The sequence below is a fragment of the Rhinopithecus roxellana genome, chromosome 10 (assembly GCF_007565055.1).
Source record: "Rhinopithecus roxellana isolate Shanxi Qingling chromosome 10, ASM756505v1, whole genome shotgun sequence".
Lineage (NCBI taxonomy): Eukaryota > Metazoa > Chordata > Mammalia > Primates > Cercopithecidae > Rhinopithecus > Rhinopithecus roxellana.
The window spans coordinates 38,907,199-38,976,589 of record NC_044558.1 but is presented as its reverse complement, the minus strand read 5'-3'; the positions used below and the strand labels follow the sequence as shown (position 1 = coordinate 38,976,589).

At 38.9% G+C, this 69,391-nt stretch overlaps 1 protein-coding gene across 1 annotated transcript; it reads left to right on the top strand.

The window, feature by feature from the left end:
- Nucleotides 1–35,984: 35,984 nt before the first annotated feature.
- On the top strand, nt 35,985–68,799 carry RAB21 (RAB21, member RAS oncogene family). Its single transcript, XM_030939122.1, has 7 exons — nt 35,985–36,408; nt 50,427–50,486; nt 51,253–51,360; nt 54,635–54,698; nt 62,303–62,357; nt 62,834–62,922; nt 65,758–68,799. The coding sequence occupies exons 1-7, from the start codon at nt 36,256–36,258 to the stop codon at nt 65,898–65,900; spliced, it is 672 nt and encodes a 223-aa protein (XP_030794982.1). The 5' UTR covers nt 35,985–36,255; the 3' UTR covers nt 65,901–68,799.
- The last annotated feature ends 592 nt before the right edge of the window (nt 68,800–69,391 follow it).

The following is a 69,391-nucleotide window of genomic DNA, read 5'->3' as shown; positions in this document are numbered from 1 at the left end:
TGGCTTTGAAACTGGGTTATGGATAGAAGCTAGAGAAACTTTGAGGTGCATGATAGAAAAGGCCTGGATTGCCACGAAGAGACGTTGGTAGATGCTCAATGAGTCCTAGATAGCCATGGCCAACCTAGTTTCTCCCCTCTTTTCTTCTTACCTGGAGTTCTCAGAATAATGATAGAATGTGATGGGAATGCGGTATCCTGAGATAGGGAGGACCTTCCCCAAACAGCCCAGGCCTTGTTTCTATCCCTCTTAGGAAATGTAACATCTTGAATTAGGGGGAGACTGACCAGGACAGCCTGAGCTTTGTTCCCTTCTCCTCTGGAATCAGGGTGTCCTTTAAAGCTTTTCCCAGTGATATATTTTTTCTCTGAAAGTATATGACCCAGTGTTAGCCACCTTTCTGTGTCCCTCACCTGTGGTGCAAGTGAGGCACATGTCGTTGAGACTCCATCCATCCCAGGCAGATTTTTTTAAGCCTTGGGGGAAAGCTCATGATGGATCCTAGGCTTCTTTTGCCCCTTGCTGCCTATCTGTAAGTAATAAATCTGTTTCATATAACCTGTTGCATGTTAGTGTGTTTTGTCTCATGGACTCGGTCCAGCATGCAGTGGGTGGAAGTATTCAGATTCCTTTACCTGTTGGTTGGTATAATGGAGGATCTTTGCTGTCCTCCACATAGCGGAGTCCTCCCTTGAAATTGGTTATTGCCATTAAATAAATGTATTATTAAATAAGAAAAAACAAAAAGGAACTAAGTAAGACTGTTTGACAAAATTGGTGCAGTGAGCAGGGTCCAGTCTGACAGAACCATGACTTTATTGGAGAAACAGGAGGAGTTATATGCCTTAATACTCAGCCCTGGATAGAGATGTCAGCCTAGGGAAATAGGGTCTAAACATGCAACTGGATGATTTATGGGGAAGAAAGAATAACAAGTGAAATGTACGTTACATAACCCCTGCCCCTTGCCTCACAGATGTGAGGGAGCTGGTTGCATGGACTGAAGCAACAGGAAGAAATGTGGAAACAGGGAAGCATGTGCTCAGTCCCCTGGCTGTTGGGCATTTATGTAATCACTCATTCCTGGAGCTGGAGAGCTCAGGAACTGGGTACTCAGATGGACTCTGAGACACAGGGAACAAGAATGAAGTCCTCAGATGGTCTCTGAGGCATCTAAGAGGGAACCAACGAGTGCGACATGTGCCTTCATAGGAAGGGAAACTTATGATCTAAGGGACAGATATGGGGAAAAAACAAAGGACATATTATCTTGGCTGTCTTAGATAGTTGCTCAAGGAGAACAGAACATTTTGCTCTCCTGAAAAAAGTGGCACAAGTAGGGATGGGAACCAGGTCTCCATGTTCCCGTTGGAGGCCAATGGCCAATACTTCTGTCAAGATAAAAGGAGAAAAAATAAACCCATTGTATCAAGAAGTTTTGGAAGAATGTGGTAATCCGTGGTGCTTATCTGCTGGTAGAGTTTATCTCCTTATAGGTGGGACACTTTGGGCCATTTCCAGTGCTAGTGACCATGGTTACAACCACTGAGTACATTATAGGCATTGACATTTTGGCTGCTTGTGACACACAGCATCACCACCACCTAACGGGTTATGCCTCCTGACAGCTAAGAATTCAAGCCTTAGCAGTGGGGCATATCCACTCCTGCCTGCCACTCAAGTGACTTAAGCTCCAATGGGTTATTCAACAAAAGCAGTGCTGCATACTAAGTAGAGAACAGGATATTATTGAGTTAATTTAAAATTTACTATGGACAAAAATGTTACAACCCATCCTGTTACAATGTAACAGCCCAATTTGGCTGGTCAAAAACACCTTCCAGGTATGAAGATTAACAATGGACTATCATATGCTGAATGTCAAGGCTACTTGGATAGGAAGACAAAAAAAAAAGAGTATCCCAGATATGGTCAGGGAAAAATGTTTAACCTTGGCAGTACCCACTTATAAAAAGGAGGCCCAATGGCTCGTAGGCCACTTTGACCACTAGACACCGCATGTACCCTACTTGGATGTTTTTTGGGTTACCTTAGTCAAAGTGACTAGCAAACTTAACTTTGAATGGGGCCCTTTGCAGCAGAAGACCTTGGAAGTCATTTAACAAGCCATGGCTCAGGCACTACCTTGAAAACCTTTAGAGCCTGCTAACCTGATGAAATTACAAATGTTTGCAACCTCCATGCATGCTGATTAGAGTCTGTGGCAACAGAAAACTGCCACTGAGGTATATCAACCTGTGAGATTTTGGATATGTAAGTTACCTGAGACAGCCACCAGATCATCTTTTGAAAAGCAATGTCTTGCTTGTTATTGGACACCAGTGGAGACTGAGCAACCTATGGAAGAGGTGCCACATGCAACAATGCAACCTGAACTTCCCATTCTTACTAGGGTGCTCACAACCCCCCAAAATAAAATTGGATCAGCTCAACAAAGCTCCATTATCAAATGGAAACGGTACAGTCAAGATTGGAACCAACTGGAACTCCAAGGGACCAGTAGGCTCTATGAACAAATGGCTAGCTTACCAGAAAGGACCAAGGAATGTTTAAGGTGTGCTTTGACTCTTCCTGTGGCCACTTGAAGCCCAAGACTCAGAGGGTGCCTACTGACTGTATGACACAGTTTACTGATGACTCTGCAAAACAATAAGCAGATTGGGTCCACTGGGCTGGGGCTACCATCTGCCAATGTGGGGCCATCTTTTGACTGAGACTAAACATGAACATTTTGCCAATGGTCTCACTAGGTGCAGTGGTGATGGCCATGCAAGCCACCCCTACAATCATATTCTGTTACATTTTCACTGATTCATGGGCTGTTGCTAACAGCCTAGACATCTGGTCAGGAGAATGGTAATTAAATGACTGGACTATTAAAGAACCCACTATTGGGGGACAAGAACTATGGCAACAGCCTTCTACCTGGAAGGGACAAATATACAGATGCTCCTCCACTTACAATGTGGTTATGGCCCAATTAACCCATTGTAAGTTGAAAAGATCATAAGTTGAAAATGCATTTAACACACCCTAACATATGGAATATCATAGCTTAGCCTGGCCTACCCTGAATGTACTCAGAGCACTTACATTAGCCTGCAGTTGGCCAAAATCATCTAATGTAAAGCTTATTTTATTTTACTTTTAATTTAATTTAATCTCTTTTTTTGAGATGGAGTCTCGCTCTGTTGCCCAGGCTAGAGTGCAGTGGCACAATCTCAGCTCACTGCAAGCTCTGCCTCCCAGGTTCACACCATTCTCCTGCCTCAGACTCCCTGAGTCACTGGGATTACAGACACCCGCCACCTCACCTGGCTAATTTTTTGTATTTTTAGTAGAGATGGGGTTTCATCATGTTACAACAAGATGTTGAATATTTTGTGAAGTTTATTCAATACTGTACTGAAAGTGAAAAACAAAATGGTTATATGAATACTTAAAGTATAGTTTCTACTGAATATGTATTCTTTTGCACCATTGTAAAGTTGAAAAATCATAATTCAAAACATCATTAGTTTGGTATGTCACTTGAGTAGATACTGGGACTACCACAGCTGCCCTTGAAAAGAACCTATGTCATGTTTTTGGATACCCTATGAGACTTCTTTCTGGTCAAAGAACATCCTTCACTCCCCCAGCAACATGACAATGAATACACTCTAGTGGGATATGAAGGACTTTACATGCACCCCATCATCTGCAGATGAATGGAGCTATTCAACAATGAAACAGTTGCCTCATAAAGCAACTGAAGAAAGAGCATTAAGGAACTCTTGTAGTGGGTTGGTACTTCCATTTGACTAGGGCAGTGTGGACACTAAACACTGCACTCCGTCACAAGAGAAACACAGCAATGCAGCATACGTTGGCAAACACTGAGTTTGTTTGGGGTGGAGGTGGACCAGGTAGCAGTCCAATTAGGCTGCACCTATGAAATTCCAATCTTAGTGCTCCTGGTCATTCATTTTCCTTTTTTCCTTTAAAGTGCAAATCTTGGGGGTGGTTTATGGTTCACACAATAGTGCTCCAGACAGTTTTCTAACTCTTATCGGGAAGTAATGCTTTCCCTGGGATCCTCCCTTCTATGGGATCCCACAGGGGTGGGTGACATCAGAATGTCAAGTTTATACAGAATGTGACTTCCTTTCCTGGCCAAAAGATTGACTGGCTCTGTCACGTGGGCAACAGAGCAAGACTCCATCTCAAAAAAAGAAATTAAGTTAAATTAAAAGTAAAATAAAATAAAATAAGCTTTATGTTAGATGATTTTGGCCAACTGCAGGGTAATGTAAGTGCTCTGAGCACATTTAAGGTAGGTCAGGCTAAGCTATGATATTCCATATGTCAGGGTGTGTTAAATGCATTTTCAACTTACGATCTTTTCAATTTACAATGGGTCAAACATCAAGGGCAATCACCAGATGCCTGCAGAGGTAGTGGGCTCGGGACAGGGACAGACAGACAAAGTCATTACACCAACTCAGAACAACCCCTGTCTGATAGGCAGAGAACATCTGAGGCTGAGGGAAGGAGAGAGGGGAACTAACCTGTCAATTCAGTCTTTCTATAGGATCATGGATGCAGAGACCTGCAAGCATGGGACCTTTGTGAGGTTTTCCCAAGCTGGGGACACTATGACATAGTGTTGGATTTGCCATCCTGGACCTTACTGTGTCACTGACCAGAGTGTCTTGTCCTGCCAGTGATCAACTATGCTGGCAATCCTAACACAATGGATTCTAGGCTTCTTTTGTCTTCCTCTGCGTATCCGTAAGTAATAAATCTGCTTCATGTAACTTGTTGCATGTTAGTGTGTTCTGTCTCACTGGCCTCAGGCAATTGGTAACACTGCAACCCAGGATGCAGTGGGTGTGGAAGTGTTTAGAATCCTATTCTTAGTGGCTGGCATAGTGATGATCTTTGTTGTCCTTTCTGCAGTGGGAGTCCCCCTTTGGGATTGGTTATTAGTGAACCTGCTTCACAATAGAAATATGAACATCAAAGGAGATTCTCTTCCAGAGAAGAAAAGAGAGAGCTGGAGAGAAGGCCTCCATCGTCTCAGATAATATATAAATAATCATGAGCAGAATATTGGCAGAGATACAGTGTTAAAGGCCATTCTGGTGAGATCTCAGATGAAAATCAGGAACATGTTATTGGAAACTGGGGAAAGGTGATTTTTGTTATGAAGTGGCAAAGTTGGCCAAACTTTGTTCTACTGTTTTGTGGAAGAAAAACTTGCCAGCAATGAAACTGGAATCTTTAGCTGAGGAGTTTTCTAAGTAAAGTGTTGAAGGTGTGGCTTGTTTCCTCCTGAGTACTATAGTAAAATGCAAAAGGAGAGAGATGAATTAAAAAGGGAATTTTTTAAACAAAAGAAACAAAAACTTAAAGATTTGAAAAATTCTCAACCATCCATACTGCAAAAAAAATCAAACTTTTTTCTAAAGGGAACATCAAAGATATGGCTGGATTATCACTTGATAAAGAGTTTTTGGGATTCTATTAGCAGAAACACTGCCAGTTTGAACTGAAGGGAATGGATATGGGATAAAATAAAGGCTGCCAAATTTTTGGAATTCTATAGCACAAGATCATAGAGCTACTTGGCTGCAAATGCTTGCTCTTCTTCAAGAAAAGGGGAGAATAACCCAAAGGTGATTTCAGTGATCACCAGGGCTGCCACTCCCACCACAGGTCCAGGAGGGAAGGATGTTTCCTATTGTGTTTCAGAAAGTGGGGCACTTACAGAGAGCCACATGGAAGGGACCCTGGCAGAAAGCCATAGGGGCAGGGCCCTGGGAGAGCCCAAGGAGTATGACCACCCCACAGAGCCATGGGGGTGATGCTGTCACCCCATGGGTCCAGAAGATGGGACCATCACTTCAGTGGATCTGGAAGATGGAGCATCAAACAAAAGAGGATTATTCTTTTTTTTCATTTCGACTTTTATTTTAGATTCAGGGGATATATGTGCAGGTTACATGGGTTTATTGTGTGATGCTCAGTTTTGGGATATGATTGATTCCAACACTGAGGTAGTAAGCATAGTAACCAATAGTTTGTTTTTCAACCCTTGTCCCCTCCTACCCTCCTTTGTGTAGTTTTCCATGTGTATTGTTGCCATCTTTATGCCCATGAGTACTCAATATTTAGTTTCCATTTATAAGTGATAACATGCAACATTTGTTTTTCTGTTTCTGCATTAATTAGCTCAGAAAAATGGCCTCTAGCTGTATCCATGTTGCTGCAAAGGACATAATTTCATTCTTTCTTATGGTTGCATGGTTCCACAGTTTTCCATGGTGTATATATACTACATTTTATTTAGAGGATAATTCTTTTTTTTTTTTTTTCTTTTTCTTTTGAGACGGAGTCTCACTCTGTCACCCAGGCTGGAGTGCAGTGGCTGGATCTCAGCTCACTGCAAGCTCTGCCTCCTGGGTTTACACCATTCTCCTGCCTCAGCCTCCCAAGTAGCTGGGACTATAGGCGCCCGCCACCTTGCCTGGCTAGTTTTTTGTATTTTTTTAGTAGAGATGGGATTTCACCATGTTAGCCAGGATGGTCTCGTTCTCCTGACCTCGTGATCCACCCGTCTCGGCCTCCCAAAATGCTGGGATTATAGGCCTGAACCACAGTGCCTGGCCTAGAGGATAATTCTTTAGCCTTAAGGTCTAATGAAATTTGCCTTGCTAGGTTTTGGACTTGTTTGAGACCTACCACCATTTTTACTTTCCACTTTCTCTCTTTTGGAAGGGGAATGTCTATCCTATGCCTGGAGTATCATTGTATTTTGGAAACTTGTCTGCTTTTGCAAGTTGACAGTGGGAGAGGAATTTTGCCTCAGAATGAATCATACCTCAAATCTCACCTATATCTGATTTAGATGATGTTTAGATGAGACTGAACTTTAGACTTCAGAAATTATGCTGGAGTGAGTTAAGACCTTTACAGCTGTTGGAACGGACTGAACATATTCTGCGTGTAATATGAGAATGAATGTTGGGGATTATGGATGGAATGCTATGAGCTGATTTGTTTCCCCAAAATCCATATGTTGAAGCCCTAACCCCTAACATGACTGTATTTGGAGACAGGGCCTAAAAGGAGGTAATTAGGGTTAAATGAGGTAGTAAGGACAGAGACCTAATCCAATAGGGCTGGGGACTTATAAAAAGAAGAGACACCAGAGCTGTCTCTCTCTCTACTATGTGAGGACACAGTGAAAAGGTGGCCATCTAGAGGCCAGGGCTCAGGTGATCCTGCCACCTCAGCCTCCCAGGTCATGCCACCATGCCTGGCTAAATTATTATTTTGGAGACAGAGTCTCACTGTCACCCAGGCTATAGTGCAGTGACGTGCTCATAGCTTACTGCAGCCTTGACCTCCCAGGCTCAAACCATCCTCCCACCTTGGCCTCCTGAGTAGCTGGGACTACAGGTGCACACCACCACCCCTAGCTAATTTTTAATTTTGTTGTAGAGACCTGGTCTCCCCATATTGCACATAATGGTCTTGAATTCCTGGGCTCAAGCAATCCTCCCACCTTGACCTCCCAAAGTACTGGGATTATAGGCATGAGCCACCATGCCCAGTGTGAAGACGATAAAAAAAGAAAAAATCTACCACTTGAAAAAGGCTCTGGTACCAGACCCTTTGACAACTTTTAAAGAACAGATAATTGGTTTTTTCTTTTTAAGATATTGCTCAGATTGTAACACTTCCCAATTTATTTTAGGATGTCAGAATAAATTGAAAATCCAGTTTTCTAAATAAAAGTAAAAAGTGAAGTCTGGTATACAAAAAAAAAAAAAAAAAAAAAAAACAAATTCAAGCAAGATTTGTTTCAGGAATGCAATAATGTTTGAACATCTGGAAATCTACCAACATAATCCATTACTATAACAATTAAAAGAGAGAAAAGTATACGGTGAGATCAACAAATGCCAAAAATCTTTATTTGACTAAATTACTAGCTATCTGTATTAAGCCATTCTTGCATTGCTATAAAGAAATACCTGAGACTAGGAAATTTACTTAAAAAAAAAAAAAAAACAGGTTTAATTGGCTCACAGTTCTGCAGACTGTACAGGACACATAGTGTAGGCATCTGCTTCTGGGGAGTCTTCAGGAAGCTTTGACTCATGGCAGAAGGCAAAGCAGGAGCTTGCACGTCACATGGTGAAAACAGGAGCAAGAGACGGAGTGGGCGGGAGGTGCTACAAGCTCAAACAACCAGATCGCTCAAGAACTCACAATGCCCGAGGATAGCACCAAGCCATGAGGGATCCGCCCCCATGATCCAAACATTTCCCCCCAGGCCCCACCTCCAACATGGGGGATTATAATTCAATGTGAGATTTGGTGGGGACATATATTCAAACTAGATCACCATTCTAACAAAAATTCTAAGTAAACAAAAATAGAAGGAAATTACCTAAATATAAAGAAGACCATTTAGCAAAATACAGTGGAAAATAGTATTTTAAATGGCAGGCCAAATAAACAATTTACATTCAAATCAGAAACTAGGCGTAGAATCATATTGGCACCATATTTATTTAACACTGTCTTAGAAGTTTTCATGAATACAATAAGATGAGAAAATGAAAGAACTGGCATAAAAATTTTAAAAGAACAGTTTAAATGATCTCTTTCTGCTAGTGATGTTATATACCTAGAAAAACTTAAGAAAGCTAGTAAAATACTTGTAGAGTTAAAAGATAAATTGGTAAGGTAGCTATATATCAAAGCAATATACTAAATTCAATAGGTTTTTTAATTTTCTGGCAATAAGCACCTAGAAATAAAAAGTGAGAAAAAATATTCCATTCATAATAATGGAAAAACTATATAAAGTGCTTCGGAATAAATTGAAAATAAAAATATGAAAAGAAAAAGAAAATTTTATTGACAGCACAATTTAAGAACATTAGACCTGAGAAATGGGAAGATAAATTATATGTTTGGATGAGAAAACGTAACAGAATAAAAATGGCAGTCTTTTCGAAAGTAATGTATTAATAGTTGTCATCTAGTTATGTTTATTTTAGAAAAGGATAAAAATAACTGTAACATTTATATGAAAGGCTAAATGCTACAGAACAGCCAAAAAATATAAGAAATAAGAATAGCGAGGGCCGGGCACAGTGGCTGATGCCTGTAATCCTAGCACTTTGGGAGGCTGAGGCGGGCGGATCATGAGGTCAGGAGACTGACACCATCCTGGCTAACACGGTGAAACCCCGTCTCTACTAAAAATACAAAAAATTAGCCAGGTGTGGTGGTGGGCGCCTATAGTCCCAACTACTCAGGAGGCTAAGGCAGGAAAATTGCTTGAACCTGGAAGGCGGAGGTTGCAGTGAGCTGAGATCACGCCACTGCACTCCAGCCTGGCTGACAAAGTGAGACTCCGTCTCAAAAAAAAAAAACAAAAAAAACAAAGAACTACTAAGTGGGATTTGCCTTATTAGATCTTAAACACTTGATACAAATACTGTACCAAATCAATATGATATTACAGTAGGAAAACACAAAAAACTCAATAACCTAGAAAGAGAATGTCCCCCTCTCTATATATGAATTTAATATATTAAAAAGGCTGGGCACAGTGGCTGATACCTGTAATCCCAGCACTTTGGGAGCCTGAGGTGGGCAGATCACTTGAGGTCAGGAGTTCGAGACGAACATGGCCAACATGGCAAAACCCTATCTCTACTAAAAATACAAAAATTAGCCAGGTGTGGTGGTGTACACCTGTAGTCCCAGCTACTTGGGAGGCTGAGGCAGAAGAATCACTTGAACCTGGGAGGCGGAGGTTGCAGTGAGCTGAGATGGCACCACTGAACTCCAGCCTGGGTGACAGAGTGAAACTCTGTCTCAAAAAAAAAAAAAACTATATACACACACACACACACACACACACACACACACACACATATATTTAAAAAGATGATAGTTTAACTGGAGAGAGGATGGGTTATTTTTTAAATGGTGTGGCACAACTCGTTGCCCATCTGGAAGAAAATAAATTTAAACCAGTTATTTATCATATTCAAATATAAATTGTAGATAGAATATGACTGAACTTTTTTTTCTAGATATTTCAAGAAAATAAAATACCATATTTACAATTTAGGAGGGGAGAGACTTTTTTAACTACAAATGAAAACTCTGAAAACATACAAGAAATGGTAAACATATTTGCATTTAAAGAAACAAAAATAGGACAGGTGTGGCGGCTCACACCTGTAATTCTAGCACTTTGGGAGGCCAGCCTGGGCAACAGACCCTGTCTCCAAAATAATATATAAGAAATTAGCTGGGCATGCTGGCACAGCCTTTAGTCCCAGCTACTAGGGAGACTGACATGGGAAGATTGCTTGTGCTCAGGAGGTCGAGACTGTGGTGAGCTGTGATCACATCAGTGCACTCCAGACTGGATGACAGTGACACTCTGTCTCAAATAAAGTAGATAGATAGATAGATAGATAGATAGATAGATAGATAGATAGATAGATAGATTATAGATAAATAGATGATAGATAACAAAAATAAAAATAAAAAACAAAAAAATCCCCTTAATGGTCAAAATTCCAAATCAGCCAGTCAGTTTCTACAATATGTTACATACAGTTGGCAAAATCAACTGGAATTTTGACTGAGATTGTGTTTATCTATGTAGCAATTTTCAAATAATTGACATCTTAACATTATTTAGCTTTTTAATCCATAAACATTGTACGTCTCACTGTTTAAGTTTTTGTTGTCTCTCAGAAATACCTAGTAGTTTTCAGTGAACAGGTTGTTCCAAGGTGAACAGGTCTGTGCAAACTTACCCCCAAAGTCCAGAGTGTTATAAATAAACTTTCAGTGCCACAGAAGAAATCACACTTGAATGTAAAATTTTCTTTTTAATTCTCAGCAAGGCAAGGTACTTCTATAGAAGGGTGCGCCCTTACAGATGGAGGAATGGTGAGCACACACTTGGACAAGGGAGAGGAAGGGGTTCTTATCCCTGAAGCAAGTGGCCCCCTGCTGCTGTGTCATTCCCCTATTGGCTAGGGTTAGACCGCACAGGCTAAACAAATTCCAATTGGCTAAAGAGAGTGATGGGGTGAGTGGTTTGGTGGGAAAAATGGTTATGACAGAATGAGCCAGGGTGGAGCAGGTAATCGGAATGAGTCAGGGTGGAGCAGGTAATCAAAAAAGGTTGCTTTATGAGGAAGTTAAGTTTAAAAGTAGAAGGCAAAGAATTGAACATACTGACATATTGATTCTTTGAAAAGAAATTTAGAACTTATATCAAGAGGAAGCTAAGAGGCCGAAGAAAGAGGCTGATGGATCCAGTTTCTCAGAAAGAAACATTTAATAGAGACTTATGAACAGAAGCCATGTCCATGTCTTGAGCAGTAGGGAGACAAGATAGTGTCTCGCACCATTACTCCCAAGACCCAGGACTTACATACTGTAGGAAAAGCGTGACTCAGAAGGATGTGTGCGACAATTGAAGTACGATAACATTGTTACTGAAGTGCTGGGAAGGGAAGAGTGTGGTCCTTTAAATGATGAAGCGGGGAAGAGAGGAAGGAAACTGTTGGGTAGAGTAGGGCACAGTCCCTGACTAGGGCTCCGCCCCCATGGACCTAGCTGAGGACAGGCATTCCTGCCTTGCAGCCCAAATGTTGCATTTCCCAAGACCATCTTGGCCCACCATGCCCCCAATCCTGTGCCTATAAAAACCCAAGACCCTAGCAAGCACACCCACAAGCTGCTGGACGTGGAGAGGAGCAGATCCGTGGAAGAAGACACAAGCGGCTGGATGAGGGCTGGCATGCCAGCCCACCATCGACCAAGAGACGAGGTGGAGTTTGGCCCAGGCAGTCGGAAAACAGCCAAACCGCTCAGCGGCCCAACTCCAGGAGAAAACCATCTCCCTTCTTGCTCCCCCATCAGTGGAGAGCCACTTCCACTCAACAAAACTTTGCACTCATTCTCCAAGCTCACGTGTGATCCTATTATTCCACTGCACCAAGGCAAGAACCCAGGATACAGAGAGCCCTCTGTCTTTACGACAAGGTAGAGGGTGTAACTGAGCTGGGTGTAACAAGCCGCCTATAGATGGCAAACTAAAAGAGCACCCTGTAAAGCACGCCCACAGGAGCTTCGGCTGTAAACATTCACCCCTAGACACTGCCGTGGCGTTGGAACCCCATAGCCTGCCTGTCTGTATGCTCCCCTAGAGGTCTGAGCCGTGGGGGCACTGAAGAAGCCAGACAAACACCCATCGCACACCCTGTGAGGGTGACAAAGGATCCTTTCTGTTTCAACATCAAAGTTGTTTTGACCCAAGGGCAAGATTTACTGTAAGTACATGCTGTTACACAAGGAACAATAAACTGGAAATCGTAGAGGTCTTCCCAGAATAGGAGTTAATCAGAAGTCAACATGGCAGATTAGCATCCAAGATGGAGTTGCTTTGGCCTCCACAAAGATCTTGCTCATGTTTTGTTAATTGTGTCTTATGTATTTTATTTTATTTTTTTGGATGCTATTATAAATGAGATTGTGGACAGACACACTAGCTCACACCTGTAATCCCAGCACTTTGGGAGGATGAGGCAGGAGGATCGCTTCAGGCCAGGAATTTGCGATCAGCCTGGACAACAAGACAGACCCCATCTCTCCAAAAAAAAAAAAAAAAAAAAAAAAAAAAAAAAAAAGAGGGAGAGAGAGAGAGAGGCCTGTGCTCACAAATTACAGGCTCACACCTGTAATTTCAGAACTTTGGGAGGCCAAAGTGGGAGAATCAGTTGAGCCCAGGACAACATAGACTGGCCTGGACAATGTAGGGAAACTCCATCGCTACAAAAAATGTAAATAAATTAGCCGGTCATGGTGGGATGCACTGGTGGTACCAGCTGCTTAGGAGGCTGAGGTGGGAGGGTCACTTGAGTTTGGGAGGTTGAGGCTGCAGTGAGCTATGATGGTGCCACTGCACTCTCGCCTGGACAACATAGTGAGATCCTATCTCAAAAAAAAAAAAAAAAAAAAGAAAGAAAAGAAAAGAAAAGGAAAAAGAAAAAGAAAGAAAAGAAAAAACAAAAAGAGCCTGGTTGCAGTGGTTCATGCCTGTAATCTCAGCACTTTGGGAGGCTGAAGTGGGAGCCCAGGAGTTTGAGAGCAGCCCAGACAACGTGGTGAAACCTTGTCTCTACTAAAAATACAAAAATTAGTCTGGCATGGTGGTGAGCACCTGTAGTCCTAGCTACTTGGAGGATGAGGCAGGAGGATCACTTGAACCTGGGAGGCAGAGATTACAGTGAGCCGAGATCGTGTCACTGCACTCCAGCCTGGGTGACAGAGCAAGACCGTGTTTAAAAAAAAAGAGAGAGAGAGAAAGAGACTGTTTTCTATTTTTGATTTCCAAATTTTGCTATTATAAAGAAATACAACTGATTTTTGTTTTGTTTTGTTTTGTTTTTTGGAGACTGAATCTCGCTCTGACTCCCAGGCTGGAGTGCAGTGGTGCCATCTCGGCTCACCGCAACCTCTGCCTCCCAGGTTCAAGCAATCCCCTGCCTCAGCCTCCCGAGTAACTGGGACAACAGGCGCACGCTGCCAGGCCTGGCTAATTTTTTTTTTTTTTTTTTTTTTTTTTTTCAGTAGAGTTGGGGTTTCACCGTATTGCCCAGGCTAGTTTCAAACTCCTGAGCTCAGGTCATCCGCCCGCCTCGGCCTCCCAAAGTGTTAGGATTACAGGCGTGAGCCACTGCGCCCGGCCTACAACTGATTTTTTAACATTAAAAATCTTATATTTTGTCCCAGCTACTCGGGAGGCTGAGGCAGGAGAATGGCGTGAACCCGGGAGGCGGAGCTTGCAGTGAGCCGAGATGGGGCCACTGCACTCCAGCCTGGGCGACAGAACGAGACTCTCGAGACTCTGTCTCAAACAAAACAAAACAAAACAAAACTTTTATTTTGTGACTTGCCAGTTTCAGTTTGTGGTTCTAGTAGGTTTTTTATAGATTTCTTAGGATTTCCTACATTAACTATCGTATCTTCTATGAGTAAAGAGAATTTTACTTCTTTCCAGTCTTTTTGCCTTTTATTTCTTCATCTTGGTGTATTACAATGTCTAGGACCTTAGTATAACGTTGAATAGAAGCGGTGAGAGCAGACAGCCTTGCTTTGTTTCTTATCTTAAAGGGAAATGTTCACTCTTTGACCATTATCATATTAGCTGTAGTTTTTCATAGATGTTCTTTAACAGATTGAAAAAGTCTTTTCTATTCATAGCTTACTGAGAGTTGTAATGAGTGTGTGTTGAATTTTGTCTTTTTTTCTGAATCTATTCAAATAATCTTATTGTTTTCCTCCTTTATTCTGTTAGTATAGTGAGTTGCATTCTTTGATTTTTGTTATTGTTGTTAAATCTATTCTGGATTACTGGAATAAACTCCACTTAATCACAGCATATCATCCTTTTATACATTACTGGATTTAATTTGCCAATTTAAAAAATCATTTTGTGTCTAGAGTTATCAGGGATATTGACCAGCAGGGTTTTTTGTTTGTTTGTTTTTTGTTTTCTTGTAATTTCTGCCTAATTTTGGTTTTAGGGTAATGCTGGCATCATAAAATGAGTTTTGGCAAGGCATGGTGGCTCACACCTATAACCCCAGCACTTTGGGAAGCCAGAGTGGGAGGAACCCTGGAGCCCAAGTGTTTGAGACCAGCCTGGGCAACATAGGGAGATCCCATCTCAATAAAAAATAGAGAAAATTTGCTGGGTGTGGTTGCGAATGCCTGTAGTCCCAACTACTTGGGAGGCTGAAGTGAGAGGAACGCTTGAGCCTAGGAGGTCAAGACTACAGTGAGATGTGATCATGCCACTGTACTGCAGCCTGGGTGACAAAGTGAGACTCTGACTCAAAAACATAAAAAAATAAAAATAAATAACATAAAATGAATTGAAAATGTTCCCTTGTCCTTAATCCTCTGAAAAACTTTGTGTAGGATTGGTATTATTTCTTCCATCAAATATTTGGTAAAATTCACCAGTGAAGTCATCTGGCTCTGAAACTTTCTTTGCTTAAAATTTATAAATCATAAATTCATTTAATAGCTATGGTGCTATTCAAATTTTCTATTTTTTGAGTCAGTTAAAGGAACTTTAAAATTCCTGTCTTTAAAGGAATTTTTCCATTTCATGTAGGCATTAATTCACGTAAGATTTTCTTTCATGGATTTTATATCCATGAGATCTGTCATCATATTCCCTCTTTTATTTCTCATAATAATTAGAGTTTTCTTCTTATTCTTGCCAGGTTTATCAGTTATTTTAATATTTTCAAAGAGGCAACTTTTAGCATTGTGAGTTTTCTCTACTTGTCTGTTTTGCTACAAATAATTATCTTTTAAAGAGATTAAACTATGAGAAAGAAATTTAATGTTTCTTTCTCAAAGATTTCTCATTCCAGGTACTCTTTATTCCTTTGCACAGATCCACATTTTCATAATTTTCCTTCTGCCTAGAGAACTTTGTTACAGCGCAGATTTACTTGCAATGAATTCTGTCAGCTTTCATTGATCTGAAAAGTTGTTACTTTAACTTCATTTTTAAATTTTTAAGTTTATTTTTTTAATAAACCTACATCACTCAACAGTCTCTCATCCAAGTACTAATTAGGTCGAACCATGCTTAGCTTCCAGGATTGGACGTGACTTCATTTTTGAAAGACATTTTCACTGGTAGATAATTACTGGTTGAATATTTTTTCTTTCAGCACTTTAAAGACACCATTTGATTGTTTTCTGGTCTGCATAACTTCTCATGAGAAAATTATTACTTTTTAAAAATCTTTATTCCTTTGGCTGCTTTTCTCTTCCACTGGTTTTCAACAATTTGAAACTGATTTCCTTTTATGGAGCTTTCTATATACTGCTTCTACTTTGGGTCTGTTGACTTTTTTGGATCTCTGGAATGACAGTTTTTATCAAATTTAGAAAGTACTTGACCATCTTTCAAATATTTTTGCTCAGCTGTCTTTTGCTAGGATTTCATTTACATATACATTAGACCACTTGATATTGCCCCTTGGCTCAATTCACTTATATTTGGTCTTTTTTCTGTATACTTCATTTTGTATAGTTTCTATTGTTCTTACCCAAGTTCACTGATTGTTTCTTCTGCAATGTTTAATGGGCTCTTAATCCCATCCAGTGTATTTTTCATTTAATAAATCATATTTTTATCTCTAAAAATTGTATTAACATTTTTATGTCTTCCATTTCTCTCCTCCTTATGTTCACATTTTCCTTTAATTCATTAGTGTATTTTTAAAATTTATAGTAGTTGTTTTAATGTTTTTGCTTGCCAATTCCATCACTTCTGTCATTTCTTGTCCCATTTCTATTGACTAATTTTTATCGTAATTATGGATCATATTTTCTGCTTCTTTGCAGGTTGAGCCATTTTTGGTTAGATGCTGGACACTGTGAACTTTACATTGTGAAGTATTGAATTTTTGTATCCTTTTAAAGAGTTTTGGTTTTTGTTCTGATGTTCAGCTTAATACACTTGAGGATCAGTTTGAACCATTTGAGGTTTCGTATTAAGTTTGTTATGGTGGGTCCAGAGAAGACTTCACTTGGCTGTTTGTCCACACTCCTAAGACCTGACTCTTCTGAGGGCTGTACCCAATGCCCTGTCTATGATGAGGCCTCTCCAATCCAACTGATGGGAACACAAATTATTCTCTGTATGAATGCCAGTAATTATTTTGCTCACTCCTTTCCAGTGTCTGTTTCCAAAATTCCTTTCAGTCATGTGCAAATCAGTACTTAGTCAAATATTTTTTGAAACCCCTCTACAGTTCTCCAGAAGTCTCTCTCTACTCAGTGCCCTACTCTTTAGTTCTGTCTCACAATTCTAGCAGCCTAATCTCCCTGAACCGTGATTTCTGTCTTCACGAGTTTTTTGTAATATTCCTTTAAAGTTATTGTAGTATTCCTATGGAGTATTGAACTTTATTCTGGCAGGCAATTAAGTGACTTTTGGATCAACTTCATCTTTTCAAGGTTTGATTTTATGTATTTTAAGGTAAGTAGAGGTCGCCTTTACTATAGAACTAGTTTAGCTCCACTATTAAGCTGGAACCCTCTGGGATCTCTACTCAATGGCCCATTTATTCAATGAGGTCCTTCTACTCTCTCTGATGGGCACTAAAATGATTCCCAGGCTTTTGGGAGTTCTAGAAATTTTCTACATTACAGCACCTCTGTAAATGTTCATTCCACAGCATTTGTTCTTTGCCCAGTCTCATGGAGTTTCACCCTTCAGGCACACAGATTTGAATTTAGTCTCAAAGACTCAAGGGAGGAAACCCTATGCAAATTTCTGGAGTTCTTTTTCTAGCTCCTTTCTCTCCTATTTACTGTCCCACAAATTTTAGCGGCTTCGGAACCCCTGAACTTCAATTACTATCATCTCATCTTAATGAGACCTTCCTACACTGTGGTTAGAAATTGTCCCCAGACAGAAAGCCAGTGCAGTCATGCTCATCTAGATTATTTCCCTTCACTCAAAGATCACAGTCCTGTGCTGCCTGTTGTCCATTAGTTTAATTCCACCCTCTCCACCCTGTTTCTTGTTGTCTACAGTAGGAGGGAGGGGAGTCCCAGAGTAGTTATTTCTTCAAGCATGAAAGCAAAAGTCTAGCTTTGACTTAATAATCAAACTGATTCTTTGTAGCAGTCCCTAAAATTCTTAAACTTACAGAATCAGTGATTGAAAATAGTTGATGAAAGTTCCTTTGCTTTTGAACATGAAAGAAAGCTCATGAGGATGGAGGCAGTAAGATGCTATATTAATGCTGTCAAGCCCATAGTTCATGGCAATGGTTTTTCTAATGAAAATCATGCTAGGGGATATTATTATAAGGCCATAATATCAATTTATTTATTTATTTGTTAATTAACAAATTAACATATTTAATTTCCCTTTTTCCACAGAGCATCATAAGGGGTCCTACTTGGGGAAGAGAAGAATCATTGAGTTTCAGCCGAGCTTTATCTCCTTATTGAATCATAAAAAATAATACAGCTGGCCGGGTGTGGTGGTGTGGTGGCTCACATCTATAATCCCAGCACTTTGGGAGGCCGAAGCAGGTGGATCACTTGAGGTCAGGCGTTTGAGACCAGCCTGGCCCACATGGTGAAACCCTGTCTCTACTAAAAATACAAAAATTACCCAGATGTGGTAGCAGGGGCCTGTAATCCCAGCTACTTGAGAGACTGAGGCAGGAGAATTGCTTGAACCCAGGAGGTGGACGTTGCAGTGAGCCGAGATCGTGCCACTGCACTCCAGCCTGGGCAACAGAGCGAGACTCCGTCTCAAATAATAATAATAATAATACAGTTCATAAAATCTATGCCTGGAGAGGTTTTTTTGTTTGCTGCTGTAAAAGTGACAACAAATAATATACCCATTATTAATAAATGGTTTTTGATTATTTATTGATTTAACAAACTATTTTTTAATGCCTACAAAGTGCCAGGCACTATAGTAGGCACTGGACATACAAATATAAATAAGAAACAGCATTTGATGTCAGGGAGCTTATGACACAGTGAACAGTCCAACTCCTTGTCTTAGTCCACTTGTGCTGCTATCACAATATAACATAGACTGGATAATTTATAAAGAGCTGAAATTATTTCCCACAGTTCTGGAGGCTGGGAAGACCAAGATCAAGGTTCTGTGTCTTGTGAGGGCATGCTCTTCATAGATGGCACCATCTATGTGTCGTCACATGTCAGAAGGGATGGAAGGGCAAAAGGGGGATGAACACTATGTCCTTTCACATGGTGGAAAAAGTGAAGAGAGTGAATCCGTTTTCTCAAGCCTTCTTCTAAAGTTCCTATCCCATCCATTAGGTTGTGCCTTCATGACTTAATCACCTCTTACAGGACTCCATCTTTTAGTATCACATTGGTGATTAAGTTTCAACATAAGAATTTTAAGGGGCCCATTTAGACCATAATACTTCTGAATATTTCATTATGGTACATTATATAACTGCAAAACTAAGAATATATATAGGGCATTATGGGAACACAGAGAAGAAATATCTAATGCAGTTTAGAGGAGAGAAATTTGTAAAGTCAAATATAGCAGAAAAGGCCAGAGGAATAACTAAGAAATGTGTATTGGATTTGACAACATGAAGATTATTGTTAATTATATCAGAATAGTACTATGGGAGCAGATGGCATGGTTAAGAAGTGAAAAAAGTAGAGATAATGCATGAAGACATCCTTCTTGAAATGTGGATTAGAAAGGGAAGAAGAGGCCAGGCGCAGTGGTTCACGCCTGTAATCCTAGCACTTTGGGAGGCCGAGGTGGGTGAATCACTTGAGGTCAGGAGTTCGAGACCAGCCTGGCCAACATGGTGAATCTTGTCTCTACTAAAAATATAAAAATTAGCCAGGCACGGTGGTGCGTACCTGTAATCCCAGCTACTCAGAGGCTGAGGCAGGAGAATCACTTGAACCCAGGAGGTGGAGGTTGCAGTGAGCCGAGATTGTGCCACTGCACTGCACTCCAGCCTGGGTGACAGAGTGAGACTCCATCTCAAAAAAAAAAAAGAAGAAGAAGAAGGAGAAGGAGAAGGAGAAGGAGAAGGAGAAGGAGAAGGAGAAGGAGAAGAGAAGAAGTCCCATTAAAGGTGGTGAAGAAATACAGTGTAGGATTAATATCTGAAGCCCTAGTGCTTGCATTTGGAAACTGCTCTAATGTTTCTTATTGTGATCTTGATCAAGTTACTTAAACCTCTCTGTCCCTTGGTTTTCTTTTCTTTCTTTTTTTTTTTTTAGATGGCGTCTCGCTCTGTTGACAGGCTGGAGGGCAGTGGCACAATCTCGGCCCACTGCAACCTCCACATCCCGGGTTCAAGCGATTCTCCTGCCTCAGCCTCCCAAGTAGCTGGGACTGCAGGCATGCGCCACCACGCCCAGCTAATTTTTGTACTTTTAGTAGAGATGGGGTTTCACTATGTTGGCCAGGATGGTCTTGATCTCTTGACCTTGCGATCTGCCTGCCTCGGCCTCCCAAAGTGCTGGGATTACAGGCGTGAGCCACCGTGCCTAGCTATCCTTCTACTTTTAATCTATGTCTATGGGTTTCTTACAGAAAGCATATAGTTGAGTCTTGCTTTTTAATCTGGTCTGACAGTCTCTGTCTTTTAATTGGTATTCCCAGCCCAAATTAAGCCAATTAACAGGTACTGTCAGTGGATGACTTTGCCTTCTTGATTACTAAAAACTAGATCGATAGATGTGTTCTCCCTCAACTTTCAATTATCCTATTTAATAATAATGGCAATGGTTGTAATTATTCAGAATTTTCTATGTACTAGACTTCTTTTTACATGTATTAACTAATTTAATCCTAATAACAATTTTATGAGCACTATTAGTATCATCCCAATTTATAGATTAAGAAAACGGAGTGACAGCCGGGTGCGGTGGCTCATACCTGTAATCCGAGCATTTTGGGAGGCAGAGGCAGGTGGATCATGAGGTCAAGAGATCAAGAGGTTGTAGTGAGCCAAGAGCATGCAATTGGATTCCAGCCTGGTGACAGAGCAAGATTCCATCTCAAACAAACAAACAGCAACAACAAAAAGTAGAATAGAAAAAAATACCCTGCAAACAACAATGAAAAGAATGCTATAATATCTATATTAATATCAAACACAATAGACTTCGAAGCAAGGAATAATATCAAGAATAAATAGTTACATTACATTATAATAGAGGGATTAATTTTCCAAGAAGCCAGAAATCCAAAAAGTGGATTCACCTAAAAATAGAGTTTCAAATACGTGAAACAAAAACTAATAGAACTGTTGGCCAGGCATGGTGGCTCACACCTGAAACACCAGCACTTTGGGAAGCCAAGGCAGGCGGATCACTTGAGCTCAGGAGTTCAAGATCAGTTTGGGCAACAAAGTGAGACCCCCATCTATATAAAAAATACAAAAATTAGCTGGACCTTGTGGTGCATACCTATGGTCCCAGCTACTTGGGAGGCTGAGGTGGGAGGATAGCTTGAGCCTAGGAGGCAGAGGTTGTTGCAGTGAGCCGAGATCCTACCACTGCACTCTAGTCTGGGTGACAGAGCCAGATCCTGTCTTCAAAGAAACAAACAAATAAACAAACAAAACAAACAAAAACAAACCTAATAGAACTGGAAGGAGAAACAGACAAATCCGCAGTTGAAGCTGGAGACTTGAGGAGACAGAAAATCAATAAAAATAGAAAAGTTCTGAACAACTTTATCAATCAACTTGACCTAGTTGACATTTATTAAAAAACTTCACTCAACAACAGCATAATGCACATTCCTTTCAAATACCATAAAACGTTAGCGAAGATAGATCAAAATCTTGGCAATGAGACATTTAAACTACAATCATCTGTCAATATCCAAAGGAGATTGGTTCCAGGAACCTGAGAGGAAACCAAAATCTGAGTAGCGTTTGTGTCTAACCTATGCCCATTCTCCCATATACTTTAAATGAGAGTTCATAATACCTACTACAATGTGAATGCTATGTGAATAGTTGTTGTAGTGTATTGGTTTTTATTTGTATTACTTTTTTTTTTTTTTTTTTTTTTTTTTTTTTTTTTTTTTTTTGGGAGACGGAGTCTCGCTCTGTCGCCCAGACTGGAGTGCAGTGGCTGGATCTCAGCTCACTGCAAGCTCCACCCCCCGGGTTTACGCCATTCTCCTGCCTCAGCCTCCCAAGTAGCTGGGACTACAGGCGCCCGCCACCTTGCCTGGCTAGTTTTTTTTTTTTTTTTTTTTTTTGTATTTTTTAGTAGAGGCGGGGTTTCACGGTGTTAGCCAGGATGGTCTCGATCTCCTGACCTCGTGATCCACCCGTCTCGGCCTCCCAAAGTGCTGGGATTACAGGCTTGAGCCACCGCGCCCGGCCTATTTTTAATTTTTTTGAGACAATGTATTGCTCTGTTGCCCAGGCTAGAGTACACAATCTCGATTCATTGCAGCCTCAACCTCCCAGGCTCAAGCAATCCTCCCACCCCAGCCTCCTGAGTAGCTGGGATTACAGGTGCATGCCACCATCCTTGGCTAGTTGTTTTTCTGGTTGTTTTGTTTTGTTTTGTTTTGTTTTTAAGAGATGAAGTCTCACTATATTGACCAGACTGGTCTTGAACTCCTGAACTCAGTAAACCTCCTGCCTTGGCCTGCTAAAGTCCTGGGATAACAGGCATGAGCCACCATACGTGACCTATTTTTATTTCTTAAAATATTTTTTGTCTGTGGTTGGTTGAATCCTCAGATGTGGAACCAGTGGATACAGAGGTCAGACTGCAAGTCAAAGAATAAAAATCATACGAAGTATGTTCCCTAAGCCAAAGCAATCAAATTATAAATCAATAACAGAAAGAGATATTATGGTAAATCTCCAAATATTTGGAAATTAAATGACACATTTTAACATCATTGTATCAGCTTGCTATTGCTGTTGTAATGGAATTATCATTCTTTTAGTGGTTTAAAAACCACAAATTTATTATCTTACAGTTCTGTATGTAAGAAGTCTAACATGGGTCTCACTAGGTTAAAATTAAGGTACAGGGGCTGGGCACGGTGGCTCGCCGCTGTAATCCTGGCACTTTGGGAGGCTGAGGCGCATAAATCACTTAAGATTAGGAGTTTGAGACCAGCCTGGCCAACATGGAAAAACCCTGTCTCTACTAAAAATACAAAAATTCGTGGGGCGTGTTGGCACACACCTGTAATCCCAGCTGCTCGGGAAGCTGAGGCATGAGAATCGCTTGAACCCCAGAGATGGAGATTGCAGTGAGCCGAGATCGTGCCACTGCACTCCAGCCTGGGTGACAGTGAGATACTGTATCAAAATAAAATAAATTAAATTAAATTAAAGTGTCAGAAAGGCTGCATTCCTGTCTGGAGGATATAGGGGAGAGTCATTTTCTTTGCCTTTTTCAGCTCCCAGAGGCCACCCACATAGCTTAGTTCATAAGTTCTTTTCCTACATCTTCAAAGCTCACTATGGTGGATCCCATCACTCTGATCTTGCCTTTGTAATCACATCTCTAACTCTTGTTTCCACTTTGAAGAACCGTGTAATTACTGGAAACACCTGGGTAATCCAAGATCCTCTCCCTATTTTAGGGTCAGATGATGAGCAACTTTAATTCTATCTGCAACCTTAATTCCTCGCTTTGCCACATAACCTAACACATTCACAGGTTCCAGGAATTGGGATGTAGACATCTTGTGGCCAGGGTAGGGGGAGGGCATTATTTTGCTTTCTACAGCAACCCAGCTATCAAAGTGAAAGTCTCAATGGAAATTAAATTATATAAAATATATTAAATTATATATTTGCTAATAAATACTATGTCAATAAATATATATATTAATAAATGTTATTAAGAACATCACTATGTTGCCCAGGCTGGTCTTAAACTCCTGGTCTCAAGTGATCCTCTTGCCTTGGCCTCCCAAAGTGCTGGGATTACAGTGCAAGCTACTGCACCTGGCCTAATAACAGCTGAATTTTAATTAAAACCTTTGCCAATAGGAATGAGTAACCGATAGGAGAAAACACTCAAATAAGTGGTACTGAATGCTCTAATTCTCAGAATATGCTAGCATTAATATTTACAAACTTCCCATCTGACTACAGCTGTTCCAAAGCTCTCCAGTCTCAACATCACAAATCTGTAAGAATCCTCAGCCAAATTATTTCACCAGGGCAAAGCAATTTCTTTATTAAAGAGGCTATTAAAATTCTCTACAATGACTGATTTCTCAAGAAGATGGGAAAGTATAGTCATTCAGGCCCATCTTAAATAGACAAATATCTCTAGAATTTCCAGTTTCATATGACTACTGGTATCTAGTTTTTAAAAATCGACATACTGCAGACTGACTCATTGAGACTGTTACTATTCTGAACAGAAAGATTTTAGTAATTAAAAAATTGCTGTTCACTTTGGGAGGCCGAGGTGGGCGGATCACCCGAGGTTAGGAGTTCGAGACCAGCCTGACCAACATGAAAAAACCCCGTCTCTATTAAAAATACAAAGTTAGCCAGGCTTGGTGGTACATGCCTGTAATCCCAGCTACTCGGGAGGCTGAGGCAGGAGAATCGCTTGAACCTGGGAGGCAGAGGTTGCGGTGAGCTGAGATCGCGCCATTGCACTCCAGCCCAGGCAACAAGAGCAAAAATCCATCTCAAAAAAAAGTTGTTGTTATACGTCCTATTACCAATCATCTCAAACATACACTTCCATCTGATATAATTAGGTAAGCTTCATGCTATGGTTATTTCAAAATACAATTTCTAAAGGCAAAATAAAATACAATTGACCCACCATTTGTGGGTTCTGCCCCTGTGGATTCAACCAACTGAGGATAGAAAATATTCAAGAAAGAAAATGTCTGCACTCCACACGTACAGACTTTTTTCCTTGCTGTTATTCCCTAAACAATGTAGTATAACAACTATTTACATAGCATTTACAATGTATTAGGTATTATAAGTAATCTACAGATGATTTAAAGTATACAGGAGATTGGGAGGCCTAGGTGGGTGGATCAGCTGAAGTCAGGAGTTTGAGACCAGCCTGGCCAACATGGTGAAACCCTGTCTCTACTAAAAATACAAAAATTAGCCAGGCATGGTGGTGGGCACCTGTAATCCCAGCTACTCAGGAGGCTGAGGCAGGAGAATGGCTCAAACCTGGGAGGCAGAGGTTGCAGCGAGGCGAGATTGCAACCTTGCACTCCAGCCTGTGCAACAAGAGTGAAACTCGGATGTGCATAGGCCATATGCAAATACTACACTATTTTATATAACAGACTTGAGCATTCATGGATTTTGGTATCCACGAGGAACCCTGGAACAAATCCCCCATGAATACGGAGGAATAACTTTACATATTTACGACTAAACAACATTTTTGGTTTCTTTACTTGCCCTCCCTTTTTAACTCTTGAGATTGTATATTTTTAATAGAAGCTGGTGGAAAGATCTGAGAATCTGAACATTGGACTTAAATTCCTTCTTTGACAAGCATATGTACAGTTTCTTGGGACACTTTTAGTTAATAACTTAGGGGAAAATGGCTTGTGAACTGTACCTTCTCCCCTCTTCCACCCAAGAGTCATAGGGTTTTGGAATATTCTTGTTTTCTACAACTCAGAAGAAAATCTCCCCATAGTTTCCTTCTTTTTAATGTTGAAAAGGACACCTAAATTTTGAATTACATTGGCAGCTTTAAATGTATGCTGGCCAACCTGGTAAATTTTATTGAGCGGCTAGTGCCTCTCTGTGGCCAGTGACTACAATTACAGCTCAGTTTGTTGCCAGTGAGAAGCATTTGAAAGGTTGCTTAAGGTGTAGAAATAGTGGCTTTGGAAGCTACAGAGGCCAGGCATGGTGGCATTCACCTGTAATCCCAGCTACTCAGGAGGCCGAGGCAGGAGGATCACTTAAGCCCAGGAGTTCTAGACCAGCCTGGACAACATAGTGAGACCTCTATCTCTGTTAAGAAGAAGAAGAAAAAAAATGCTGCTGCGAAGAACCTAGGGGAATGAGATTAGAACTGACCCAAAGCTGTGGGGACCTGGGCTACACCGGGGAGGGTAGATACCTAAGCAGGGACTGGATTCGGATTGAAAGGAGAAAGGGGTGTGCATGCTGGGGAGATATCAAACATGATCACTGCACATATTGTTGTGTATTCTTTCTGTGTTGCCTCCCACACTACAACATGATCACTACACATATTGTTGTGTATTGTTTCCGTGTTGCCTTCCATGCTAGAACATGATGACTACACATATTGTAATTGTGTCTGTGTTGCCTCCCACACTAGAATATGACCTCCATGATGGCAGAGACATCTTGCCAGGCACTCAAAAACAAAGGTTGTTGAATGATTGAGCAATAAAGGAATAAATGGGATTCATTCATACAAATTACACATTAGTTGATAGCTGCTATCCTATTACCCTTATTAGAGGCTTAAAATGGAAAATCCTTTGAGTAAATTTTTTTCTTTTTTTTTTTTTTTTTGAAATGGAGTCTTGCTCTGCCGTCCAAGCTGGAGCGCTGTAGTGTGACCTCGGCTCACTGCAACCTCTGCCTCCAGGTTCAAGCAATTCTCCTGCCTCAGCCTCCCAAGTAGCTGGGATTACAGACACGCGCAACCATGCCTGGCAATTTTTTGTATTTTTAGTAGAGATGGGGTTTCACCATGTTGGCCAGGCTGGTCTGAAATGCCTGACCTCATGAGATCCACCTGCCTCGGCCTCCCCAAAGTGCTGGGATTACAGGCATGCGCCACCGCACCCGCCTGCTTTGAGTAAATTTTATTTAACAAGGCTCCATATGCCCAGGAGTATTTCTCAAACCTCATTTTCGATACACAGTATTTTATAGGCTTAGCTCCATTCATTCCTTTGTTTCAGTTAACACATATTAATTGAGCACTGCATTCCAGGAACTGGAGATACAAAAATGTGACAGACACAGTTCTAGCCCACATCAGACAAAAATCCCTGCCTTGCTGGCAAACCCCCAATTTCAGCTCCCACCACTCTGGCGGCTGCAGGAATTGTGTTTTGTTTTGTTTTTCTTCAGGTTCCTTTATCTCTCTTGTTGTACTCCTGTTTTTCTACACTTTAGCTCCTAATACTCAATTTATTCTTTTTTCAAATGATGCATATTATAGTATATTAACCCCAGTTCCTTGAAATGTCTTGTACTTGTAGAAAAATGATACAGAAACAGTGCATCTGTAAGTACTAGAATTTCTCTAAGTAGTTATAAAAGTGTTTTTGAATTCTCCTTTTGTCTCTGAGGAAAAATCTAATTGGAACAAGAATGTATTCTCTGTAACAGTTGCTAAAAGGAACCAATGTTCAATGGAGGATTAAAAATGCCTTGGGGATACAGATAATTCTATGTGGAGAAATGAAGCTGAGAAAATACTTAAATGACGATGTGAAAGACATGCATAGATAATAGTGGCAAAGTTGGAAATAGTTTCTTCCAGCTTTTGAGTTTCTTATTCTTTTACTACTTGTTCAGCCCTACTCTCTGTTTGCCTACATAACTTAATATAACCAGTGGATTTATAACGATGATAGGCTGTAAAAATATACACATTTCATTAGGCTAAAGTAGGGTTTCTTGACCTTGGCAACATTGACATTTTGGGCTGGGGCACTTGTTGTAGGGCACTGTCCTGTGCATTGTCAAATGTTTAAATGCATCTCTAGCCTCTTCCCACTAAATGCCAGTAGGGAAAATATCACCAGACATTATCATATGTTCCCTGAGGAGCATAATTACCCCGGTGAAGAACTAGTAGACTAAATCGACCATGTTTAGTTAAGTTCCTGAGCAAGTTTATTTTAGCTCCTACCACTCAGTTGAAACTGTTCAAATCAAAATTTCCAATTGCTCTCTTGTAGCTAAACCAGTAGATACTTAAGACACATAAAGACCAGTCCATACTTAACTTCACTTCTCAAAAACATTTCATGATTCCCTTTTGCTTAAAATGTTCTCTGCTCCTTAACATTAACTTCCCCAGTTTTCCTCTAATTCTTTGTGTATCCCTTTGCAGCTCCTGTTCCTCTACCATCTCTTAAAAGTCATTGTTCTCAAGTGCTCTGTCCTAGGCCCTCTGACCCTCTCACTTTATACACTCTCCCTGGGTGATCTCCTCTACCCCTATGGAAGCTATTTCTCTCTGTGCATTGATGACGTCTTTGTCCTTTTCTCAAGCCCAGATCTATCTCCTAAGTTGTTGATTCATAAAACCAATTGCCTACTAGATATTTATACTTGAGAATCCCTCAGGCACTTCAAAATCAAAATGTACAAAGCCAAAAAAGTACAATCAAAAAGTGTTTTTTTTTCCCTCCTGTGTTTTCTATTCCAGTGAACGTCATCACCATTTACCAGTTGCCCAAACCAAACCTGCAGGATTCGTTTTTGATTCCTCCCTCTCTCTCACTTTCTCACTTTTCGTAACCATTGCTCCCCAAGTCTTGTTAACTCTACCTTCCAAGTCAGTGCTTTACAAACTTTACCATGAATAAGAATCACAAGGAGGGCTTGTGAAAGAAAAGGTTCTTCTTGGATTCAGTTCCAGAGATTCTGATTTATTGGGGGTAGGGGGATGGCAGAACTGTATTTCTAACAAGCTTCTAACTGCTGCTGTTGCCCTGAAGACTGCATTTTATGTCACACCGTCCTAAAAGACTTCTCATTGTTCCTACAGTAAGGCCCGAGCATGACTTTTCAAGGTTGTATAGAATCTTATTTACCTATTTACATTCATCTCTCACCATTCCTCTGACTTGCAATCTATATTCCAGCCTCACCTACTTTTAGTTCTCTCGTCTCACGCCTGGTACTTGTCTGCCCTGAAATTTGAAAACCTATCACTTTGCTTGTCTGATTCCTCCTTCTCCTTCAATGTTTAGGTCATTTTTAAATTCTAATATTCTAGAAATTCAGGTAGATGGGTTTTCTTTAGAAAAAAAAATTTACTTTTCTAAAATTAAACTTAATTGTTTGGTTACTATTCTACTGGGTAATATAAACCACATCTCAATGTGAGTAATCTTAATAAATTCTATCTCCTCCACATCTTGCCCAGGTTTTATCTGTGTTTGAGGAGACCTATGAAGTTTCAAGATGCTAGGCAGTGGGATCTCAGTTATCACCATCCATATATGCTGGTATCCACCATATATCCACAGTCTCATACTCACTTGGCCTTCAAGTGTTGCTCCATCCTTTTTGTTCCACCAGCAAAGTCCTTTAATGTAGGGTTACCAACCATCCTAGTTTGTCTAGGAATGAGGGGTTTTCCAGGATGCAGGAAATTCAATGTTTAAATCAGGAAAGTGTTGTTCAGCTTGTAAGAAACATTTGAAGACTCTGTGTAGTGCTGGCATTGAGGAAACTGTGTAAGCCTATTTCAGGCTTTCTGTCTAGACACTCCATGCAGCTCTCTCTACCCTTTGCCTTCTGGTCCATATTAGACACAAGTGAGCTTCACAAAGCTTGTTACCTTCTTGGATTTCATTGAAGAAGGGAGAAATATGCTTCCTTTGGTCTTGGATTCCTCAAAATTACTTGAGATGTTATCATTATGAATATATTGGGCTGCAAATACTAGACAACCCTGCTATAGTAAATTATTATATAAGTTAGGTGTTCTTCTCCAATACAAAATCTAGTGACAGGCAATGCAGGATTAAGAAGCCAACCCAAGACTATCTTTCTGCTCTGCTGTCCTTAGTGTGTGATTTTTATTTCATAATTGCAATACAACTGCTGTAATTCCGAGGTTATGAATGCAAGTATTTCTTTTTTTATTTCTATAGTAGAGAAAGGTAAGGCAGAAGAGTTTGGAATGTTTGAGCAACATACAGTACCTCCCACAAGAACATTAGCGATGTCTAACTCTACTGCTTTTCCTGTAATTCTCTTTCACTAATACTTATCAATCAAATGATGACTCTGATGGCTTATGTATTTATATTTTATGTTTTTTGTTAAAAAAAAAAAAAACAGGTGGTTTGGGCTTTGGAAAATCAAAATTCAAAAACTACCAGCTAATATCCTATCAGAATCTCCCCCTCTCCTTTTTATTTAGAGACAGGGTCTCACTCTGTTGCCCAGGCTGGAGTGTAGTTGGTACAATCATGGCTCACTGTAACCTCAAACTCCTGGGCTCAAGCAATCCTCCTACCCCAGCCTCCTGAATCATTGGGATTATAGATTTGAGCCACCATGCCTGGCCACAATCTCCCTTGATACATAGGATGCCTCATGGTACATAGAAATATTAGGGGCATATACCCAAAAGTTAAAATATAAAAATATTGTCCCACCACAATTCATGCAACAAAGTTTTTAAAAAATTTTTTGCAGGGACAAGTTTTCACTATGTTGCCCAGGCTGGTCTCAAACTCCTGGGCTCAAGCAATCTTCCTGCCTCAGCCTCCCAAAGTGCTGTGATTACACGTGTAAGCCACCATGCCTGGCCAATAACAAATGTTTATTGAGTGACCACTGTATGTTGGGCACAGTGCTAGGCCCTGAAGACACAATAGCATACCAGATATCAAAGCATCTAATAGAGTTCATAAACATGGAAACAAATAAATATTAGGAGTATGATAAAAAGTATGAAGAAATCTAGATCACTTTAGAAAGCATGCTGAGGGCAATCTCCTTGAGGAAGTGATATTCAAGGTAATATGTGAAGAATATTGAGATTAAGCTAGCCACATAAGAGGAGGCACATAAGAGGAATAGAATGGAGGCATGTAAGCCTGGAGCATAGTGATGAAAGGGAAGAGCAGCATGAGATGAAGGAGGAAAGTAGGCAACATGTTGATTATGTGGGGAATTCCTAGGTCATGGTAAGGAATTTGAGTTTTGTTTTTTCTAATCTCTGGCTACTGTTTGGAGAATAGATTGCAGTAGGTGGTGGGGACAATTGGAGGCAGGGAGATAAGTTGGAAGGCTATTGCAGTAGCCCAGGAAAACCTTGACAGTGGTTTGGACTACAGTGGTGGTGGAAATGGAGAGTTGATGGATTCAAGGTCTATTTTGAAAGTAGAATTGACTGGATGTGGGGACATGGTAATTGGATCAGATGTAAGGAATAAGAGAAAATAAAAAGATGTTGACTGGGTCTTAACTTCAGCAAATAGATGAATGATGTGACCATTTACTGAGATGGGAAAAACCAGGGGAGAAGCAGCTTTTGGAGGAAATTTGAGGGATCCATTTTAAGCATACTGTATTTGAGACATCTACTTGACACCTAAGTGAAAATGGTAAGTGAGCAATTGCTTATACACACGTGGTACTCAGGAGACAGATTAGAGGTGAAAGATATAAATTTAAAAGACATTAATATACAGAGGATATTTCAAGTCATGGGAGTGGATGAGATCATCCAGGGAGATAATTTTTCTGGAGAGACCTGAGTCTGGCATCCAACTAACATTTAAAAGTTAAGAATGGGTAAAGGACTCAGAAAAGAGATGGAAAAGAAGTACCCAATGAAGGAGGAGAAAAGGAGAAGATTGCAATGAGCTGGAAGACAATAGAGGAGCACGTACCATGAAAGAGAGAGTGGTCAGCTGAGTCGAATCTGCTGAAATGTTAGGAAAGTGAAAGATAAGTATGTCTTGATCTGACTTATCTTCTCCTGGAATAGCTGGGTTAGTTGCTGCTCCTATGTGGTTCCATAGTTCCATGTACATGTTCTATGGTATCACCCGCCATACTTAATTGTAACTGTTTTAATTACTTGTGGCTCTCATTAGATTGTAAGTTCCATGAAGACAGAAGCCATGTCTAACTGAATCACATTTGTAGTACAGTGTCTGGCATATAGTAGAACCTGAATATATATTTTTTCAATGATAAATGAATGAGTGAAGGATGAATGAACCAGAGTTATGCAAAGACCATTGACAATCCTCCATCCCAAATGAAAAATAAGAATTATCTGACTCCTCGACTCTAGCTATTTCATCAAAATTCAACAATTGAGGTCTCTACATGGTTATATGATCATACTGGGATCATATTGGTCTTTTTTTCCCCCTTGCAGATGGAGTCTTGCTGTATCATCCAGGCTGGAGTACAATGGTATGAACATAGCTCACTGTAGTTTTGAACTTCTAGGCTCAATTGATCCTCCAATATAGCTGGGACTATAGGTGCATGCCACCATGCCTACTTAATTTATTTTCTAAAATTTATTGCAGGGCCAGGCACAGTGGCTCACTCCTGTAATTCCAGCACTTTGGGAGGCTGAGGCAGGTGGATCACTTGAGACCAGGAGTTCAAGACCAGTCTGGGCAACATAGTGAAACCCCATCTCTACAAATACAAATAAATTAGCCAGGCATGTTGGTGTGCAGCTGTAGTACCAGCTATTCAGGAGGCTGAGGTGGGAGGATCACTTAAGCACAGGAGGTCGAGGCTGCAGTGAGCCAAGATTGTGCCACTGCACTCCAGCCTGGGCAACAGAGTGAGACTCTGTCTCAAAAAATATATATTGTAGAGACAGGATCTTGCTATATTGCCCAGGATGGTCTCAAACTCCTGGCTTCAAGTGATCCTCCTGCCTCAGCCTCCCAAAGTGCTGAGATTACAGGCATGAGCCACCATGCCCAGCCCAGGACATTGGTCTTAATTCACAAGTGTTGCAAGAAGAGGGGAGAAAGGAAGAGTCATTCCAAAAACTAGATCTCATACACATTATAAGTAGTCCATAAACTCAACTTTATAACACCGCAAAACTGGTTCTTTCCCTCCTATAGTAATAGAGCTGCATTTTACCTCTGTGCAACAATTTTTCCCCATTTGATATTGTGCTACATGTTCATTGTTAACTTGATTTCACCTGTACAATTATTCCCGTTTTTTTGTTGGGGGAAGAGGAGCTACATGAATTTGCACCCTATCATGCCTCAGTCTTCACCAGTCAGGAATATATTTTGAGCTATACACTCACTGAAGTGTCCTCACATTTTTGCAGCTCTTCTCTAAGGAGGAACTAGAGTTTTTTTTTTTTTTTTTTTTTTTTTTTTTTTTTTTTTTTGTGGCAGTCCCTGTTAAGTTTATACAGACCAATCATAGTTGACTCTAAGACTGACCTAAATTCTTAGGAGCATAGACTGTCCCAGAATTGGCCTGAATTTCTTTCAATGCTTGGACTATTACAGGCTACTTGTTTTCTCACAATATACTTAAGTATGTTTCTTATGGGTGCTGTAACAAATGATCACAAACTTGGTAGCTTAATACAACACACATTTATGCTCTTTTAGTTCTGGAGGTCAGGAGTCAAAATTAGTTTCACTAGGTTAAAATCAGTATATCTGCAGGGCTGAACTCCCTCCAGAGGCTCTAGGGCCTCCTTGTCTTTTCCAGCTCTGGTGGCTGTACGCATTCCTTTGCTTATGGCTACATTGCTCCATAATCTGCCTCTGTGGTCACACTGCCTTCTCCTCTTCTGGGTGTGAAGCATCTCTTTCTGCCTCTCTCTTATAAGGATACTTGTGATTGCAGTTAGTGCCCACCCAGATAATCTCCCCATCTCAAGATCCGTAACTTAAATCAAAAAGACCTGTTTCCTAAATAAGGCAACATTTACAGGCTCCAGAATCTAGGAGCTGGTATCTTTAGGGGCTGTTATCAGCCTATCACAATTTACATCTGTATTTACCCACTCTGTGCTCAAAAGTATGCCAACCTACTTATTGTAACCCATGAAAACTTGCACTACCTTCTTAAATGTCAATGTAAGCTAAATGTAAAAACCTATTTTAACTTCAAAAATTATTTTGGCTGAGTGTGGTGACTTATACCTGTAATTCCAGCACTTTGGGAAGCTGAGGCTGGAGGATTGCTTGAGCCCACAAGTTCAAGACCAGCCTGGGCAACATAGCAAGACATGCAAGATACCGTCTCTACAAAAAAAAAAAAATTAAAAATTAACCAGGTGTGGTGGCACACACCTGTAGTCCCAGCTAGTCGGGAGGCTGAGGTGGGAGGATTGCTGGAGCCCAGGAAGTTGAGTTTGCAGTGAGCCATGACTGTGGCACCGCACTCCAGCCTGGGCAACAGAGTGAGATTCTATCTCACAAAAAAATTACTTTGTTTTACAATAAAAAAAATTTTAATTGCTTTGATTTAGTGATAAATGCAAAGTAATGCATTTAGGTTCTTAGATGACCAAGCTGTTATATGATCAAATGCCCATGATTTGAAAAGTTGTTGAAAGGATTGGCAATATCGAAAAGAAGAAAACAGAAGGCTTAAAGGAAGAACATACAGCTTTCTTCATATGTTTATAGGGAATAGGGATTCGACATGTGCTCTATAAATAGAAACAGAAATAATTAATTGCAGGTGAAGAGAAGCAGATTTCAATCCAATATGAGGAAGTGCTCAGAAAGAACAACGGAAGGTGCTCTCTCATAATGAAGTTCTTTCCTAGTTCTGGAAGTGTCTATAAATGTGCAAAGGCCCTAAGGGGAGGAATGTGGAGGAGAGAGGTAGAAAATATATCTTTAGATACAATCATGAGGATATTTTATAAAACATAGAGTCTCTTTAATGGTTGGTTCTAAACAAATCTAAAATATTATCTTTCTCCAATTCACTTTTCAGATTATAGCCAGAGTGGTCAAATTATGATTATGTCAGTCCTGTTACAAAAATCCTTCATTTGCTTAAAGACCATTTCAGTATTGATCCCCAACTTCCTCATGGTCTCTTCTGGAGTTTTTTCCTCCCTAAATTCTAATCACATTTACAGTTGCTCAACTTTAGATGCTCCTTCCTATCTGAAGCCATCGAACATACTGTTATATCTGTTTGCAAAGCTCTCCTGTCCTTCCTGACTAGGTTACTCTTACCCAAAGATAACTTTCTCCAGGGAAACTTCTCTAGCATGCTAAATCAGTTGGGTTCCCATATATGCTTGCAAGATACTCTGAACTATTTCATCAAGATGAAAGCATTTATTGTATAATTGACTATGTCTCCCCTGATAAAATGTAAGCTCTATGAAGACAAAGACATTTTATCTTGTTGAGCACAGTGCCTGGCATATGGTGGGCACATGAATGAATTAACCGACTTTTTTTTTTAAACCTGGTTTGAAGTGTGAAAGAAGTTTGATTTTTTAAAAAATGTTTACCTGACACCAGGTTTCTAGTTACAAATTTTCAGAAATACTAGTATGATTTCTTGGAGGAGTATGGTTTCTTGGAGGCAGGCTGGGCCTGGTGGCTCACACCTGTAATCCCAGCATTTTGGGAGGCCGAGACAGGTGGATCACCTGAGGTCAGAGTTCAAGACTAGCCTGGCCAACATGGTGAAACCTTGTCTCCATGAAAAATACAAAAATTAGCGGAGCGTGGTAGTGGGCGCCTATGGTCCCAGCTACTCGGGAGCCTGAGGCAGGAGAATCACTTGAACCAAGAGGCAGAGATTGCAGTAAGTCGACATCACGCCACTGCACTCCAGCCTGGGCGATAGAGCGAGACTCCGTCTCAAAATTAAAAATAAAAACAACTAAAAAAGAATGGGGATGCAGATGAGAAAAAACAAGCAATCATCAAACAAGCCGCCTCAAGGTGGAGTACCATGGAATGTCAGAGGCTTCATGAAAGACAGAAAAACTGAAGAGTCCTTGGGGTTAGGAAATCAAAGGTGGGCAGGTCTTATACAGACCTCGCCCTCAACAAACCCACAGCCTAATAAGAGTCGATAAAATAATTCCCATGGCGTGTGTAAAGCCCTGGTAAAGGGGATATACTGGTGTTAGGAAATACCTAATTTTGTGGGGTGGGGGAATGGAAGGATCGGGGAAGGATCGGGTGGTCAGAGACGCGGTTTAAGCTGAGACTTGAAAGATGATGGAGTAGTTGACCAGGCGGTCAGAGGAACTGGGAGGCGCTGTGATTCGGGATCCCATAGAGAGAGATTCGAGGGCACCTTGACAGATTTGGTTTACAGTGACCTCTGGTGTAAGAGATCATTAGCCTTGTGAACATCCCCTCGGCAAAAACTATGAAGTTCTGCACTTCATTTCACCAGAGCTGGGCTCGCCTCAAATTCCTGGTTCCTTATTCCCGCAGGCTCCCACCAACTGCAGAGCAGAGGTGGCTCACAAGCGGCGGGGCTCTGCCCTAGATTGCCAGTAGGCGCTTGACTCACATCCAGCTCCACCCCTGGAGATGCCCCAGAAGCCCCGCCCACGTCCAGGCACGTTCTTCTGGGGCTAGTCGCAGGGGCCGCCCCGGCCGCGGCGCTCACGTGACCCGAGGTGTGACGTAGGAGGAAGGAGACGCCATTAGAGGGAAGCAGAGGGATCGTTCTTCGCCTTTCCTCCGGTGCCTGACGTGGTGGGCTGGGGCCCTTCGTTCTCGGACTTTCCCTCAGCCCTTCCAGGCCTCGCCCGAGGAGGGAGTGGGGACAGCGCCCGTCGGCGGAGCCGGGGTGGTGGGGGCTGAGCCGGCTGTGGCTGTGAAGGCGCTGCCGCGGCTGTGGGGAGGGCGGCGCGACACTCGGGCTCGGGCGGCCGGGAAGCGACGGGATGGCTGCGGCCGGCGGCGGCGGGGCGGCGGCGGCGGGCCGAGCCTACTCGTTCAAGGTGGTGCTGCTGGGGGAAGGCTGCGTGGGGAAGACGTCGCTGGTGCTGCGCTACTGCGAGAACAAGTTTAACGACAAGCACATCACAACTCTGCAGGTGCGGACCTCGGGGAGCGGGAGGGGGCGCCTCAGGGCCCCTACCCCTCCGGGGCTGGGGAAACTTTGCCGCCCCGGTCCCCTGGATCTAGGCTGGTAAATCTCAGGCCTGTCATCTCCGCCTTCGGTTTACCTTTCCAAATTCGTCCTGGGGAATCACCAGGTTGGGGCAGCCTGTAGATGCGAGGACAGGCTGGTTGGAAGGGAAGTGGAAGGGCCCTGAAAAGTACCTAGTGTCCTCCGTGGTGGCTGCGCACGTTGTGGTCCCCGTCCGTGGGCTGTTTTTTCCCGTTTACTGCACTTCCTGGGCCCCAGGTGTCTTCTGCGTTGCAGTCTTCAAATGTTAGAGCTCCTTTTCTTTCTTTCGTAATTAGGAACTTAGCTGCGGATTCGATTTTGCGAATTAGTGATTTGTAACTTCAGCGCTTACTGATGACTAAGTGTTTATGCAAGTTCCATTTTGTCCTGAGTAACAGGAATGGCAAAAGAGCCATCTCTGGAGGTTTTTTGAAATGACCGCTTGCCCAGGCGTGTTACGCAGTTTCATTGCAGCCTGCGTGGGTCTGACTTGTGGGTCACTCATATTATGCGAGGTCGATTGACCCACGCTGAAACATCAAGTGAATACTGACCAACAATTGGTCCCCAGACTAAAAGCCGCTGCTGTTACTCATTTTCTTTACCTGTAATAAAAGGCCGGCTTCTACAGGTACATTGGAAAGGTGTTAACATGTTATCATTGATTGAGAGTGAAGCCAGGCCTTTAAGGGAGTTGTACTCACCCCACTGTCCCAGAGAAATCAGTTTTCATGTATTAGAAGAAATTTATCCTACTAATTTGACTTATCAATTTGGTCAAAGGCAGTGAAGTCTAGTGGACTTTTGAGCCTGATTGTCTAGGTTCATGTCTCACCTCCATCCATTTAACTAGCCGTGTCATATTGGGTAAGTTACTTAACCTGTCTGTGCCTGTTTCTTCTGTTAAAATGGCCATAGTGGTAGTATCTAGCTCATAGGGTTGTCAGGATAAATATACAGAAAAAGCCCTGATGACCTGGTCCAGTGTAAGTTGTCTCTCTTTACTGCCCCAACTTGCACAATAGGTCTTAATTAGTAAATGTGTAGTATGTGAGAACATCAACACTACTTAATAGAATGCATAATCTCCTAATTGTTGTGACATTGGATGTTTGATGCTATTATTAAACTACTGAGTCTAGAATTTACAAGACGCTCTGGCTCTGATTCCATGTTCTATTTTTACTCTTCTGTTTTTACTCGTATGTAAAGCATATCTGAAAAAGTGAGTGCCAGGAAACTGCATTAAAAAAAAAATCCTTGTACTAGAGCACTAACAAAATTTTAATAATGAATTGTTATTGTTCAGTGTCCCATTAGTGAGAGCCTTGTGTTTTGGATCAAGAAAATTAACTGGACAAATACCCAGGATCATTTAGAAGTTTAGAGATTTACTTAGGTAAAGTGGTAACAATAGCTAACATTTAGTGAGTTCTTACTGTGCTGATTATTTTGCTTGATTTCTGTCATTTAATTCTTATAACACCCTATGAAGTGGATAGTTTAGTGGATAGCCCTACAGGTGAGGAAACAGGTTAAGTTGAGTAATTTTGCTGACAGTAATATTACCACAAGTCAGTGGTACAGGAGTGTCCAAGCTCAAATTTGAACCCCTGTCTGACTTCAGATTTTGAGCAATTAAATCACATTACCTCTGGATATTGGTAAATAACCCATCTAGTGTTTTCCTTTATGCAAAGATCTAAGATAAAAGAAAACTATTGTAACTGAGGTCTTCGCGTCTTTTTCAAAGGATAACTTGAATCTTGCCCTTTCACCCAGGCTGAAGTGCAGCAATCTTCACTCACTGCAACCTCCACCTCCTGGGTCAAGTGATTCTCATGCGTCAACCTCCCAAGCAGCTGGGATTACAGGCACGTGCCACCATGCCTGGCTAATTTTTTTGTATTTTTAGTAGAGACGGGGTTTCACCATGTTGGCCAGGCAGGTCTCGAACTCCTTACCTCAGGTGATTTGCCTGTCTTGGCCTTCCAAAGTGCTGGGATTACAGACTTGAGCCACCGCACCTGGCCATACCTTTTCATAAATTTCTAAAACATTCATGAAGCTAAAAGCAGAGTAAAGGTTTTTAAATATATGAAAAGCCACTGCACTCCTACACAGGGGAGGACGAAGTTATAGTAGATATCCAGTGTTAATATCTGAATTATATTATAGAATTTAGGATTTTGTTGTACACCAATGTATGTAAACAGCAATGTGTCTAATCCCTTTCAGAGATACCAATTCACCTCATCTTTCTTAACAATTTTTCAGAGGAATTTGATTTATGTGACTTGTAAAACACAACTTTGTATCTTTTTAATTTCCAAATGGAGAGGAAATGGTGTCAGAAGATATGAGAGGAAGAGTTCACCTTTTTTCTTGTCAACAGAGTACCTATCTCTGTAAACTACTTTGTATTTCTATAAAGTACATTCTTATACATTTCAAAGAATTGCAAGATTGACAGAAATTTAAGGTAGTTTATGTATGGATCACTATTTTGGTCTTTTAATGTTTAGTCAAGTGGTTTGCCACCCCCCCCTTTTTTTTTTTTAACATCTTGGTGGTGAAATGAACTGGTATTATGGAAAGTGGAAAGCTCACTATGTCCTAAGGTGGCCCATTTCATTTAAAATTTTTGTTTTGTTTTGTTTTTGAGACAGAGTCTCACTCTTATCACCCAGGCCGGAGTGGATGGGTACGATCTCAACTCACTGCAACCTCCATCTCCTGGATTCAAGCGATTCTCGTGCCTCAGCCTTCCGAGTAGCTGGGACTACAGGCGCGTGCCTCCATGCCTGGCTAATTTTTGTATGTTCAGTAGAGATGGGGTTTTGCCATGTTGGCCAGGCTGGTCTCGAACTGCTGACCTCAGTTGATCCACCTGCCTTGGCCTCCCAAAGTGCTGGGATTACAGGTGTGAGCCACCACTCCTGGTCCCATTTTATTTTTAGACAGGTCTAATTTCTAATAAGTTTTTCTGTATAGAAAGCCAAAATCTGTTTCCCTGTATTTTTCAGTCCTAAATCTCCCTTCTGAATCTTGGTATCTCATATGACATTCCTTCTGAGAGTTGAAGACAACTATCTAGTCTTCTCTTGGGTAAACAACTCTAGTTCCCTTAACTAGATTTCCAGTGACAGTGACATCGTTTTAAATCCTTTCACTTTTTTTTTGTTTTTGGAGGCAGAGTCTTGCTCTGTTTCTCAGGCTGGAGTGCAGTGGTGCTATCATAGCTGCCTGCAGCCTCCAACTCCTGGGCTCAAGTAATCCTTCCACCCCAGCCTCCAAGTAGCTGGGACCACAGGCGTGCGCCACAATGCCTGGCTAGTTTTTTTCTTTATTTTTAGTAGAGTTGAGGTTTTGCTATGTTGCCCAGGCTGTTCTAGAACTCTGAGCTCAAGCAATCCTCCTTCTTTGGCCTCCTGAAATGCTGAAATTACAGGTATGAGCCACTGTGCATAGCCCTTTCATTATCTTGATATCTCTTCTAGACACTATTTAATCGTTGTCCCTCTTTCCTTAAAGTGTGATTCCTTGAGCCGTAGAAATAATTCCAGGCGTGGTGGTTTGAACTGAACAGAGAATTGCAGGCTATCACCTCACCTGTTGAGAATCCTTTTCCAACACTGAAGTAGATTGAGCTTTTGGGGAAGCTCTCACTTTGGTAAACACTCAATTTGCTGTCAACTGAAACATCTTAGTCTTAATTGCTTCAAAAAAAAAAAGGGCATTATTTGTATCTCTCAAATTCTCTTTTCTTTGGTATTGTAGTTAAGCTTTTTCTTTTGTTTCTAATACGCTTGATCCATTAAGGTTGACTTTGGTAGATTTGCTCCAGTAGGTAAGCCTGTTAATGTCCTTTTTAATTTGGATTCTGTAATTCACGAAACACTGACTGGGCTCCTGTGGACCAGGCTGGGTTGGGTCCTAGACATGCACAGAATAAGGTGTGGAATCTCCTGTCTGGATTAGCTACTTCTTAACTTTGCCATCTGAAAGTTAGGTAAGAATGCCTTTAATGTTCTCAACAGGTCATTATTAAAGACTTTGAAAGAAAGCAGGGAGAGAGAGGGCCAAGTACAAAGCTCTGTAGCAAGTCTTACTGTAGTCCAGTGATGCATGACCAGAAATTCTATTTTCTGTAGACATATAGAATCTTAGGGAGGGTCACAGGCCATCCCCTCCTCCTTCCCTTGAGTAAGAAACAGTTATTAATGGAGTGCTATACGTATTAATAATAATGGAAGACTGACTCTGGGCTACTACCTAGTGGACTCAAATCCCTTAATAAAATGTTAACAATTACTCCAGCATTGCAGTTCTCCTTTTTGCCCAAGCCACATCTATCTTGCCCACAAGGTTATCATGAGATGCTTTGTCAGATTCTTGCAGAAGACAAGATACGCTGTTTCTGCAGTACTCAGATCTATGAGGAGGCCATATAATGTGGTGAAAAGAGAACGGACTTTGAAGTTAGACTGGGGTTTGAATTCTAACTCTCACTTCATCGCCATCATTATCCTGACAGGATATTCTAATGCCTGTAAGCGAGCTCCTTTTCTGTAAAATGGGAGTACCTTCCTTATAGGACTTTATGTGGATTACATGGACAGCCATCATATGTAAAGCTCCTAGCACAGAGCCTGGGACATGTTTGTTTAATAAATGTTTGCTGTTTGCTATTAAATGAATAGATGATGCTGGATTTATGTTTTTCTTTCAAGGTAATTCAGTCAAAAAAGGTAATGGGATTATTTTCACGTGAATTATTTTGAGAACTCATGCTGTCTCTGAGGGGTCATTACATTTTAAAATTGCTTATAGATTAGATAAATATTTTAAAAATAAAGCAAATCCATTCTGGTGTTTTCACTGATATCTACATTTCCGAATTCACTTTCTTTCTTTCTTTCTTTTCTTTTTTTTGATTGTGACATTTGCCATACTTTGGTGTTTTAGTGTGGCCCTCTTTTTCCAGAGCTGCTCCAAGGTTACTGGTAGTTATGGAGTAATCCTGTAGGTAAGCTCTCTTAACTTATATGGAGTCCCCAAGCTCTCTTGTGTGTTTTCCTCGCTGATTTGAGGCTTTGATAAACTTGGCAGAAATAAGAAAGACAATTAGAGTGAGGGAGTTACTTCTGTTTCTCTGGAATTTGTGAAGGCAATACTGTTGAATCTATGCAGTTAAATTCAAGAAACATTTATTTCATATATGGTATATGTCAAACATTGTATTAGCTGGGGAATATAAAGATGAGCAAGGTACTTTAAATATCAGTTACTTTTCTTGACTTTATTCTTAAAGGATTGTGCCATTTTGGTTTTAACCACTTCCTCAATTTGGTATGCCCTCTTTATATCTGTGCTTCTAGGTTATGTACTCCTTTTTTTTTTTCCCCCTTATTGAAGGTGCTTATTGAAGATTAATCGAGATCAACAGTCCCCTTTCTTTTTAGAGTCCCAACTATAGAATTCTGTCTGTCTCCTGAAGTCTAGGATAGGTGCCTGGGTGATTAGCAAAATAGACATATAAGGTTGGCTAGGCAGGTAGTATCCTGACAGTTTGGCAAATGAGGAAACTAAGACTTGGATTCAGCCGGGTGCGGTGGCTTGCGCCTATAATCCCATGCTTTGGGAGGATGAGGTGGGAGGATTGCTTGAGGACACAAGTTCGAGACCAGCATGGGTAACATAGCAAGACTCCATCTCTAGTTAAAAAAAAAAAAAAAAACCGCTGGGCGTGGTGGTGCACACTCATATTCCTGGATACTCAGGAGGCTGAGGCTGGTGGATCACTTGCGCCTAAGAAGTTGATTGAGGCAGCAGTGAGCTATGATCGTGCCATTGCACTCCAGCTAGGTCATGGAGTGAGACTCTGTCTCTTAAAAAATAAAAAATACTTGAATTAAATTTCCAAGGTCCCACAAATGGAAATGATGTACCAGCTGAGCATAGTGGCCCAGTAATCCCAACACTTGGAGAGGCATAGGGAGGAAGATAGCTGGAGCCCAGGAGTTTAAGACCAACCTGGGCAACATAGTGAGACCCTGTTTTTAAAAAATAAGAATAAAAGGCCAGGCATGGTGGCTCATGCTTGTAAGCCCAGCACTTTGGGAGGCTGAGGTGGGTGGATCACCTGAGGTCAGGAGTTCAAGACCAGCCTGGCCAACATGGTGAAACCTCGTCTCTACAAAAATACAAAAATTAGCCGGGCATGATGGTGGGTACCTGTAATCCCAGCTACTCAGGAGACTAAGGAAGGAGCATCACTTGAACCTGGGAGGCAGAGGTTACTGTGAGCCAAGATTGCACCGTTGCACTCCAGCCTGGGTGACAGAGCAAGACTCCCATCTCAAAAAAATAAAAATAAAATAATAAAAAATAAATCAATAAATTTTAAAAATAGAAATGGTGTGCTTTTTTTCTCTTAAGCCTAGTCTACTGCTTTTTTAAAGTAAATCAGTGGTATTACGTTTTGCATCATAGTCTTAGTCTAGGAATCTTGGTTTCTTTGTTTGCACAAAGAATATTTTGAGTGTTCAAAGTGTCTTCTAAGTATCATTGAAAACCACATTACTGTTGATTTAAGTGATTTATTATATCTTCATACAGTATAATAATTGAAGTTCTTTTTAAAATCTTTTTCCCCTTAGTATTTTATGGAAGTTTGGGTGATTTTACTTAAGAAATTAGTTTTTCTGAATGTGGCCACAAATTTCTATATCTGACTGCCATTTTCTGCTTTGTGCTTTGAGTTACTCTTTAAACGTGATTCTTTGACTTTCCTTTTGAAAGTCTTTATTTGGACTCTTAAACTAATTATAATCCTTATTTTTAGGAACTAAGAAGAAATGTGGAAATATTCAAGCACCTAGCTTAGTTTTTTTTTTTTTTCCTGAGATCGAGTATCACTCTTTCGCCCAGGCTGTAGTGGAGTGGCATGATCTTGGCTCACTGCAACCTTTGCCCCCTGGGTTCAAGCAATTCTCCTGCCTCAACCTCCCAAGTAGCTGGGATTACGGGCGCCCACCATCGCGCCCGGCTAATTTTGTATTTTTAGTAGAAATTGTTAGTCAGGCTGGTCTCGAACTCCTGACCTCAGGTGATCCACCCACCTTGGCCTCCCAAAGTGTTGGGATTACAGGCGTGAGCCACTGTGCCCGCCTAGCTTAGTTTTTTGATAGCTAATTTTTATTGCCTTGCTAGAGAGGGCTAATTTTATAAATTAACCTGCCTGAATTCTGTCATGTGTTAAGTCTGGAAGTGGTAATGCTTTATTCATTTTTTTAAAATTTTATTTTAAAAATGGACAATTGTACATTCTTTAAATACTTAAGTCTGTACCAGTGTTAGCAACTAGCAAGAATATTTATTTTGCACACGCACACTCTCTGTTACTCATACACTCCCCCACCCCAGGCCCCCAATTAATGAAGTCTGTTGAATTTAGTTGATACTAGATAAAGCCAGGAAAGTATTTGTTCACAGTGTAGTAACTATGTTGCTTTCAACAGATACCTTATAATTGTCAAATACTACTTTAGGTGGTTTGCTTTGCCAGAACAGTAGTTAGCAAGCACAGCAAATGGTCTGGCTAACAGAACCAAAAAATTGATTAAACAAGTTACGAAAAGACTTTAATTTGGCAGATATATTTTTTCCCTATTATTTCTCTCTTAGTAATCCTGTTCTTTTTAGGTTTTTAAATTTTTAATTTGTTTCCTCCTCCCTGTGATTACCTGTCTTTTTTTTTTTTTTTTTTAATAGCATTTTCTTTTTTTTTGTCATCCACTATGATTTCCGGTAAGCAGTTGGGTAAACAAGAATTAGGTGTTAATACAAGTTACAGATGACAACCTGAGCTAATGAGATTGTTAATTTTTTAATCTCACTAAAGCATAGAAGATGAAATAATTGGGATTAGAAGATGTACTGGCGAAATAACTCAGGATTTGAAGGAGATAGGGTGGAAAATGTGCCATTACTTACTTGGATCCTTGCTAGTAATATTTTGTGCCTGTCCTGAGAATATTTGGGGAGGTTAGGGTCCAAGAACACTTACTGTCTAAGTGGAGGAGTGCCAGGTTAGGAAATGTGTGTATGTTCTAGAATAGTTAGCTTTGTGCAATGGAAAAACTATTGTGGGGTCAGACAGGCTTCCACCCACTGCAGCACCCAGCTGAGTTGTCTGACCTTCCGTGAGTCACTGTATTTTTTAAAAAATAACAGGTTCACAGCTGTAAAGTAAGACTAAGTATCTGCTTCACAGAGTTGTTGAAAATTAAATGAAAAAGCCCAAGCACAGTGCTTGGCACATAGTATGGTTTTTTTTTTTTTTTTTCCACCTTCCTATAGTCCTAGAACCTTTTGAATTGGCTATTGTTCAATGTCACTCTCCCTCCTTCCCTTTGTACACTGGGGGTTCTTTACTGAGATGTTGCCAGGCATTTGTAAATCTCTTGGAAGTACATGGGAATTGTTTTTAGTATGTGCATATGAGGGGTGTTTTGGGGAGTGAGTAGGTTCATGGCTTTCTTCATATTCTTAAAGAAGTTTGTAATTACTTCTCCCACCTTCACTACCATGTAAGAATTAAGAACCACTGCTCCAGAGTAATTATTTTAACTTCAGTGGTATCTCAGTAGTCTGGCCAAATTAAGTGTGCCTGGTAGAGGTAGTTAAAAAAGAGAAGACAAATTTCAGCCTTTTGATTGTTTGCTGCTATCTTTTTTTATAAATTAATTTTTATTTTTATTTCAATAGTTTTGGGGGTATAGGTGTTTTTTGTTACATGGATAAGTTCTTTAGTGGTGATTTCTGAGATTTTGGTGCACCTGAGCAGTGTACACCATATTCAATATGTAGTGTTTTATCCCATACCCTCCTCCAAACCTTCCTCCTTGAGTACCCAAAGTCCATGATATCATTCTTATACCTTTGCATCCTCATAGCTTAGCTCTCACTTGTAAGTGAGAACATACAATATTTGGTTTTCCATTCCTGAGCTACTTCACTTAGAATAATGGCCTCCAGCTCCATCCAAGTTGCTGTAAAAGACATTATTTCATTCCTTTCTATGGCTGAGTAGTATTCTATGGTATATATATACCGCATTTTCTTTATTCACTTGTTAGTTGATGGACACTCAGGTTGGTTCCATATCTTTGCAATTGTGAATTGCGAATCATGCTGCAATAAACTGTGCATGTGACTTTTTCATATGATGACTTTTCCTTTGGGTAGATGCTCAGTAGTGGGATTGCTGGATCAAATGATAGTTTTATAATACTTTTAGTTCTTTAAGTAATCTCCATCCTGTTTTCCATAGTGGTGGTTCTAGTTTACATTCCCACCAGCAGTGTAAAAGTGTTCCCCTTCCGTCACATCCACACTAGCATCTGTTGTTATTTTGACTTAATTATGGCCATTCTTGCAGGAGTAAGGGGTGTCTCATTGTGATTTTAATTGGCATTTCCCTGATAATTAGTCATGTTGAGTATTTTTTCAGATGTTTGTTGGCTATTTGTATATCTTCTTTAAGAATTGTCTTTTCATGTCCTTTGCCCACTTTTTGATGGGATTATTTGTTTTTTTCTTGCTGATATGTTTGAGTTCCTTGTAGATTCTGGATATTAGTCTTTTGTTGGATGCTTAGTTTACGAACATTTTCTCCCACTCTGGATTGTCTGTTTACTCTGCTAGTTATTTTTTTTGCTGTGCAGAAGCATTTTAGTTCAATTAGATCCCATTTATTCATTTTTGTTTTGTTGCATTTGCTTTTGGGGTGTTAGTCATGAATTCTTTGTCTAAGCCAATGTCTGTCTAGAAGAGTTTTTCCAATGTTATCCTCTAGAATTTTTATGGTTTCAGGTCTTAGATTTAAGTCTTTGATCCATCTTGAGTTGATTTTTATATAAGGTGAGAGATGAGGATCCAGTTTCATTCTTCTACATGTGACTTGCCAGTTTTCCCAGCGCCATTTGTTAAATAGGCTATCTTTTCCCAAATTTCTGTTTTTATATGCTTTGTCGAAGATCAGGTGGGTGTATTTGGCTTTATTTCTGGGTTCTCTATTGTTCCATTGGTCTATGTGCCTATTTTTATACCTGTTTGCTGCTATCTTGATGTTTCAGCTTTCTTCATAAATATATTCATAATTTTAGAGCAGGGCTTAAGTTTTTCATTATGAAGGAAAAAAATTTACTAGGGATCCTTTGATAATATGCTTTACTAGTGCATCATATATCTGAGTTAAAATAATTTGATTAGTAAGGAAACTTAGGAGCGTATCTCCTACTAAATTGAATTATACCTGCATCGATTTACCAGGGCATATTGTAGATGTGCTTATCTATAGTAACAGTATTTGACTATTATAGGCAGGGTACTATGACTTCCCCTACTTCTTCCACAAGAGAGGAAGTGTTAGAGAGCTCAGATCTTAGTCTGGGAAGTATCGTAGCATAGTAGTTACAATTAATATCTGGAGCCAAACTGCCTAGGATTTCACATGGCACTGTGTCACTTACTGTGTGACCTTGAGCAAGATATTTACCCTCCTTATGCCTCATTTTCCATGTCTGTAATACATGGATAACAATTATCTCTGACTCACAGGGCATTATTGGCACCTGAGAATTAAATGAATTAATATTTGAGAAGCTCTTAGAACACTGTCCATTTCATTGTAAGTGCTGTAAAAACGTTAAATAAAAATATGTAATCTAGTTAACAGAATACTTACACCCATGAAAATATAATTTGTAGTATAAGATAGTATAAGCTGCAGTAAATGTAGAGTTGATTCCCTAAAATTCTTTAGGATAGGAAAATTTAGCGTGCATTGCATGCATGAGTATAAGAGAACATGAAATTTCAAGGAAAAAGAGCCATATTTGGATAAGTGGAATTTAGATAGAGAACAGAGAATAGGCCCAAATTAGTGGGGAATTTTATGGGCAGAAGAATTTTAGAGGATGCAAAAAAGCCTTACAAGTTGGAGAATAAGTAAAGAAATATTGGAAGCTATCATAAGAAAATAGATGTGGACACATTGTGGAAGTCTTTGGATATAAAGATAAGGCTTTGATACTTTTAATTGTAAATGCGGGCTCCCCAACTTTTATAAAGAAGCAGCTTATTAATGATTTTGTGAAAAGTGCATAGCACAGTACTTGGCAGAAAATGAACATTTAATAAATGTTAGCTCGTATTAGCAGCAGTAATAGAAATGACTGTCTAGTGTTTTTACTACATGGATGGGCTATTTTTGTGAATTTTTAACTACTTACCTATTAATTGAACACAGATAATTTCACTGTTTTTGTTTTTCTGTATAATCAATGTTGTGATATGTACCTTTTCCGTAAAAGTGTTTTGGGTATCCGTAGTTCCTTAGGGGAGACTTAATACTGTCCTTTAAATTTACCATGGGAGAGTAGTGGGAAATTTTGGAGGGGACAGTAGAAAAGAAATGAGGGAGCTTTACCAACTCTCATGCGCTCCCTTCTTCTGAGAAATCTCTACACACTCATGACCAAAAGGTTATGATATTAGCTGTCAGCAGGGATATTGAAGCATACTTATTAAAAATGATAACCTGTTAGGGAACCCTTCGGTGAGTTTAAGTTGTTTTTTTTTTTTTTTTTTTTTTTTTTTTTTTTAACCAGGGAAGCTTTGGGAAGATAATACGGCATGCAGAGTAGGGTGTGAGGTGAACCAGAGGTATTATATGTTATGACATAGTAAGAGACTTGTGGTCATAGACCCCAGAGGAAATGTGAAGACAAGGCTTGGTAGATTTTGGAAGCATATAGACTGACAAGGGCTTAAGAAGATATTTTTAAGGTTCTAAACTTCAATGAGAAGGCAAATGTGATCAAAATACTAAAATCATAATGAAAATCCAATTTTGGGGAGAAGATTGGTTCAATCTTACATGTGTTTGAAAAAGAGGCATTTAAATTGACCTATCCATTAAATATTCGGATAGGATTCAGATTTTGTTTTTTTTCCATATGGCATTAATACTGAAACCATGAAAATGATTGAGTTCAGATAAATTACACAGCTAGTATGTAGCAAAGCTGAGATTCAAATCCATAGGTTCTGCTCCAAAGTTCATATTCTTAGCCCCTATGCTAGCATAAATGGGAGATGTCATTTATTGTCATAACATGTATTTGGTCTTTGCATTTTTCAGGTTACTTTGCTGTTTTGGCATTTAATTTATTTTTCTCCTTTTCTGTGTAATTTTTATTTTATTTACTAAAATATCTTGAGGATAGCTTGGGCCTTGAGGGCAGACATACATGTGTTTGAACCCAGATCTGCAATTTATATTTATCTGTAGACTCCTTAGTTAATCACTACATCCAGTGGCCTTGCCTTAGTTCTAATTTTCTGTGGTGTGCCCATAGCAAAAAGACCTTCCTGAAATTGAGATTTCTTGCGTTTTTTTCCTTCAGTAATTCACCATCCTGACTTTTTATCTGTTTCACCTTTTTTGCACTTTCTTCTATATAAATACACCAAACGTGACTGTCTCTACATAGGTCTTAACTCACCTCTATTCCTTTTTTTAAATGTGTCGGCTGACTCTGGATTCTGGATATATTTTGTCTTCAGTAACTCTTGATTCTGTTCTTTCTTTCCTATCTTCATGGTCTTAGTTCAGATCTCCTTTTTTATATTTTTCCCTAATTTTGTAATAGTGTTCTTTCTACCTTTCTAGTCCAACCTCCCTTCCTATCCCAGGGTCATTCTCTTAAAATATAGATCTGTTTCCCCATTGCTTGAAACCATTCAGTGATTCTCCATTGTCAGTAGTCCTGTGTGTTCAAACAGTTGTTCTTTAGGGTGAATTAGGTATTTTTCTAGGAAAAAAAGGTTCAGTGCTATACAGAAGAAAATCAGGCAAAAAGAGTTCAAATGAATTTGGGAAATGCTTGTATAAATACAGTCAGCTAGCCTTCTGTTTAGCAGCATCCTAATGTGTTAATGTGCATTGTTAGTGTATAAAAATCAATAAATAGCATTTCCAAAGTATACCTGACGTGTGTGTGTGTGTGTGTGTGTCTAAATACATGTCTGGTATCTTAGAACAGGTTTTATTGAGACTATAAGGTGAAGTCCATCTATGTAGTCTCATCTCTGGTATTGACCATATACCCACTTGGAGTTCCCTGTGGGATGGGGTCATGTGTTTGAGGCTTCAGTGGCATCACTCATCTATCAGGAAAAACCCCTACTGCTCCTAAAGGGGAGATCATTACCTTCTCTCTGAAGCCTTCTTTGACTCATTCAGACAACTGTTACACTTCCTTTCTGAGTACTATCTTTACAGTGTATTTGGCAAGACCCTCCATTTTAGCAGTTATCACATGGAATTGTAATTCTCTTTATTTTTATTTCTCTAATAGAGTATAAAAGCTAGAACCATGTCCTATCATTTCTCTCACTTTAATGCTTAGGATAATTATTGAATATATGTTAAACAATTGAGTTATGAAGTAATTGTGGAACCATATTGAATAATATTGATATTTGTACATTAAGTAAACTACCAATAAACACTTATTTTATCTTAGAAATCTCTTAAACTCTTTTTGTGAGTAGATAAGGTAGCATCAAATTAAATGCTCTAGGGAAAATTTTGTTCCACATAGATAAGGAAAAATATTAAGAAAAAAGTACTTATTTTCTGTGTATTTTTAATAACCTATGTTCAGAAAACAAGATTTTTTTTTTAGGTAAAAATGTAAATAATGTCTTATCCTTAATGAAACAATTTCGATCATTAATTTGAAATTCAGTGATTACTTTTTCTCCCAGATAACTTTTACATTGAGATGATTCATTCATCTGTAGTTGTTAGGATAAAGAACCTTATTTTATATGAAACTGTTGTTTAATGTATATTTCTCTTTTTAGGCATCATTCTTAACAAAGAAGTTAAATATTGGTGGGAAAAGAGTAAACCTTGCCATATGGGTAAGTGAACTTTTTCAACTGTTATGCATGGAGGCTTCTTCCTTTTTTCTTTTTTTTTTAAGTTTATTGGAGCTTAGCCACAACTTTTTTTTTTTTTAATTAAAAATAATCTTAAAATCTGATTGAGAATTGTATCTGGAATATAATTGAATATTTGAATATTGCTGTCATAACTTTTCAGCTGGAGAAAGGGTCAACTCAGAAGGGTTCCACTTCAGAGAGAGGACAGGGTGGGTGGACAGCTTGCTTGGCCTTTTTTACCCACCCTGTGTCTCCATATTCCAACCTTCCAAGGGAATGACTGATGGAGAGTAGGGTGAGGATAATGGAGCAGGGTACTTGTTGACCAGTGATCTTGATGCATGTGCTGTTTCCCTGTCTCTCCCAGTGTGGGAACTTAAACTTAGGGCAGAGCCTATTCCTGGCTTATAATACTGTGTTGGCTGTTTTGGCCCTCTGGCAACTGAACTGGTTTTTTAATGGGGTTGGGGAAGTTGCTGAGGAAGAGGAAGGTTGAGAGGGATGCTGAGGAAGAGGAAGGTTGAGAGGGAAAAAGTAACTGTCATATATCACTAAAACATTATATATTGGTCATAACTTCAAATTTTCTTGTGTGACCTGTTTTGCTGTTTTGTTTCTGTTAGTAGGGTTTGTGGTTGTCTGTGACTTTATGCTATATTTTCCAGTTAATCAAAAGTTCACCACAGTTGCAATTGCAGATTTGTATTTTTCTTCTGATCTAATAAGCATTTGTTGCTTTCTTTAGGATACGGCAGGTCAAGAGAGATTCCATGCATTGGGTCCAATTTACTACAGAGATTCAAATGGAGCTATTTTAGTTTATGACATAACAGATGAAGATTCTTTTCAGAAGGTATTCTATTTATGGGTAGATGTCTTAGAAGGACAATAGTAATTTTTCAAGTATCCATTAATATACTTTTGTTCACTAATGTGATTAGTTTTGTTTTTAAAAATAAAGTATATAATTTGTGCGTAACTGGTGTCAACTTACATTTTATTTTTCTTTTCACTTACAACATGGAGGTATACTCCTATGTTTAATGAAATATTTAATTCATATGAATTAATTGATGTTAGAATAATTAATGGCTTATTACATGGCTTTCTCAAATATTAGGGAAGGAAAATACTTGAAGGTGAGCTTCAGAAAAATATGGGGGCTTTTGTTTCTCCCTCTTATGGAACAATCACACTTATTTCCTTAATTCCATAGGCATTGGGCTCTTAAACTTGGTGTGGCTGGACAAGTTCCTTTATTGTGAAGAGAAAAAAGGAGGAGCAAAATCACATTTAAGCTTTTTCCTTGCCAAATATAATAAAAGTTTTAAAAGGACAGTCTTAAAATTATCTCATTAGTTTACTTCCCTTCAATACACACCACATATGTATGACTCTTAAAGTTGTTTGGGACCAAAAATGAGTTACCATTTAATTTACCTCTGACTGTAATTTATTTCATCACAGTCAGATGGGTTACTTATTTGACCTTTCCTCCTAAAGCCGTTCTTGGAATATGTCAACAATGTGTAACCACGGAGTAATGCCAAGGAAGAAGCTTGTCTTGCCTTGACTTACAGGCTTGTTCTTGGTAAAATTACTTACCTTGTTTGTTTTTTCTCTTTATTTTTTTTCCCAGTTAAATCTGATAGAGCAGATATACAAGTTAGCCCTTGGGTTATTAACGATATATGGAAAAGCTTAACCCAAGAAGTAGAAAATGAAACAATAGGTACCTTGTAGATTTAATGATTTTTAAAAGTTATTTTGGTGCTGCTGTTTGTTATCTCCCTCTGACTTTTTGCATGAAAAGACATAGTTTAAGTATTTATTAAGAGAAGATTGAGGCCAGGCACAGTGGCTCACACTGTAATCCCAGCACTTTGGGAGGTCGAGGAGGGCAGATCACTTGAGGTCAGGAGTTCGAGACCAGCCCAGCCAACATGGTGAAATCCCATCTATACTAAAAATATTAGCTGGGTGTGGTGGCACATGCCTATAATCTTAGCTACTTGGGAGGCTGAGGCAGGAGAATTGCTTAAACCAGGGAGGCAGAGATTGCAGTGAGCCTAGATCGCGCCACTGAACTCCAGCCTGGGTGACAGAGCGAGATGCCATCTCAAAAAAAAAAAAAAAAATAGAGTCATTTAGGTTGAAAAGTGACCAGTTCTCTACTGCTATGTAACAAAACTCCCAAAATTTTTGACTTAAAACAGTAACTTATTATTTCTCATGATTCTGTGGGTTGACCAGGAAGGTTCACTGCTCTTTGTGATGTCACTGGAGTCACTCATAGAGCTGCACTGAACTGGGAGTTTGGCTGGGGCTGGAATATACAAGAAGGCCTACTTCTCCATCTGGCCTCTCACTATATCTGGTGTCTTATCGTCCAGTACTCTATGTGCTCTCTCATTATTCTGTTTTCTATGTGCTCTCTCATTATTCTGTTTTCTACCTTAAGCTTTTTATATGACAACTGGATCCCAAGAGTTAAATGTAGAAGCTACCAGGCCTTCTTAAGGCTTAAGTCTGGGATTGGCATAGCATTACTTCTGCCACATTGTCTTGTCAAAACAGGTTACAAAGCCAGCCCAAATTCAGAGGGTGGGGAATTTGACTCTGCCATATTTGATGGGAGGATTGACAAAGAATTTGTGACCATCTCTAACTCACCAAAGATGTATGGGGTAAAGAATAGATAGAATGCTTGTGGAACGGTATCTAATTTGAAATGACTAACAAACTTTTTTTTAAAAAAAATGATTAGATTAGTAGGTTGTGATACTATATGCACATGGAAGAGAGGAATACATAATTAGATTCTGCTATGTTTCTTTTGAGGTGATGAAGATGTATATTTTATGCCAATATGGTCAAATTTTTCTTATGTGAAATCAGTAAAGAGTGGAAGTTAAATGCTTTGAAAACTTTATACATACATATGAATGAAACAAAAAGGTAGGGTTATACTGAGAAAACTCATTCAGTGCTGCTATAAAGATAATGTGATGATAACTACCTTTGCTTTTGTAAGGATTTTGGGTTTGCCAGAGGTAGTTCCTCTGCATTCTGTAGAGAATAGGAATGTGGAAGTGTTACATTTGTACACCATAAGACCAGATGCACAGTAAGTGGTTACCACATAGCTAATGTAATTTTTGGAATTTACAGATATATGTGTATTTTTTCAGGAGGGTATATAAGTTCAGTGTGATTTGATTACATCCATATTAAATTTCATTGCAAAGAATGAAGGCAGGTGTCCAAGTTTGCCTTTTATTCTGTTATTATAATCAACATTTAAAATCATGAGTTCAAAAGAGTAATCTACTTAATTCCAGTTTACTGCCAACTGTGTCTACTACTATGCTTCATTCATACTGGAGAATCAGTTCATAACTGGAGTTATTGTATATCATTGGTTCTCTACAGAGGATGACAATGCCTGGAGACATCTTTGGTTGTCACAACTGGCGGATGCTCTTGGCATCTAGTGGGTAGGAAGTCAGGGATGTTACTAAACATCATACATTGCACAGGACAGTGCCTCACAACAAAGAATTATCTGTACTAAGATGTCAGTATTGCCAAGGTTGCAAAACCCTGTCATACACTAAATGATGAAATTATTTTAGCACTCTTAGTTTTTTTTAGTGCTTATATAAATTATTATTTATTTATTCATTTATTGTCTTTTATTATGTGACAATGAAGTGCCTATGCCCTCTATTTAGGAATCAATTAGGGTATAAAAGACTGTTTTAAACCCACGTGTTCCTAAGTCCAAAGTGACACTGGTAATCTGTATTGTAAAGCATCTGTTATCAGAAGCTGGAGTTGATATGCTTTTGCTCTAGTGAATAGCTTTGCTTGGATCTGTGGAAGACTGTTGCAAGTTTATAATAAGAGTTGCTTCTGTGTATTTTTCCATTGTTGTATTTATGTGTATATGGTTTACAGTACTATCTGGCAATAAATGATTCTTCAGTGAATCATTTCTGGTAATAAGTAAATAATATAGACTCTTAAAATTCTGAGGTATTTTGACAGTGTTGAGTTTTTTGGATGTTGTGATAGTAGTAATTCTAACAGGATTTGTTTTAATATGTGCTTTTTTGTATATACAGGTAAAAAACTGGGTCAAAGAATTACGGAAAATGTTGGGAAATGAAATCTGTTTATGTATAGTTGGTAAGCATAATTACTTTTTTTTAAAGAAGTCCTTTGTTTCCTTAATGTTTTATTGAGGACATTATAAACAAGTAATTTTTGTTTTAAAGTTATATAAGAAAGGAAGAATGACATATTAATATAAATATTTTAGAATAATTTAGGATTTAGCCTGGTGCGGTGGCTCATGCCTGTAATCCCAGCACCTTGGGAGGCCAAAGTTGTTGGATCACCTGAGGTCAGGAGTTCAAGACCGGCCTGGTCAACATGGTGAAACGCTGTCTCTATAAAAATACAAAAAAAAAAAAAAAAAAATAGCTGCGTGCCTGTAATCCCAGCACTTGGGAGGCTGAGGTGGGAGAATCGCTTGAATCCAGGAGGCAGGGGGTGCAGTGAGCCAAGGTCACACCATTGCACTCCAGCCTGGGTGATACAGTGAGATTCCATCTCAAAAAAAAAAAAAAAAAGCTGGATGCAGTGGCTCACACCTGTGATCCCAGCCCTTTGGGAGGCTGAGTCAGGCAGATCATCTGAGGTCAGGAGTTCAAAAACAGCCCGGCCAACATGGTGAAACCCCGTCTCTACTAAAAATACAAAAATTAGCCGGGCATGGTAGCGGGCACCTATAGTCCCAGCTACTTAGGAGGCGGAGGCAGGAGAATCGCTTGAACCCAGGAGGTGGAGGTTGCAGTGAACCAAGATCACGCCATTGCACTCCAGCTTGGGTGACAGAGCGAGACTCTGTCTTAAAAAAAAAAAAAAAAGAATTTTGGATTTAGAAGTGATTTTCCAGGAGATTTAAACTCTAAGGAATGCCTTGGGGAGCAAATTGAAAACTAAACACTTGGGGCTTTGAGTTTCCTAGCCTTGCTTCAGTTTGATCTTTAGTTTTTCACTCTATGGTTTTGCTTAGAAAAAGTTTAGTAACTACTTTATAATAAAATTAAGGAGATGACTGAGGCCTGTGTTCTTGTTCTGTATATTTAACTACACATTTTTGAGTAATGGTCAAATTTGACCACAAGGATACAAGTAGATCATGATCCCATGGTGGAGGAATATTCCTAATGGGTATAAAGGAACTCTGCAACTCACTTTTGGACTTCTGGAATTTCTCTTTGGTTCTCTTTTTCTTTAGATTGTTATTTCTATGATATCACAATTATTGAACAATAAAAGTGTACTAGACACTGTGCTGTGTACTCACAGACATTATCTCATGTAATCCTCATAATCCTACGAGGGCTTTATAGAGGAAGCTGAGTCCTGGAGATAATAACTTGCCCAGTGTCAGGTAGCTTTCAGAGATTGGATTTGAAATGAAGTCATTCTGACTCTTATGTTACTAAACCTTATGATGTATAGCCTCATGCTGTTTTCTCTCTTTTTTCTACATACCTGATAATATTAAAAACAATATGGGAGAAGCCAGGATAGGATCATTTCAGTGGAAGACAAAGGTAGTATCTGGGGAAATGAAAGAATGGAATGATCAGTGTGGGGAAATTCTGCTTTTAGCCTTAAGAATTTTTTTTTTTTTTCTTGAGACGCAGTCTCGCTCTGTCGCCCAGGCTGGAATGCAGTGGCATGATCTCAGCTCACTCTGCCTCCCGGGTTCAAGCGATTCTCCTGCCTCAGCCTCCCAAGCAGCTGGGACTACAGGCACGCACCACCACGCCCAGCTAATTTTTGTGTTTTTAGTAGAGACGGGGTTTCAACCATATTGGCCAGGCTGTTCTCAAACTCCTGACCTCATGATCCACCCGCCTCAGCCTCCCAAAGTACTGGGATTACAGGCATGAGCCACCACGCCCGGCCAAGAATTTTAACTTGAGTTTGCATTTCTTATCTCTTGTCACCATTACATTGGTAGCTTTATAGTCCCAGATCAGGGGCAAGTCTTGGGGGAAAAGAGCAAGATGATTTCCCCTGCGTTTTGATCTAGATGCTAGGATGTCAGGCTAGGCAGGAATATTTCAGACTGGAACACTGAAGTAGTAGGCTACTTGGAGGTTTGGAACCAGAGCTACAGCTAATCATTACTGAGTTTTGTGTAACTTTGTGTGGTATATGGACTTACTAGGAGTGGAAGTGGCCACAGTAGATGAATGACTGAAGATTTAATATTTTGGGATTCTGATCATCTTTCTGAAGATAGAAATTACTAACGTATACATAAAGTCAAGGAAATTCCAAAAGCTTGTTACTTGACCAAGGTCATAAAGTAACATTAAAAAAAATCATCTAAGTTAAATAAGCTCATGAATAGTTTAAAGTGTGTGTGTGTGTGTTTGTTTTAATGTTCAACGAAGTACCTTTTATGTTGCCACTCTCTAAAAGTTGAAGGCATAACATTAAACTGAACCTTAAGGAAGATACTTTCACTGGAGCATCAGAGAGAGTGGTTGCCAGATAGTGAACTGGTTTCTTTAAAAATGTTTCTATATAAAGTGTATATTTTTAATGTTCATATTATAAGAAGTTTTAGGACTATTGGATCTGGTAACCTAGTGCCTCCAGTAGGGTCAAATACTCCATTTAATATTATAGAATATTTATTATTAGTGTGAAGTATAGAAAGCTCTTACTTTCTTCTGTTGACAAGTATGACATGGAATTTTATTTGGAGTTCAGAGTTGGGAGAATTCTGAGAGCTTAGAGACTGATTTGAGTAATAATAAAACTCTGGTCTCCCGTTAAAAAAAAAAAAAAAAAGAATTCTGAGAGCTTATTTACCACTTTTCCCAAACTTATTAGGATAATTCAGAGAATTAAAAAAAAAAAAGATTTTTGGGCCTCATTATAGATACACTAAATCAAAATCTCTGTGGATGGGACAAAGAATTAATTCCCTGTTTTCACCCCACCTTTCTTCCTTCTATAAGTATTTTTGAGTGGCTTCTTTGTACCAGGCACTGTGTGCTGTTAATTCTGATTTAGTGTACATACATGCAGGTGTTGGAGAACAACTTATTTTTTCTGACAAGTGCAAGAAACGAATTTGTCTTCACGTTTAGCTAAAATCATACTCCCTGTATCCTTCACTTTGAACTGATTTTTAAAGTGAATTTTTCATTGTATGTACAGAAAAGTGTACAAATTTTCAATAACATAATTTTCACAAAATGAAAATCGCACAGTGTAAGCAGTACCTAAGGACCCTGAGTTGTGTTACTTTTTCATCCCAACACTCCCAGTTGTTTTCCCCTCGCCATTCCCCACCCCCCATTACTGTCCTTTTTACTGCATGAATTAGTTTTGTTTTGAATTTTATATAAATGGAGTCATATAATATTAACTCTTCTTGTGTCTGGCTTTTTTGACTTTACTTTGTGTTCCTACGATTCCTCAATGTTGTATATAGTTGTAGTTCATTTTATTCTGATTGCTGTCTGATACTTTATGAATACTCCACAGTTTATCCGTTTTGCTATTGATGGACATTTGCATTGTTTTTCCCACTTCTTGATTTTTATTCTCTGTTGTAGTCGTTCAGTGTTTATTCTCTCTTCTGTTTTATTAGTAACTTTGAAATAATACTACTTCTCAGGGTTATGATGAAGATTATATAATGATTTGAAAAATACTTGGCATAGCGGTAGACATTTGACAAGAATTTATTCTGTTTACATAAGATAACCCTTCAGGCATTTGAAGACTACTTAAACAGCTCACTTTAAGTCTTAAATTCTCTAGATCAGCTGTTTTTTTATGTGGCCTACCTTCTAGACATTCTGATCATCCTGATCATTTTCTCTCCTAGGTTTATTTTACTGTATCAGTATGTCACCCAGACTTGGAAATCAACAATAGAATCTAAATGTTGTTGAGCTAGTATGTACTTATAAGCCCTGTCTCTCTCCTCACACTGGCCTTCTATCAGGATTGCCTGAGATTGCTTAAACTTTTTAGCAGACATGTCAACTAGTCGCTTTTACATAGATGATAGTTATCCAAAATCTCAAGTCCTTTTTTATAAGTGTTGCTATTCAGTCCGGTTTTTCCTAGCTTGTTCTCATGTAACTATTTAAAGCTAAGTGGAAATTTCAGTTTGTCATGTTTTTGAAACTTTATGTTTGATATACAGTCTACTAGCATTTTCATGTGTAAATTAAATACTTAACCTCCTAGGTCCTTATCTAAGCCACTGATCTCCATGTGCTAACCAGTAATAGAGAACCACATGTTTCAGTAGCAGAGACTTTTTCCTCTAGGTTGTCATTAATCCATTGATAGGCACCCTTGGCTGTGGTTGATAGTATTCTGCATCTAGTCTGTCCTTAACATTTGTATTTTCTTGAACAAGTATTTATTAATCATAGTCACCATTCATTGAGTGCCAGGCACTGTTTTAAGAACTACACATTTTTTATTTCATTTAAGCCTCCTGACAATGCTGCAGGAAGACCATTTCATTTTACAGATGAAAAAATGTGCTTAGAGAGCTTGAAACTTCCCAAAGTCACATAGCTTGTTAGAAGTAGCCCTGGGATTTCAACTCAGATCTGCCTGCCACTTCAAGCCCATATCCTTAATAAACACTTCATTGCTTACTATGTACCAGGATTTGGGAATAGTGTAGTGAATAAGTAAACAAAATAGATACGGTTCTTGTCTCCCAGAGTTTCTTGTGTAGAAAAAGAGACAAAAACAAGCTACTTATTATATATTGTAATAAATGCTATGGAAGGGAAATGCAGAATGGAGTGCTATGAGAGCACAAAAGCAAACCAACTAGATTTGAGATGCAAGGGGGAGATAAGGGAAAATTTCCTAGAGCAAGTGTTGTATAAACTAAGTTAGCTAGATGAAGCCAGTAGGATGATGGTAGAGTGTTACCTCCAAGGCACGGTGGCTCATCCCTGTAATCCCAGCACTTTGGGAGGCTGAGGCAGGCGGATCATTTGAGGTCAGGAGTAAGTTTGTGTTACCTATCATGGACTTTAATTCTCTCATAACAATATTGACTTTCCATTTGATCATTCACTGTGATGAATGTCGTTAATAACTATTCTTTATTGAGCATATAGTATATGCTAGGCCTTTACATATATCTTATTTTCTCATCAACCCTGCAAGGTTTGTTAGCCACACATGCACAGAGTGAGACTAACAGGTTAACTAATTTGTCCAATTTTTACAATTATGACCAGGCGTGTTGACTCTCGCCTTTAATCCCAGCATTTTGGGAGGCCAAGGTGGGCAGATTGCATGAGTCCAGGAGTTTGAGACCAGTCTGGGCAACATGGCAAAACCCCATCTCTACAAAAAAATACAAAAATTAGCCAGGTGTGGTGGCGTGTGCCTGTAGTCCCAGCTACTCGGGGGGCTGAGGCAGGAGGATTGCTTGAGCCTGGGAGGTGGAGGCTGCAGAGAGCCGTGTTCATGCCACTGCATTCCAGCCTGAGTGACAGAGCAAGACCCTGTCTCAAAAAAAAGTAAAACAAAAAAAATTACAGTTATGGAGTAAGCAAGGACTTAAAAACAAGTTTTATTACTTATTTAAAAGGTTTTTGAAATCTTTTTTCCACTGTGCCCCACAACCATCCAGTCTAAGCATAATATGATTCTAATTCTATATCATTGTTAGGCCTTTTGCCTTTAGCAGTGGGCATATCCCTTCTGTATTCTTAATTCAAATATGTGTTTTTAAGGAAGATCTGCTTAACTTAGAGGGTAGCTTTTCCCCTCCCTTTCCAGTAGTCTCACCCTATTTGTTTATTTTTTAAATTCTTTTAGTACTGTACGTTTAAGTAGGTGCTTACTTTGGTTGTTGTCCTTGTTTTCAGATGTTTTAAGCCTATCAGAAAGTTCCGTATGTAGCTGCACAGTAGTATTGAAGCAGATATGAGTCTCAAAGCCTTAATCCTTAGCTGTCTTGCTTTTGAAAAAAATATAGAAACTAAAAAGGTTTTTGAGCTTTGGAAAGAGGTCAGTCGCTAGTCAGTCAAGTTGCTGCAGTATATTCTGTGCTATCAATCCATTGTGAATGTTGATTATTCAAAGAAATAATAGTTGTTTAGATTTAAAATGTTTTAAGTTTAAAATAATAGGTTATTAAGATAGATAGCTATTTATTAATGGCCTGATTTATTAAAATTAGTCATTTAAAATATTATTAAATGATAAAGGAGTGTCTGAATAATTTCTCCTAAATGTTCATTTGAGGCAGTAAGGTGACTGCCTACTTTTCCTGTCTTCACTCTTTTTATAGGTATTGATGAGATTGGTGGAATTTGGAAAATGAGGCATTAAGTACCTAGAAAAAAAATTTCATAGGGTTTTAGATAATTGAAGCAAAAGTAATACTGCTACCTTTAGTAGGAGGCTATCTTATTTTACCTTTATGAGGCAGAATCTTGTTCCTGTTTGTTGGAGCCACTGGCCACCAGGTGGTGCTTTTTGCATTCTTTACAGAATAACAGGACAGTTTTTCCTCTGGTTACTGTCAGACTTTGTCATATTTAGATAATTAAAATTTCCAATGACAAATATAATGTGGGAAGTTAGAACTAATATGAAACTTCTTGCTATGGTAAAATGTTTAGCACTGAGGTGGACAAGTCCAAAGGTGCCAGCAACTAGGTTATCAGATTGCCAGCAACTAGGTTATCAGATTATTCGAACCTTTGGACTTGTCCACCTCAGTGCTAAACATTTTATCTTTTATTGGGTGCTTATTTCAATGCCTTATCTGAAATTTATCTGAAATTGTCTCCTAGAATCTATATGGTTCCAAGAAAAAAAGTAACTTTATTTATAAGATTTCTCTTATCCCTAAAAGCCATAATAGAAGAATAAAAATGTTTGTTTGAAGTGTCCTTCCGTAAGTTATTTTTCCTTATTGTTATCTAGTGTTTTTATTACCTTTAGCACTCTGTGTGTCCAGTCAAGTCATCTTAAGTTCAAGGAATCAGTATTTTGCAGTTTCTTCATTTTTGTTCTGGTGGCTTTTTTAAAAATATAATCTCAGCTTGGTTCCATTGTTTAAGGAGAACTAAGCTTATAATTTAAATCTGCATGGTACACATATATTAAGTTTTAATAACTCACTAAAATTGTTTTTTAAACAAAGAATGCAGTTTTTCCCCTTAGGATTGTGGAGTACTTAAAAATCTGTACACTTTAATTTTTACTTTAACCGGCTTATATCATCCAGGAAACTTGAATACTCGTAGGATCCAAGAAACTAGCTTAATATATTTTAGTAAACACTAAGATAGCCATACTTGATTGTTGACTGGGTTTAAGTTAATGGGAACTGTAGAAAATTTTGCTCTTACTTTCGATCATTTACACTTGGCTAAGAGTCATAGGTTTATCTCTAGGTCTCTGGTATCCCCCAAAATCAAAAAAGAGTGCCCATCTCTTTGGAAAAGTTGTTTTCTTTGTCAGGGGCTGCAGATTCAGGAAAGGTATTAATTGAGTCATTTCAAGGAGGATGGGGCATGATCAGCCCTAGATCACAAGGCTTAACTTTATAATTTCAAAACATTTAGAAGTCTGGTGGGGATTTGCATTGTTTTTGCCGGTAATTAAAATGGCAATTTTATAGTTAGAATTGGCTTAATTTTGTTACGAAAATGAATCAGCATAAAGATAAATATTTACTTTTTTCAAAATAGGTAATAAAATAGACTTGGAAAAGGAAAGACATGTTTCCATTCAAGAAGCAGAGTCGTAAGTACTGTGACCCTCCCATTCCCCATCACTCCCTAGTAGAAGTCTTCCTCTTTATACATTTTGCTTTACCATTTGGGTATTACTCAGATCTCTTAACATAGATTGAGGTATTGGATTCAGTGAAGCATGTTTACGTGGTAGTTTCTGGGCTTGTGGTAATAAAGCCCTTCCCTTTTTGACTTCAGTAAAAAATACGAGTGATATAAAACAAAACTATCGTGATCAAATAGGCGATAAGCTACAAAACTTTTAAAGTATTTGAGTCCCAAATTAATCTATAAAAATTTCAAGGCTTATTATATTTATATTATTTAAAATTTAATTTAATGTATAGAGAAGTTAAAACAGCTATATAAACTTAATTTCACTAAACTTGAATAAATATGTCACTAAAACTGTTACTATAAAAAAGCAGTTTAAGACAAAATCATGAATAATATTTTACGTCAATCACTGATGTTACTTTTTTTAAGGTATGCAGAATCTGTGGGAGCAAAACATTATCATACGTCAGCCAAACAGAACAAAGGAATTGAGGAACTCTTTCTTGACCTTTGTAAAAGTAGGTATATTCAGATTTAGTTTGTTTAGAAATGGTTTTTGGTTTTTACTTTTTAAAAAATAATAATCTATTTTACACCAGTGTTACTTTTCAAAGAATTGGTTCTTTTTAAAGTATTTGACTATTGGTAATATTTCTAAAGTGCTGTAACTTTTTTTTTTAGTGGTTAAATACCTACTTTAGCTCTGTTTCAAGCAGTAATTAATGGTTATGAAATCATATGTATGATATGGGCTAAATGTGTATTATTATATGCATAAGTGTTAAAAGTGGAAGAGGAATTTACATATTAAAACAGATTTAAGACCTGTAATGACCTACTGTAATGAATGGACCTTATTTGGACACTGATTTGTCAAACTAGTGAAAAAGAGTGTTTGTGAAACAAGATATTTGATTATATTAAGATACTATTAATTTTTTAGGTGTGATTATGGTATTGTGGTTATGCTTTATAAAAGGAGTTCTTGTCTTTTAAAGACACATTAAAATAATTTAGGAATAAAATTATGGGTCTGAGATTTGATTCAAAATAATGGTAGGGATGCTTAGGGTTATGGATGAAATTGGGTGATGGATTTTCATTATGCTGTATTTTCTACTTTATGTTTGAAATTTTCCATATTAAAAAGTGTATAGTTTTAAAGAAAAAGGAAAATAAATTTATATATACTCTGAAAGTCATTTCTCATATTACCAATAAAATGCGTATCTGAGTTTATGGACTTTAGACTTTAAGAATTTGATGAAATCATGTACACACACACAGACACACATTTTGGAATAAATTAGTTTCATAAAACCCTCAAGTCATTCATAATTCTTCTAGAATAGTGATTATCTAAGTGATGTCCCCTGATCAGCAGCATCAATATCACTTGAGAATATGTCAGAAATGCAAATTCTTGGGCTCTCCAAGCCTACCAAATCAGAATTTCTGGGGATGGTGCCCAGAATCTGTGTTTTAACAAACTCTTCATATGATTCCAATGCACACTAAAATATAAGAACCAATGCTGTACATAACAACTTGGGGGTCTTATTAAATGCATATTTTGATTTAGTAGGTGTGGGATTGATTGAGGTCCTCATTTCTACCAGCACCCAAGTGGTGGTGATGCTAGTCCTCAGGATAACCTCCTTCCTTTCGCTTCTTCCTTTCTTCCTTCTTTCCTTCCAATAATGCTTTTAAATAGCAATGTACTAAGTCAGTGGCTTACAAATGTTATAAATGTCACATCTTCAAAACAATTTTTGCATGCTCCACATGTTTATTTAGAAATTATATAACATGTACAAGTACTAATATATTATGTACATTTTAAAACATAACTAAAAAATAGAAATTTTGAAAAGTTAAAAATAAGTAGATATAGAATTTGTAATGTTTTCTTATTTCATCTTGTTGGATTGTCCCATATACCTCAACTTGTAAACCATTAATCAAGAGCAGTCTCTAAGAGCCCTTTTCTATTTTAAGGACACCCTCTTTTCTTCCTTCATCTTGTCAAATACATGTTTTGTAAATATTTTCTCCCAGTCTGCATCATGTATTCCATTTTTCTTACCTGTGTCTCTTAAAGAGCAGTTTTAAGTTTCAGTGAGGTCCAGTTTTTCTATTTTTCTTTCATGATTCATGTTTTGTGTCTTACATGAGAACTCTTTATGTAAACCAAAGTCACAAAAATTTTCTCCTATGAAGATTTTTCTCCTGTGTTTTCTTCTGGAAATTTTGTTTCATGTTTTACATTTAAGTGTGTAATTCATTTTTCGTTGTTTTTTGCATAAGGTGGTAAGGTATGGATTAAGGTTTATTTATTTATTTATTTATTTTTACAATAAATGTCCAGTTCTATTAATAGTACTGTTTCTTGAAAATATTATTCTTTCTTCATTGAATAACCTTGGCAACCATGTCAAAAATCAAGAGACCATATCTACGGGGGTCCGTTTCTGGACTGTGTTTTTTTGTTCCACTGATCTCTCTATTTCTTCTATCATCGTCTCACTGTTCTGATTAGTGTAGCTTTATACTAGTTCTTGAAATCAGATAATGTGAGTCTTTCACATGTGTTCTTTGAAGTTCCCTCATCTTAAACTCCATTATTCTTCAAATATCTGGTCAGGGACAGTGGCTTGCACCTATAAGCCCAGTGCTTTATGAGGCCAAGGCCATAGGATCGCTTGAGCCCAGGAGTTTGAGACCAGCCTGGGCAACATAGTGAGACCCCCAACTTTAGCAAAAAAAAAAAAAATCAGCCAGGCATGGTGGTGCATACCTGTAATTCCAGCTACTCAGCAGACTGAAGCAGGAGGATCAATTGAGCCCAGGAGTTAGGGGCTGCAATGAACGAGTGATGATCACACCACTGCACATCCAACCTGGGTATCAAAGCGAGAGAGACCCTGTCTCTCAAAACTAAAAATAAAAAAATCATTTACTTAAAAGTATTACATTTCTAGTCGAAGAATAAATTCTGCAACGTAAATATTACTTGGAATAATTTGAACTTCTTTGACATATTTCTAAGTATGTTTGGAAAATCTTAAGGATTGTACTTGTACACAGACATTTGTTCAAAGCAAAAAAAAAAATTTTCTTTATTGATGTCACTGTGGCCATTATACCATTGGATAAATAAGCTTACTACTTGATACTAGTTTTTTAAAACATGCGGGTGAAGCTGTTTTAGCGAGCTGACACAATGTTCATTATATTTAGTTTCTTTGTTGGTTGAAAGTCAGAAATAGCCATCATAGTGTTACACTGAAATTTTAGAAAGAGAAAACGCAAAGATTGTGATCCTAATAATGTTTGCTTTCTCTCTCTCTTAGGGATGATAGAAACAGCACAAGTGGATGAGAGAGCAAAAGGTAATGGCTCTAGTCAGCCGGGGACTGCAAGGCGAGGTGTACAGATTATTGATGATGAACCTCAAGCCCAGACCAGTGGTGGAGGGTGCTGTTCTTCTGGATAACTGTTCACGCCTAAGAAATTAAAAGACAGAACAAAACTGTGGATCATTGCCCTCAACATGAAGACTGCCATATTCCAAGTCACATTATTTTACCAATGGAATTATAGAATTAACAGTATTTTAAATTACGTTTATAACACTGCAGAGACCTTAAGTGCTAAACTTAGTGGAGTTTGTGACCAGAGAATTGGCATTTTCTACAAATGTTAACAAAGCAATTACCAATGGCCTTTTTACATTTTTTTTTCTTTAATGAGGAATAATATGCATGTAGAAAAGACCTACTTAAAGGCTTCATTTATATTCTTTCAAATCAAATCTTTATTTAATAACTTATATATGTTGTTGGAATGGTTACATTTTTGCAGCCCTTTGTATTTTGTGGTAGTTTGAATTGTATCACTTCTAAACAGCAAACTGTTTTTGTTTCTGTTTTTGTTTTTAATTAGCAGATATCTGAAGTACTATTTTTGCAGGGTTTGCACAGGCCCATAACTGTCTACTACTTTGATATAATCTGTATACATCCTGTATGCTGAGCTGGTAAAATACATTGTAAATTACATATTAAATATTTTATCTGCTTTTACAAGCGCAAGGTGCAAAAATATATACAATAGTCTCATTGATGACTGTAAAGTGAATTAACATTTGGTGATTATGCCTAAGCTTTTTTGACTAATATAAAGATCATAACTCCCCTTCACTTCTGTCTTAACTTGAACATGGCGTGTTTAAATTTTTATACATACTTTACTTGAATTATTGCTGTTGTCACTTATTTTTGCCTCTGTGAGTTCATCTGATGATTGAGCAGTAGCATTTGCCTTTTGGTTTCTTTGTTTTATAGAAGAGATCACTTCTGCTGATTTTGCTTTAGAATGGTTACCTTAGAAGATTTCACTTTTGCAAAATCTTTAGTTTTCTCATAGGCTTTATAAGAGATAGGTTAAGTGGTATGAGCAGAGGAAGTACCCAGATAGTAGCCAGTTACCAAGACTCATTCATACAGCATGCCTGAGGCAGCACTTTTAGATCCTTTGTGAGCAAGTTCTATTTGTTCATTGCTTGCCAGAGATGAACACAGAATGTTCTGTTTCATTTTATAAGAACTATCCTGAGTTTCTGTGGATGGAAACATTACATGTAATTTAGTTATAGTGAACACTGGAAAGATTTATTAAATAATTATATTTGTGTATACTTTATAAATTAGTCCCTCATTAGATTTTTTTTCTTAAGCATAAGACTGAACTTAAATGTGTTAATTTTAGTAGAATCAGGCACTGCTCACAGAAGGAACACAGATTGTAGAAATTAACATAAATTGTTCTTGTTCTAATATATATATTTTTTCATTTCTGTCATGCTTGGAAAACTAGTAAATATTATGTCTAAGATAAAATGGAATGGCCCCTGGATTTACTTCTTATAAGAAGCAGTAGTATGTAATAAAGCTGTTAACATGAGCAATTAGGAGGCTATAAAGAGATTATAGTTACAAAAGAAATACTGCCATATTTTTAAGTTAATAACTTAAGCCTTCTCAAATGGGTTAAAAGTTGAATGAATTGACACCCTGATGTTACGATGTTAGAATTTTAACTTAAATTAGAAGGCTTTCTGTGAGCCTTCACTTTACCTTCTTTAATTATTGTCCTTGCTAAACTCAACACAGACTTTTCTGTTATGTGTTTTTGAGGAAGTTGGGGTGGGAAGAGTCGGAGATAAGCTAAAATTGTCTTCTTTTACGGGGTAATTGTACTCTTGGTTTCCTGTGAAGTTAGTGTTTATGTAGGGGTGGGGGAAGGCAGCAAGAATCATGAGTATCACTTGTTTTTGCCCTCCTGGCTCTTTCAGACAGAGTGAAGAAAGCTTTTCCATTCTTACTGTTGTAGATGTAGATGGGAAATAAGCTTTTCTCATTGCAGTGAAATACGTTTTAAAAACTAGAGTTGCTGGGTGCAGAAGCATGCACTTTTAGGGCCAGCTACTTGGGAGAGTGAGGCAGGAGGGTCACTTGAGCCCAGGATTTCAAATCTAGCCTAGGTAACACTGAGACCTCCATCTCTAAAAGACACAAAAACTAGTTAGAGATGAAATTGAGCTTTATTTTAAAAAACGTTCTAAAGCCTGATAATTGGAGAGCTATGCTTCGGCTTTTCATCCTTTAATGAAACAGCCAGATGGGAACCTCTGCTCCAGAACTGCCAGATAATTATTGGTGGGTTATAACTATTCTCCATATATAGTTTTTTCTTTTCTCTCCTTTGGTTTCTGTGTTATCTTTCTTAACTTCCTGCATTTCTTTATCCTTTTTAGTGGGGGCCTGTAATTCAGGCTAATTCAACAGCAACAATACACAACATGATATGGCTGCTGTCACTTTAAAACCTGAAAGGTCTTTGGGTAGGAACAGAGTAATGAAAGAGGACCAGTCAACTTCAATATATATACAAAGGAAAGACAGATGATAAACCAAGGCTGAGGAAATTTTTCTGATACTTTCTTCATTTCTCCAATGTATCTTTTGCATTCTTTTTCTGATAATTGTGTTATTAGGAGGAAGATACAAGTTACCACATTGTGTATTAAAAGCAGTAGGTAGGTTGAGCCAGTAGTTTTTCAACTGGTAAGCATATACAGTTAAATTATATAATTAAAAATTGGTTTAAGATAGTGATTAAAATTACCTGAATATAATGTTAAAAGTATACAGTCATTGTTTCTGTAATGATGATGGGTATTCTGCTTCTTGTTTTTCATTGTAATTACAGGGGAAGATTGTTTTTAAAAATGTATATTGCCGTGCTTTTGGGATAAGCAGTAATATGAAAAGAAAAAATATGAAAAGAAAAAAGCATTATGTTACTGTATGAAATATAAGTGTTCAAATTTAGGGGTGTTGCCTAAGAATACCCTAAAGCTATGACTGTTACTGCATTGAAATCTTTTTTTTTTTTTTAATAGTAGCCATATGTTATTAGTGGAGTACTTTATATTTGACATTAAAGGAAGAAGAGTAGTACTTCACTTTTAGATTTTTAGTAATGAAAGATAAAATTTAAAAAATAGGGAAAGAGGCCGGGCGCGGTGGCTCAAGCCTGTAATCCCAGCACTTTGGGAGGCCGAGACGGGCGGATCACGAGGTCAGGAGATCGAGACCATCCTGGCTAACACGGTGAAACCCCGTCTCTACAAAAAATACAAAAAAAAAAACTAGCCGGGCGAGGTGGCGGGCGCCTGTAGTCCCAGCTACTCGGGAGGCTGAGGCAGGAGAATGGCGTAAACCCGGGAGGCGGAGCTTGCAGTGAGCTGAGATCCGGCCACTGCACTCCAGCCCCGGCGACAGAGCGAGACTCCGCCTCAAAAAAAAAAAAAAAAAAAAAATAGGGAAAGAGCGTAGGGAGTAGTAGAATGGAAGTCAAGTAAATAAAAAACTACAACCTGACAGTTTTAAAAATCACTTTGAAAAGTACATTACTTTTATC

Bases quoted from the DNA above. Each gene is read 5' to 3' on its own strand.
- RAB21 (XM_030939122.1), top strand. From the start codon at position 36,256: ATGGCTGCGGCCGGCGGCGGCGGGGCGGCGGCGGCGGGCCGAGCCTAC. The intron at 51,361-54,634 runs GTATTCTATTTA...TTGTATATACAG, and splicing joins ATGAAGATTCTTTTCAGAAG to GTAAAAAACTGGGTCAAAGA. The intron at 54,699-62,302 runs GTAAGCATAATT...TTTTCAAAATAG, and splicing joins AATCTGTTTATGTATAGTTG to GTAATAAAATAGACTTGGAA.